Source organism: Musa acuminata, chromosome BXJ3-8, assembly GCF_036884655.1.
Source record: "Musa acuminata AAA Group cultivar baxijiao chromosome BXJ3-8, Cavendish_Baxijiao_AAA, whole genome shotgun sequence".
In the NCBI taxonomy this organism is placed as follows: domain Eukaryota; kingdom Viridiplantae; phylum Streptophyta; class Magnoliopsida; order Zingiberales; family Musaceae; genus Musa; species Musa acuminata.
In genome coordinates this window covers 11,039,308-11,108,816 of record NC_088356.1, presented here as the reverse complement: position 1 = coordinate 11,108,816, position 69,509 = coordinate 11,039,308, and the positions used below count along the sequence as shown (strand labels likewise).

The 69,509-nt window shown below is 45.4% G+C and overlaps 8 protein-coding genes across 9 annotated transcripts in view; 4 read left to right on the top strand and 4 right to left on the bottom strand.

Annotated features, from left to right (window-relative positions):
• LOC135646139 (uncharacterized) overlaps positions 1-1,389 on the top strand; it is a 2,074-nt gene extending 685 nt beyond the window's left edge. Inside the window, exons 1-3 of the mRNA XM_065165343.1 lie at positions 1-449; positions 548-657; positions 1,091-1,389. The exon at positions 1-449 is cut by the window's left edge and continues 685 nt beyond it. Of these exons, the coding sequence (XP_065021415.1) occupies positions 225-449; positions 548-657; positions 1,091-1,226 (471 nt within the window). The 5' untranslated portion in view covers positions 1-224 and the 3' untranslated portion in view covers positions 1,227-1,389. The remainder of the gene's footprint in view (positions 450-547; positions 658-1,090) is intronic.
• An 11,530-nt stretch (positions 1,390-12,919) lies between these two features.
• LOC103994432 (putative pentatricopeptide repeat-containing protein At5g59200, chloroplastic) lies at positions 12,920-14,943 on the bottom strand. Its single transcript, XM_009414760.3, has one exon. The coding sequence runs from the start codon at positions 14,842-14,844 to the stop codon at positions 13,351-13,353; it is 1,494 nt and encodes a 497-aa protein (XP_009413035.2). The 5' UTR covers positions 14,845-14,943; the 3' UTR covers positions 12,920-13,350.
• A 224-nt stretch (positions 14,944-15,167) lies between these two features.
• Positions 15,168-16,347, bottom strand: LOC135646013 (thioredoxin-like protein CDSP32, chloroplastic). Its single transcript, XM_065165063.1, has one exon. The coding sequence runs from the start codon at positions 16,269-16,271 to the stop codon at positions 15,345-15,347; it is 927 nt and encodes a 308-aa protein (XP_065021135.1). The 5' UTR covers positions 16,272-16,347; the 3' UTR covers positions 15,168-15,344.
• Positions 16,348-17,920: 1,573 nt separating this feature from the next.
• On the bottom strand, positions 17,921-22,068 carry LOC135643997 (uncharacterized). Its single transcript, XM_065161337.1, has 5 exons — positions 21,799-22,068; positions 19,786-20,037; positions 19,554-19,697; positions 18,740-19,465; positions 17,921-18,259 (listed from the first exon to the last, which is right to left on the bottom strand). The coding sequence occupies exons 1-5, from the start codon at positions 21,919-21,921 to the stop codon at positions 18,029-18,031; spliced, it is 1,476 nt and encodes a 491-aa protein (XP_065017409.1). The 5' UTR covers positions 21,922-22,068; the 3' UTR covers positions 17,921-18,028.
• A 6,059-nt stretch (positions 22,069-28,127) lies between these two features.
• LOC135645208 (mechanosensitive ion channel protein 6-like) lies at positions 28,128-33,549 on the top strand. The gene is made up of 5 exons (XM_065163375.1): positions 28,128-30,136; positions 31,631-31,754; positions 31,845-32,138; positions 32,251-32,453; positions 33,062-33,549. The coding sequence occupies exons 1-5, from the start codon at positions 28,269-28,271 to the stop codon at positions 33,348-33,350; spliced, it is 2,778 nt and encodes a 925-aa protein (XP_065019447.1). The 5' UTR covers positions 28,128-28,268; the 3' UTR covers positions 33,351-33,549.
• A 21,455-nt stretch (positions 33,550-55,004) lies between these two features.
• Positions 55,005-56,441, bottom strand: LOC135645452 (probable signal recognition particle 43 kDa protein, chloroplastic). Its single transcript, XM_065163842.1, has one exon. It carries the CDS (start codon positions 56,371-56,373, stop codon positions 55,162-55,164), a length of 1,212 nt encoding a protein of 403 aa, XP_065019914.1. The 5' UTR covers positions 56,374-56,441; the 3' UTR covers positions 55,005-55,161.
• A 176-nt stretch (positions 56,442-56,617) lies between these two features.
• Positions 56,618-58,922, top strand: LOC135645453 (uncharacterized). Its single transcript, XM_065163844.1, has 3 exons — positions 56,618-57,526; positions 57,614-57,799; positions 58,355-58,922. The coding sequence occupies exons 1-3, from the start codon at positions 57,041-57,043 to the stop codon at positions 58,646-58,648; spliced, it is 966 nt and encodes a 321-aa protein (XP_065019916.1). The 5' UTR covers positions 56,618-57,040; the 3' UTR covers positions 58,649-58,922.
• Positions 58,923-60,423: 1,501 nt separating this feature from the next.
• Positions 60,424-67,494, top strand: LOC103994438 (protein S-acyltransferase 10). Of its 2 annotated transcripts, none has more exons than XM_009414767.3 (11): positions 60,424-60,578; positions 60,675-60,789; positions 61,687-61,761; positions 61,868-61,936; positions 62,028-62,159; positions 62,358-62,391; positions 63,407-63,516; positions 65,221-65,307; positions 65,495-65,578; positions 66,945-67,010; positions 67,109-67,494. In XM_009414767.3, exons 1-11 carry the CDS (start codon positions 60,482-60,484, stop codon positions 67,281-67,283), a joined length of 1,044 nt encoding a protein of 347 aa, XP_009413042.2. In that variant the 5' UTR covers positions 60,424-60,481; the 3' UTR covers positions 67,284-67,494. The 2 variants fall into 2 exon arrangements, with proteins under 2 accessions (XP_009413042.2, XP_065019915.1); XM_065163843.1 differs by having other exon boundaries at positions 60,555-60,578; positions 61,687-61,784; positions 65,438-65,578.
• The last annotated feature ends 2,015 nt before the right edge of the window (positions 67,495-69,509 follow it).

Below are 69,509 nucleotides of genomic sequence, written 5' to 3'. Positions count from 1 at the left end.
CCCAGTTTGGACCAGGTGGCAATGGCAGACCGTTGGCCGAGTTATTGGATGGACCCCATGATGACAACGAACTTCGATCAGCATCAGAAAGCAATGTCAGATTAAGAAGACATGAAGTAGAATAGCAGAAGCTATGTAAAGGATCACAACGTTAGATTCTTGGATATAATATGCGTTGCAATTAACGGAGCATAGAGGAAGGCGAGGAAGAGTCCCACAACATCATGGAGCTGGAGATGACTAGTGCAAAGAAGAAGCCTTCGGTCTCTGTGAAGAAGACATCAGCGCCACCCCCTCGGCCGCTGTCGTCGCCTATGAAACCGATCAAGGTGAGGAGCTTCACGAGGGAGGAGATCGACCGGTACTGGAGGACGAGAAGAATGGTCGAAGAGGACCACCTCCTCTTCGCCGAGAAGGTGGCGGCCCGGATCAGTGCCAAGGCTCTCGAAGTAAGTCCTTCATGCTTCTTTAGAAGCCATGCTTAAGTCTCTGCTTTTCTTACGTTGTTGAGGACTGACTGCACGAGGAACCTTGATACTGACTGCAGGGGGCCGACCACCAACAATTCGAGGAACTGCTGAAGGAGATGTTGGAGGAGGAGGTGAAGGAGAAGACCAGCAGCGAAAACGAGGAGCTACGGATAGGAATCAAGAACTGGTAGGGGCTTGAAACTACTACTTTCCGTAGCAAAATAAGACAAAACACTACCAAATAATAAAAATAATAATTTAGGGACGACGATTTGTGCTTTACGTTAACTAAAGAACTGATATGGAAGAGACGCATCCACCATGGGAAAGTTGGGAATGTGCCTCGTTTAAGTTGAATACTTGATGATACATAGGGTGGTCATGGTCCACTGTCCACTATTTGCTCATTTTCTAGTGATGTAGTATCCAATGGAATATTTAGTGCTTGGATTCCAACTCGCCTGGCATTATCCTTTGAAGAGTTGCCTTCTTCCACTTTACAGAGCTAAAGAGGAACCTTGGAATCGGAAGGTCTTTGGATAGTTTTCTTTATCTTACACCGAGAAACCTTTCTTTTATATGGTTTATGGACCTTCTTGTTCTGATTCGGTTGACTGCAGGTGGACCAAGAGCAAGTATGCCTATCTGAACCAGCCGGCCATCAGATCCATGGGGGATAATGCAGCGGCCGAACGAGCCAACTCCACCACGTATCTCCCACAGAAGGCCTGCTGTTACTCCCCTCCTGCCATGTAGCACTTCTCTGTCACACCATTTGGAGTTCATCAGATGTTCGAGGTCAGAACGCCGGTGGCAAACAAATGTGGTGGGATTTTATGTACATAAATAAATATTTGGGAACTGATGTGGCGGTGTGCAGCCTCACCATTTGGGGTTGTGCTTAATGACTTTACCTATACGACCTTATAAATCTCAACTCAATCCAAAATGATAAAGAATCCACGGATCACAAACTCTCATAATTTTCTTACGTCGTCGTTGACGATCAAACGATGTCAAGAATTAATTTTTAATATAAGTACACGTGAGGTTTGATCGAAAGTCTCGATAACGAGCTACTTTACAGAGTAATACTGTAATGTTTCTTCAGTATCATCTACAAAACAGTTTCTTTATAAGGACATTTAGTCATGTCTAAAATACCACGGTCTCAATTTAAAGATTGATCTTCCTGTTATAAAAAACTACTTGGGTATATTCTTAGCAAACTCCCTCAGGTTGAATACGTCCTTTAATTTCAGTGTTTCAAACATATCGAATCCTCAATTTCTGTATTTCAAGCGTACCGAATCTTTGTTAATTTAAAGATCATAGGATATTATCAACAACATACAACATATACTGATATAGTTTTGACTATTATTAATTTAAGATAAATTTTGATAGGGAGTATATTGTTAGCTAATCATCATTCGACAACTATCATGTGATGTCTAGACTGACGGAAAGATGAAGGGTACCTTCTGTTGAGAAATTTGCTGGTCCGCATCTCATGCGCAGCGAAAAATAAAAACAGCGATGATTGGTGCACGAGAAAATTACAAAATCGAAAAATCGCACGTATCATATTAGAACTGTTACATGGGGAGATTGTATATTCCCAAAATTTTCAGATTCAATGAAGTGGATGAAAGAGCACTCGTGTACTCCTCTCTGATGGTGATCCACACAACGAACACGACGACGATGCTCCTCAGATCACTACAGGATCACTGCAGGATCTCTCTCTCCACACACACACCAAGGCTACGGGAGCCATTAAATAGTTTCTCCTGTTTATAAAAATGCAAGCAGCTAAAACCTTAATGGATCCTATCCTCGTTGGATCTCTATCTAATTATCTAGTTAGGATCTCTATCCAACTATCTAGTTGGATCTCATCGAATTATCTAATTAGATCTCATCCAATTATCCAATTGAATCTTATTCAAAGGATCCAAACTGGATCTTATATGTGTACCTTTACTCGTCGTAACATCCAGTGACCCTCTAGGCCTGATACCGAGTTGGCTGTGAATCGATCATGTGAGAACTCTTTCTGATATAGTGAATTATTATCTCCATAATAATTCACTTGACTCATCGACAATCCCTCATCCATCTAATATCCCAGAGACCATATATTGGACATAGTAACATTAGGCTCATAGGAAATCTTGTCAGAGTCTCACTCTAATCGGATTCTCTTGAAGAACTCCTCTCTTAATCCGACGACCCTAGCTAGGGATTTTATTTGAGCGAACACACGAGATATTTCTCTTATGATATCGAGAGTGGATGATCATTTGTTGACAAATAATTACCTTTATAAGGTTGACTGTTATTCTCGAGAACCGGTTGTATCAGATCTGGAACTTTCAAATATGTAAGTTCAGTGTCAAAGAATGGAGTACTAAAAAAAGACATCTTTGGTGTTCTGAGGACCAAACACACAACTAAGACTATGGAATCACTATATGTCGTCAGGTATCATTAACCATTCAGCATTCCATAAGCAGATCAATCAGTGAACTCATTCTCCAGTGAGCACCTGCATTGTATCTTTAGTATCCCCACCCGAGCGACTATGAGATTAGTCGTCTCTATCATATGGACGAGTATATAGCACACTAGTTTATTCGGTTATCTCGATGTCCTTCTTGAGTAACCTATAACCGGGATGATTTAAGATTTGTGCTTAAAGATGAATCGGTCTCATTATCGTAATCTCATTACGATCTAATTCTCATTGCACAGATTCAAGGACATTACAATATACATACAGGTAATATGTGATAAAATGCTAATAATAATAAGCAAAGAGATCGTCGTAGCATGTCATAGGTGCTATCACTCATGTGATTGGTTTGTTAGGCACCTATAACTAACACCTTCTACCTGTTTGCCCATGTGGATAAGGGTTCAAGGTAGACGATTACAGGCTGCACCCTCCCTCCCATGTCGCCCATGTGGACAAGAGGTCAAGAGGAAGTTGTTAAAGGCGGTTAGAGGATGTCTCCCCGTAGAATATTTCATATAATATTTTAACTATTTACAATTAGTTATAAAAGCTTGTTTTTAACACAAAGAAGGGGGTTGGACTGTTTTTGACCACTTACATTTGTACTCTCAAACTTCGGGTTACTTACTTGGGCGTCGAAAGGATTGGGTAGGAAAACATATCTCAGCCTCGGTCTTTGTACGTGTGGCACATCGAGATCTCAACTTTTTCACCTCGGAGACACCTCGAGCAACCCTACGCATATAGGTCCGGACTACATCGAGTTGACTAGGATGTCATCGACTTTTTCTTCTAACATTTTTTGCACTAGAAGGAGGGCTCGATGTCATAGGAACACTCGTCCGCTGACCCTCTCAATGAACGCTTAAGTGGGGAGGCTCTGCTCCCAACCTATAGTACTTTCACTAGGGGGTAGTAGCCACCCTTTCCGCACATAGATGCATCCGCCTCAGCTCAAACGTTAATATGATATTGATGTCTATTAAATGGCCCAAGTATCTCACCCTTAGGGTAACCCTAAGCCGCTTGCTGTCCCCGTCGAGGAGTTCTTGAATCTCACCTAGCAAGTGAAGATGCTAATAGGGATGATATAGACTGTCATTTCATTTTTGCCCTAGTTAGTGTAGGAAAATCTAGGGGTGACATCACATGCGCAGCAGAAGAATATAAAACAAAAATCCAGATTTTCCAAAAAGATGTTCGTCGTCATATGAAGATTGGTATGCAGAAACTCATGAAACTAAAAAATACATGTGAGATAGTTATGTTATCTAAGGATATCGTATATCCCTGAATTCTTTCAAATCTGTGGGAGAGGATGAAGGAGGTCAAGCGTCCTCCTCTCTAGTAGTGATCCACATGGTAGGGACTACGAAGACGCTCCTTAAATCGCTACCCAAATCTCCACACCTGCTATATGAGAAGGAGAAGGGGATAAGAGAATAGAAAGTGATAACCAAGAAGCCAAGCCTATGACCCTTAGTTCTCTCCTACTTATAGATGCCCTATGTCAACTTAATCATAATGGATCCTACCCTATTAGATATTGGATCTCCGTCCAACTGCTCAAGTCACTTAAATTAGTGGATCTCTATCTAATAATCTCTTATTGGCTCTTATTAGATCTCATCCATAGGATCCAATAATTCAGGAGCTTATTGGGTATCCAATAAGATAGAGGCTTCGGCAGATATCTCATATCTGAACCTCTACTCATCGCAATACCTACCATATTTGGATATGAGTGAGTATTGTTATAACTGAGTGCTTATAAAATGTTGTCTCCTAAACTTGTGAAAAGGAGAAGAGGGGTGTAAAAGGGTAGTTGATATTTGCCCGTTGAAAGAAGATTGATAGTGGAAGCCGGTGGCCTCAAGTGAAGAGGAATCAAGAGTTAATGTTAGTCACGATGACCGAACTACTATAAAAATCTGGTTTACATTTTTATTTTTCTCTTTACTTTCATTGCAAACTGCTTTACTTTTACTACGCTTCCGTATACTTTCAAGTTTAACATCTTTCCGAAATGATTTTATCGAACAAGATTTTCGACTCGATATGATTTTTATCGTTGTACTAATTCACCCCCTCTCTTAGTGCCATTCTTGATCCTAACAATAAGTTCTTCAAGCGAAAAGTTATTTAGGTTCTTTGCTTCTTGTATTGTTGTTACTTTAGGATCCCAACTTTTGGAATGGATCTTAATATCTTATTAACAAGTTAAAAATTAAAAAAAAATTTACTAAGTGCTTTTAGACCATTGACGATATCCGTAAAATGGATGTACATGTCTCCAATAGTCTCGCTTGGTTTCATGTGAAACAACTCATAGCTATGAATCAAAAGAATAATTTTTAACTCTTTTATCCTACACAGTAGAGCTGCGACGATACTCCTCAAGTCTTCAGGCCTACTATCTGAGGAGGAGAGGGGGAGAGGAGAATAAAAGATGACAACTAAAAAGGCCTAACCTACCACCCTTTGGTTCCCCCCATTTATAGAGGCCCCTGTCAACTTAACTATAATAGATCCTATGCTATTGGGTACTGGATCTCCATCTAACCACCAAGTCTCTTAGATTAGTAGGTCTCTATCCAATAATCTCTTATTAACTCTTATTGGATCTCATCTATAGGATCCAATAATTTAGGGGCTTATTGGATATTAAAAAAGATAGGGGCTCTAGTGGATATCTCATATCCAAACCTCTACTCGTTGCAACACCTACCATATGTGTATGACCATCTAGGCCCAATATCGAGCTGACTATGAGTCATACCTGTAACATCCCATTAGTCCCACATCGGAAGTGGGCAATGTGTATTATTAGCTTATAAGAGTTTGATGAGTGTACTATGTTAACTCTCTCTTAAGCATTTTGGTCCGTGGTTGAAGGACCAAAATGGAGTTATTGGCCAGTTGGCTCATCAGACTCGGGTCGTGACATTTGGTATCAGAGCCGACCTAGCATTTGGGTAGGGTGAGAGGGCTCGAGTAGGAAAGGGCTACCCGTGGATGAGTTCTCATTACAAATTACAAATCCCACCATTTAAGCCTCTCTGCCTTCGTTCTTAAAGAACCAGAGAAGGCAGCAAGAAAGAAAGAAAAAAAAGGGAGAAGAAGAAGAAGAAAAAGCTTTGAGGTTTCTTACTCAAATCTTCTCAATTAGGGTCATAATTCTCTGAAATTTTTTAAACTGACCCCTATTTCAGCTATAATTTTTAGCACCAAATGCACCAAATGTGGATTTGGGCAGGGTGAGAGGGCTCAAGTAGGAAAGGGCTACCCGTGGATGGAGTCGAGAACTCATCACGGCGTGGAGCCACCATTGAGTTAAACCTCACATACACTATGCTAAGGTTCGATCTGGGATATGTTGGGCCTTGGCGAGGACGTCAAGCTAATTGAGTTTGGGATATTATAACGATGAGGACGTCAAGCTAATTGAGTTTGGGATATTATAACATCACATTAGTCCCACATCGGAAGTGGGCAATGTGTATGATTAGCTTATAAGGGCCTGATGAGTGTACTATGTTAACTCCTGCTTAAGCATTTTGGTCCGTGGTTGAAGGATCAAAATGGAGTTATTGGCCAGTTGGTTCATCAGACTCGAGTTAGTGAATTATTATCTCCATAATAATTTTATAACCCATCATCCATCTAATATCCTAGAGACTGTATACCGGGCATGGTGCCCAAAGTGTGCACAAGATAAAATGTGCTAGAGGCGAGTAAAATATGTCAAAGGCTCATGAGTCTTATTCGATATTTTTCTCACTTTATATTACCTATTGCATATATTATGATGTTCATAGATCTATACAATAGGATTATTCGATATTTTTCTCACTTTATATTACCTATTGCATATATTATGATGTTCATAGATCTATGCAATAGGAATCAGATCGTAATGAGATCACGATAATGAGACCGATTCACTTTTGAACACAAACTCTAAATAATCCTGGTCACAGGTTACTCGAGAGGGACAACGAGATAACTAGATAGATTGGTATGTTTTATATTCATCCATACGATAGAGGTGGTTGGTCTCAAAGCCACTCACGTGGGGATACTAAGGATACAATATAGGTGCTAATTGGAGAATGAGTTAACTGATCGATCTGCTCACGAAATGCTAGATGGTTGGTGATACCTCATTGTTAGACATTGATTCCATTATTTCAATGGTATATATGGTCCTTAGACTTGAGACATCAAAGATGTCCTATATGAGTACTTCACTCTTTGATACCAGACTTATACGTCTAAAAGTTCCAGATATAGTAGAACCAATCATCGGGAGTGGCAGCCAACCTTGCGAGGGATATTGAGTGTCGATAGAGGATCATTCGCTCTTGGTATCATGAGAGGAATATCCTTTGTATTCTTGCTCAAACAAATCTCTGGCCAGGGTTTTTCAGATTGAAAGAGAAAGAGTTATTGGGAAACTTGAGGTGACATCATATACACAGTGAAAGAATAGAAAACAAAAATCCTAGAATTTTTCACAAAAAAAAAGAAAGTTTCATCGTTGTCGTAAGAAGATTAGTGCACAAAAACCTATGAAACTGAAAAATCACACATGTTAAAGGATGTGTGTTACATAGGAAGATTGTATATCCATAAAATCCCATTGATCCGTGTGATAGGATAAATGAAGTCAACTATCCTCCTCTCTAGCGGTGATCCACACAACAGGGGCCACGAAGATACTCCTCAAATCACTGCTCAAATCTTCTTGCTGCACACACCACGTAATCAAGAAGGGACCGACCCTTCTTACTATCCACATGCCTCAAATAGGGGTTGTCGGTTGAAGAGGAGAGAAGTAGAGGAGAATAGAAGGTGACAACTAAAAGGAGTCTAGCCTATGACTCTTTGGTTCCCTCCTATTTATAAAGGTCCCCTATCAACTTAACCCTAATGGATCCTACCTTATTGGGTATTGGATCTCCATCCAACTATGCATGCCTCTTAAATTAATGGATCTCTACCCAATAATCTCTCATTAGCTCTTATTAAATCTTATTTATAAAATTCAATAATTCAGAAGCTTATTATATATCCAACAAGATAGGGGCTCCAGTGGATATCTCATATCCGAATCTCTGCTCGTCACAACACCTACCATATATGTATGACCCTCTAGGTCCAATATCGAGCTAGTTATGAGTCATACTCATCGGAACTCTTTTTAGCTTAGTGAATTATTATCTTCATAATAATTCACTCGACTCATCAACTACGGACGTACTAGGCCACTACGTCGCAGCCCCTAGACGATACAAGGGAATCCAATCCATTGGACTTGTTTGTCATCAATTATCATGTATATATTGTCTCTTATCTATTTAATATCTCATAGACTGTATACCAGATATGGTGCTATCAGGCCCGTACGGCTTCTACTTGAGTCTCGCTCTAATCGGATTCTCTCGAAAAACTATTTATCTCTCAATCTGAATGACCATGGCCAAGGATTTGCCTGAGCAAAAATACATGGGATATTTCTCTTATAACACCAAGAGTGGATGATTCTTTGTCGACACTTGATAGCCCTTATAAGGTTGGCTGCCACTTTCGATGATTTGTTATGCTAGATCTGGAACTTTTATGTTTATAAGTCTTGTATCAAAGAGTGGAGTACTCATACAAGATATGCTAGTGTGCTATGCAAGCTAATCACATGAATATATTGTTGTGGCAAAGGTAGCGAAAGATGAAGTCTAGATGAAAAAGTTTATCACAAATCTAGGAGTTATGCTAGGCAGTAAGGAGTTGATTCCCTTATATTACGACAATAATGGGGCGATTGCTAAAACAAAAGAACCCATGTCTCATCAGAAGTTTAAGCATATTTTGAGGAGGTTCCACCTGATCAGAGAGATCGTAGCTCGAGGAGATGTAGTAGTAAAAAGAGTTCTATCCGAAGATAACATTATAGATTCACTAACGAAGCCATTGTCTCATATTATCTTTGAGCGTCATAGGGGTCTGATGGAGATCAAACACGTATGTGATTGGCTTTAGGTTAAGTGAGAGATTGCTAGTTATAGGTGTCCTACAAGTCAATCACGTGAGTGATAACACGTGTGACATGATACGCATTCTTTTTTCTTATTATATTATTTGGTATTTTATTACTTTATCTTATATGTTACATATATTGTGATGTCTGTTGATATATACAATAGGAATCGGATCATGATGAGATCATGATAATGAGACTGATTCGCCTTTAAACACAGACTCTAAATAATTTCGGTCATAGGTCACTTGAGAGGGACATCGAGATGATCGAATAGACTGGTGTATTGTATGCTCGTTTATATAATGGAGGCAACTAATCTCATAGCTGCTCGTGTGGAGACACTAGGGATACGACATAGGTGCTCATTAGAGAATGAGTTTACTGATTGATCAACTCGTAGAATGTTGGATGGTTAATGATGCCTCATTGTCTGACAGTGATTCTGTCGTCCTAATGGTGTATCTGATCCTTAGACTTGAGATACTAAGGATATCCTATATGAGTACTCTACTCTTTGATACCAGACTTATAGACCTGGAAGTTTCAGACCTCGTATAGTCGGTTATCGGGAGTGGTAGCTAATCTTATGAGAGCTATTGAGTGTCTTTAGAGGATCATCCACTTTCAATATCATGAGAAGAATATCCCACGTATTCTTACTCAAACAAATTTCTAGACAGGGCCATTCAGATTGAGAGAGAAAGAGTTCTTCGGAAGAATCCGATTAAAGCGAGACTCGAGTAGAAACCGTATGTGCTTAACAACACCATGTCGGTATATGATCTATAGGATATTAAATGAATAAGAGACTACAGATACACGGTAACTAAGGATGGACAGGTCCAATGGATTGGATTTCATTCGATTATCTCGATGTCCCTCTCGAGTGACATATGATTAAGATTATTTAGGGTCTATGTTTAAAGGTGAATCGGTCTTATTATCGGGATCTCATCACAATCTGATTCTCATTGCACAAATCCATTGACATCACAATACATGCAATATGCAATATAAAGTTAAAAAAAAACCAAATAAATAATAAGCAAAAAGAGTGTGTATCATGTCACATATGTCATTACTCACGTGATTGACTTACAAGACACCTATGTCTAGTAAGAGTTCTCTGGGATAATCCAATTAGAGCAAGACAACACCATGGACCTGACAACACAATGCCTGAAATACGGTCTGTAGGATATTAGATAGATGAGAAACTATAAATACATAGTAATTGAGGACAAATATGTCCAAAGGATTGGATTCCCCTATATCGTTTGTGGACTACAGCGTAGTGGCATAATAAATTCATAGTCAATAAGCCAAGTGAATTATTATAGAGAAAATAATTCATTGAGCCAAAAGGAGCTCTGACATGTATGACTCATGACCAGCTCGATATTGGGCCTAGAGGGTCACACATATATAATAGGTGTTGGGACGAGTAGAGGTTTAGATATGAGATATCAGCTAGAGTCACTATTTTATTGGATATCTAATAAGCCCCTAAATTATTAGATCTTATGGATGAGATATAATAAGAGCCAATAAGAGATTATTGGGTAGAGATCCACTACTCTAAGAGGCTTGGATAGTTGGATGAAGATCCAGTACCCAATAGGACATGATCCATTATGGTAAGTTTATAGGAACCTCTGTAAATAAGAGGGAACCAAAGGATCATAGGCAAGACCACTTTTTGGCTGCAACCTCCTATACTCCTCTCCCTCTCCTCCTTAGCTAGTAGCCCCTATTTGGAGCATGTGGACAACAAGAAGGGCTAGCCCCTTATTAATCCTATGATACGCGTGGAAAGGAGGATTGTGCAGCGATTTGAGGAGCATCTTTGCAGCCCCTACCATGTGGATCATCACTAGAGAGAATGATAGTTGATCTCCTTCATCTTCTCCGATAGATCTATAGAATTTCAAGGATATACGATCTTCCTATGTAACATATATCCCTTAACATGCGTGGTTTTTCGGTTTTATAGATTTTTGGCACAAATCTTTGCACAACGATAAAAAATCATTTTCTATGAAAATCTAGGGTTTTTATCTTTTATTCTTCCGCTATGCATGTGATGTCACCCTAAGTTTCCCAACACAAGGTTTGTGTGTCGAGAAAACCCGACCCACTTTAGAAGAAACCTACCGTAGTAGGAGGTATAAGATAAAATATGCTAGAGGCGTGAGTCGGGAAAACCCGACCTATATAAAAAGAAACCTATCATGATAGGAGACACAAGATAAAATGTGCTCGATGTGCATGTGTCAAAAAAACCAAACCCATGTAAGAAGAAACTCATCACAACATTAGGCACAAAATAAAATGTATCTAAGCCGCTTGTGTCAGGAAAACCCAACCCATGTAAAAGGAAACCCGTCATAGTGGGAGGCACAAGACAAAATGTGCTCGAGATATATAAGTTAGGAAAACCTGACTCGTGTGAGGAGAAGTCTGTCATGATGGAGGCATAAGGAAAAATGTGCCCAAGGTACATGAGTCAGGAAAACCTTACTCACATGAGGTGAAATCCATCATAGCGGAAGCACAAAGCAAAATGTACTCGAGGCATGTGAGTCGAGAAAACCCGACCTGCATACGAAGAAATCCATCACAATAGAAGCACAAGGTAAAATATACTCGAGGTGCGTGAGTCAGGAAAACCTAACCCATGTAAGAAGAAACCCACCATAGCAAGAGGCATAAGATAAAATATGCTCGAGCGTGATTCGAAAAAATGCAACTTACATAAAAAAAACTACATGAGGCACAAGACAAAATGTGCCTGAGGTATGTGAGTTAGGAAAACCAAACCCACTTAAGAAGAAACTTGCCATAGCATAAGTCGAAAAAACCCTATTCGTATAAGAAGAAACCCGTCGTAGTGAAAAGTTATGCTCGAGGCATGTTTGTCGTGAAAACCCGACTTGTGTAAGAAGAAACTCATCATAGTGAAAGACAAAAGACAAAATGTGCCCGAGAAATATACATCGAGAAAACCTAATCCGTATAAGAAGAAATCTGTCATAGCAAAAGATATAAGACAAAATATGCCCAAGACGTATGTGTCAAAAAAACTCAACCCACGTAAGAAGAAACCAAACACGACGGGGAACAAGACAAAATGTGCCCAATGTGTGTGTATGGTGAAAACCTAACTTGCGTAAGAAAAAATTTGCCACAGCGAAAAATATAAGATAAAATATGCCTGAGGTACATGAATCGGAAAAATTCGATCCACATGACAGTAAATTCGCCATGGAGAAAGAATCCCGAAGTTAGGAGGTCGAGTGCTGACCTTTCCTTTACTCGAGGTGGGTAGACCACTGCCTAACCCAACCCATTAGCCTCGAGGCCTATTAGTAAATTATTTAAGAAAGAAAAAGAAGAAGAAAAAGAAAGGAAAGAAAAGGTACGCAAGCACCTTCGTCCGAGGTGGGTCCCTCGTAGACGAGAAAAGGAGGAACCCACCTCTACACCACATGGTCATGGGCAAGGATCACAGAGGGGTGGTGATGACTATGGGGTCATGGGCAAGGATTACAAAGGGGTGGTGCTAGCTTTATCACGTGTAGGCGATCAGTATGAGCAGGTGGTAAGCGATGATAACATGAAATGCACCTATTACAGTAGTGTGCATTGGAAGTACTTCGAATAACCCTACGTAAACAAGTCTAAACTACATCAAATTGACCACGACGTGAACAACCTTTTGCCCTAACAAGTTCCAAAGTGAATTTGACTTAATAATAAAATAATTGACATATTAATTTGATAAATCTAAATTATTAATTTAATATATTTAATCTCTGATTAATAATGATATAATTATCTAATTTTATTAAAAAATTTCTAAAGGTAACGGGGAAAGTAGAATTTTGATCCATGATGATTTGATAAAATCTTTGTATATCAACTTAATTTTCCTTCCCACCAACAAAGATTGGAAAATAATAAAACAGTCGCGGTGTCACGTGAACATTAGCAAGCCGAGCTTTAAGCCGAAGCCGTCGACTCCAACCGTCGAACGCAGGAAGCAGGCGCGTGGGCGGATCAATTCACCGTCCTCTTCATGATCATGTTCCTTCGACGACTTGTCGTCCTACAACGAAAGGCTGAAGAGGTTGAGGCTGCAATCGCCTCGTCACGATGCATTCGAACTTTTGGGATCGTCCGTGCCGCCGAGAGATTGTTCGATGAAATGCGGCTGAAAGTCTCTGCCGTGCACCAAACTTTTGGTACGAAAGAGATGCAGTACGGATGCCGCGTTTGAGGTATCGAAGCAGCTATCGTTTATCTGCTCTCCTAGATGATCATCCAAGCATCGCTCCCCTATCCAATCCATGTAACATTCTGTGCATCTCCATCGTCAATGGGTGCCTCGTATCTCCCACCAAAAACTTGTGCAGCCTGCCATGAACCTCTACCAAGCTAAACCCTTTCTCCTTCTTCACCCCTCTCTCCACCATCTCGTCCCTGATCCAGCCTACCTCATTCCACCTCCCACCTTTAGCGTACAAATTCGATACGCCTACAAAGAATCCTCCCTCCTCCTCCCCTGCTTCTGATTCTGATCTCAACAATTGTCTCTCCAGCCGCTTCCCCAGCCTCGACTCCCCATTAACGACGCAAGCATGGAGCAGAGAACCCAGAACGACACGGTTAGGCTTGAAAGGCATCGACTCCACAACCCGCTTCGCCTCTTCCACCCGCCCGGCGCGGCCAAGAAGGTCCACCATCGTTCCATAGTGTTCCATTCTCGGCTCAACTCCGTAGACTCCCTTCATCGCGTTGAAAAGCTTAATCCCCGCCTCGACGAGGCCGCAATGGCTGCACGCATGCAGCGCGCTGGTGAAGGCCATGCTGTCCGGTGCAACCCCCTCCTCCGTCATTTTCTCGAACAATGCCATGGCCTCTTCACCGCATCCATGCGTGGCCAGTCCGCCGATTATGGCTGTCCATGCCGATACGTCCCTTGTAGTCTCCATTTCATCGAACACCTTCCGTCCGGCCTCCAAGCTGCCGCACTTGGTGTACATGTGCAGAACGCTTGTGCCCACTTCTGGAGTCATACGAGGAAGACGGCGCAAGACCAGAGCGTGCAGGCTCCGTCCATGTCCAAGAGCACCGAGTCCGGCGCAGCATGAGAGGCCCGCGACAATTGTGTCAGCGTTGAGGCGAGTCCCGTGTAGGATCATCTCCGCAAACAGGTGGAGGCCGTAGTCGTGCCACGCGGACTTTGCGCAGCAGGAGATGAGGGCATTGTACGTGATGGTGGTTTTCAGGGGCATTTCGTCGAACAGTTTCGCGGACGCGTTCAGCAATCCGACGGAGGCGTAAGTGTGGAGCAGGGAAGTCGCGACGTGGAGGTCGCCGAGGAGGCCGCGTCGGAGGGCCACGGCATGGAGGGACAGCGCTGTGGCGCGCGAGGCGCCAGCCCGCCGGGAAGAGGCGCGGACAAGGGAGAGGAGGACAAAGCGGTCGGGGTAGAGGCAGGAGCGGAGCATGAGGGCGAAGTGGGAGAACGCGGGGGAGGGGTCCGGGGCGGCGGAGTGGGCACGGATGAGGGCCGCGAATGCGAAGGCGGAGGGGCGGGGGGCGGCTGTGCGGAAGACGAGGAAGGCGAGGGGTAGGTCGGAGGGTGCTGCAGCTGCAACAGCGCGGGCCGAAACGAAGGGGTCCGGGAGGAGGCCGGCGACGACGGCGCGCGCGAGGACCCGCTTGAGGCGGCGGGGGTCGCCATGGCAGGCATCGATGACGGACACGAGGCGGGCTCTGGCGTCGACGAAACGGGCGGCGCCGCTCATGGGGTTCCGTCACCGGAGCCGCATTTGGTTATCGTCGGGTTGCGATCAGCTGAGCGGGCGACGCAACACCAATCATCATACTATATATATATATATATGATGTGTGTGTAGTATATACGGAAGGTGACTTTGACTAGGATGGATGCCTTGTGCTACAATGGAATTTGATAAAGCACAAATCTTAAAGCAACATTCGTTCTTGCGAAGAGCGGCAGCAAAGGAAATAGATAATTACCCCATTTGGCGATGGCATATGCTATATAGCGTGCCAAAACCAAATCAACAAGTGAAGCAACATCATCTTCAGCTCTCACACAGCAATGTTTAGGACCAACAAGTGAACTACATTCATAGAGGGCAGGACCAAGTGAGGTGTTGTGTACATTCGTTCTTGTGATGGCTCCCACAATTTGTTTAGGATTGATGGGAACAAAAAAATACAGTCGATTGTCGTTGCATTCAAGATGATATACATAGATATAGACGTAGTGTTGATGGATTTAGGTAACCCTTACGCCTTGGTATCGAAGGATCTCGCCGATGAGCTCCCCCTTCCCCGAGCCGACGTACCTTCCACAGATCTGGCCGTCCTTTATGAACAGGAAGGTGGGCACCTCCACCACGTCCATGTCCTTGAGATACTCCATGCAGCTGTCGTTCTCGTCGCCGTTCATCCTCGCGAACACCACGGCGTCCGCCATGGAGCGGGACAGCTTGATGACGGTGGGGTACACCTTCACGCAGGGGCCGCAGTGCTTGAGCCCCACGTCCAGCACCACCAGCTTGCCGTCGGCTCCGCGGTGCTGGTCGATGAGCGACTCCACGTCGGCCCGGGAGTGCAGCTGCACCACCGCCGAGTGGTTGTCGCCATAGTACAGCACGTCGCCCACCAGCTGGTCCGGCCCGATGCCCTCCTCCTCGTGCACCTTCTCCATGCCCTTGTAGAAGGTGAAGTGGGGCACCCGGTCAATGCCCTCCCGCCGGCACAGCTCCCGTGTCTGCTCCGACTCGTCGCCCATCACCAGCAGGAACTCCACGTCGCTGCACGTCCAGCTCAGCTCCACCATGAAGGGGTAGATCCGGCGGCTGTTGGGGCTGTGGCTCGCCGCGTACTCCACCACCACCAGCTTGTTCTTGGCGGCGCGGAGGGCCGCCTCGAACTCGTCGACGTTGTGCACCTTCTGTACCCGCTCGTCGCTGGCTGTGGACCGGCTCTTGGTGCCGCTCGCCGCCGCCGAGGCGCGAGGGCAGAACGACGCCGGCTTGCCGAGGGATGACGGACGGTGTCTTATCCTGGTGGAGAAGAAGTGGGAGAGTGGGGAGTGAGAAGAAAGGGGCGCGGGCTGGCCTAGTCTGGAGAGGCAGGAAGAGACAGAAGAAGAGGAAGTTGGAGGAGACCCAAAGAGGAAGGTGGCCATGGCGGCCATGGCAGATGATGGGATCGGAATGAGGTGCGGTGGGTGAGGGATGAGTGCGCTATCAAGGTGGATGGGGGAAGAAATGGTGGAGGCGCACGGAGGTGCTATCATTAAAAGATTCAACGGGAGGTGGATGTTCTATGTCCACCCAATTGTTTGTGGCTTGCGTTTGGGGTCGATGGATTTTTTTTGTTGGGAACTACTAGATCCGTTTGTCTCCTATCGGGGATTTTTGTGGCGATGTTGCAGACCCGTTAAGCTTCCTGACAAGGCACTAAAAGATCAAAGATATTTGTAGCATTAGGCTTACACCATCCATTTTGTTTCCAAGGAAAAAAAATCTTTGCATTTCAAAGACAATATTCAAAGATAATAGGCCTGATGGTACCATGAGTATCATCCACCGGTGAATCAATATAATTAATTTATTATCGAAGGTGCAGGTTCATCCTTATGTTCTCCTCTATGTTGATATGGAAGTGCTAACGTGGCAAACCAATGTAGAAGGTTCGTAAGAGAGATGGTTCGTCAGAGTCGATTAGACCTTGGAGCAGTGAGACCACGTAGAGGAACCGGGATCTACTTGACTGTGACGTCCTATCTTTGAGCGGATGGGTTGTCCTCCAGTCGAAGAGTTGTCTCGTGGCTGTGAGGTTGTATCCTGGTAGCAGAATCGTCTCCTGACCGTCGATGGTCCTGCATAATATATTTATGCTGAGGGTTTTCCGACTTGACCCGCTTAAGTCGGTGAAAGACAATTGATTATAAATTTTAATATTTTTTTTAAAATAAATATAATATAGAAATTTTATAATTTTATTTTTAAATTAAAAAAATTATTGTACATCTATCATCAGTGTAAATGTGTAATGACATAACTAAAAAATTAAATAAAATTATGTAAAATTAAAAATATTTAATCGCTATCAATGTCGATATTCTAATAGTTCATTTCGTTGATATGTGAAATAATAGGTTGGTTATGATAGGATAGTATGAACTAACTAGCATGTAAAACAACAGTTATAATCATTGCTGCTCTAAAGTCGATTCATGATGCATAATCTTCAAATTATTGTACATCGGAATGGGGAGGATTGATTACATTGGTGATATCTGGCAATATAGTTAGCTCGATATGTGATAGGAATCCAATATCTAATAAAAAGTCACTCACGTAAAAACAATAAATTGGCGTACCTGCTTTCTCGGGCAAAAATTTGATATCTAAAAGCTTGCAAGTTTAGTCATAGGATTGATGGATCGGCCTGGGATATTTATATTACTCGATATTGACCACTTGGATGATGTCTACCTGCCTCCAAGCATCGCAAAAATGTAAACCAGATACTTGACGATCCTTTAAAGGAGTTCATATGCTTCTTTTCACTGGACAATGTCTTGGGGGAACCTACACACTCAAATGCCTCGTTGGCTCAAAACTTTGTGAAAGCAAACTGGCAAATATTATGTCAAAACCCTGAATGGAAGATTATAGTGACAGTAATCAGCAAAATCAACATTAATGGTAGATCTCCATAACATCGAGTAGATATTAAGCATGCTATCTAAAAGGAAACTATGAGTTAAAAGCATATTTACAGATTCTCCAGCGATTCTTGGTAGCACATTAATAATTCAAGCCAGCAACAGAGGGATAAAGAACTTAATGATCAATTTAGTAGATGCTTAATAATCATCTCAGTTAAACAGCAGAATTTTATTCACATGTACAAATTTTTGAGCTGCAACCACACGAAATTGCATCAATTAACGATACAGTCGCCCGGGGTCTCTGAGGTATCCCCATTCTCATCGGAGGAACCATCTCTGTTTGTTAAATGCATTATAAGGTCCATCAAGTCTGCATTAGCTGCTAGATCTTCATCTGTATCACCTGACCTGGTCTGCATCCTTTGCAGTGCCAAGATCTGTGCTATCATGTCTTCAGGAAGAGCAAAGCGGAAGAACCTGCTTCTTCTCTTGTGCGGCTTTAACTGGTGATTTCAAAAGGGTCATGTCATTCAGAGTCATCATGGGTGAAACAAGCAGAAATAATATCAGAAAACTTTTATTATGATTGTTGCAAACAGTGCCATAACCTATGCCACCATTATCGTCATAGCCACTGGTGCATCAATGTCATCATCACCATCATTGTCAAAGTTAACAAATGCAAAGCAATCACCCATTTCATAAAAAAAGCACCAGAGAAGTTAAAGGTCGTTTAATGCTTCAGGAATTTAATGTGCCTCTTTTATTTTTGTTTGGGAAATTGATGTATCAGAAACAGCCGTATATGCCTTAGCAACAGGATGAATTTCTATGTGAATAAGTCAATCACACGTTTTACTTTATAGAAAATGCAACTTACTTTAGGAATGAATGGCAGATGAGCAAGTTCTATCTTAGCCAAACAAAAAATCAAAGTAACAGCATTGACAAAGGTTATGAGCAGAACATTAAAAATCTCTTACCTCCTCTATTTTTACAGGTGCAGCTGGTTCTGCAGCATTGGGAGTCCAAATTTTTATATCATTCTCTATGCCACTACTTGCTATCACAGTAGCATAAGGGTGAGGTTCAATACAATTGACCACATATTTGTCTCCTTCCATGGCGCGCAAAAGCTTTCCATCCCTCTTTCTCCATATAAAGATCCGTCCACAGTCTGAACCACTAGTAACATACTCACAGTTTGGACCAAAGAAGCTCACACCCTTGACAGTCTCACAGTTACGATGTCCCTTGTATACCTGTGGTCCAGTTTGATCCCCATCAACTGGAGACAGAAGTGAAGCTGATTTAGATTTATCTCCAGCATCAGCATTCACACTAGATATTGGAGATTCCCTAACTGCATTGGGTCCGAGTCCTTGATCCTTAGAGAAGAGATATATCAGCTCATCATTGTATGATGCCAATAGCTCACTCTGATCTGAGAATGCCAACCCTGTAATTCCAACATTATCATTGCCAATGAGATGACGGGGACAGAAGAAGTTAGCAGGATAATCACAATCAGTTGATCCATCCCACATATACTTGCGAATGTCATAAACTCGAGCATATTCATCTGTTCCTGCAATTGCAAATAGATTGGGACTCCTTGGGTCTATTGCAATAGCATTTAAATGAATGGCCGCCCCGTAAGTCGATCTGCAAGTAAATAGCTTTGTAGCAGTTTTTGTTCTCAAATCAATCTGTGTAACATGCACCAAACTGGCAATGTAAGTAGATAAAAAGCTGAAAATAGCATGTAAAGAAAACAAAACAAGATAAACTACTCACATGCTGAACCAGTCCATCTTCACCACAACTATAAATTATATAAGAACTCCCAGGCTCAATACCCAATTTATGAGCCCGTCCATCATGTTGAGCCAGCAATGTTGTATCCACTTTTCCACCTTCTAGTATTTGGGCATGTCTTACCTAATGACATACAAAATAAAAAGCAATGCATTAAAAACATGACATCTAAAATATTACAAGACACAGAAGGAAGTGTAACAGCATATACCTCACCATCTGCAGCACAGGTGATGATGATCCGGTCATCTGTGTAAGGCATGAATCGAGCTTGGAAAACATTGTTTGAGTGGCCTGAGTCAAAGGATAATTTAACACGGCCAGCATCCCAATCCCATAGAATCACCTTTCTATCATCAGAACCGGATACGAGAGTGTCACCATCTGCATTGAAGCTCACAGTGTTGACACAGCCTCTATGATTGTCTAACTTTCTATGGACTCCAAAACGAAGAACAAGGTCCTGTTCAGAAAAGATAAACTCAAATAATATAGCTAGAAGAAATCTCAGGAAAACAAGCAGAACTGAGTCTAAATAATTCAAAGAAAACAATTAAGAGTCAGTCATAAGACTCATAACCACATCCTACTTTAAACAAAATTTTAAATGAATATTCAAAAAAATCAAACCAACACAAATTTCTTGGTTTAGAAGTAGTTAATGTCTGGATGCTTCCATGTCCCAACAACTTGAGCCTAAATCCAACAAACAAAACATTTAAGATCAGAGATGGCATTGAGAACAAAATAAAAAATCCTCTAGATTTGCAGTTGAATTGATATTAACACAAGCTTAGCCAACGTATTGATCATAGTTTTTTTAATATGAAGCACACTAACAAATTGCAAATCAATTTTGCATTTTTATAGCTTGAGCTGTAAAAAAATGAAGAACATGATGAAATCACAAAGACAGCTAAAATTGATCTAAAATTTCATAGTCTGCAATGAGGGTTCAAGTCTTGGTTAGGGTGAGTCTCATTCTGAGCCATGCTGAACAGTGCCATGCCAATGCCAATGATTTAACAACATATACAAATTCTTAACCAATAGGCAGTCACCACTGGAGGCATGCCAGCATTATTTCCAATCAATTAAAAAGTAAGCAACAGAAATGAAAAGAAAACTAACATAAGTTTCATTACCTATGTTTTCTTTTGGAAGTTTATATTATATTTTTTTCCCTACCATCTCATCTACCTAGCACAAGTGCATGACTAAAGCACAGCTCCACCACAGTGAAGCAAAATCTGCCTAACACTTTGCTGATTTTTGTTTTACCAAACTGATCCATTGGATGTCTCAAGATCACTGTTTTAACGATGGCCCTAGTTACCAGCTAGGCTACTAAGAACTCAGTAGGAGTGATGTATCTGGATATACCTTGATAGATTAATCTAACTTGGATACTTTAGGCGCTTGCGATGAGTCCTAAGTTGCCAATAATGCTTCAGCTATTCCAGTGTGGCTTCCACAATCCCTAATCCGTGTGCATCAGTTGCGCGCTGGCAACAGTTTTCCCATGCATCAATCATCAACCCTTTTTTTATCTCTATTGCAAGTGCAATTAGGCCGACTCTTCGCAAGCATATGTCGCTTGTGATATTGCATGGCTCGGGTAGATCAACTAAGTTCGGCACAAGTGGTACCACGACTCTATTCCACTCTCCCTGCCCCAAATACTATCGACAAAAGCAGAGTTAAAACAGCAAATTCCGCCCAACCAAAAAACCCAAAATCATCTGTGAGAAAAACATACACCGTATTAACAGCATACATCGAACCACTCAGATTGAGTACACTATTATGATTAAAATAGATTTGCTGTGTTGGAATAAGTTTGTGATCCTGGATGCACCTTTTTCTGTATAGACACCTCATCTTCTCATGCCAAACCTAATACCCAAGAAAACCTGATGAGGTAGAGTGTGAAAGCAAATGTGTTTGTCTTCTGATCTACTCATCACGTTACGTCGAACCACCCACGATCGAACGAAATAGAAGCATTCATCATTCGGGAGAAGAAATCTTTACCGATTAAAAACTAGAAATCCCTAACACTAGGATTATAATTCAACAAAAAAGAAACCAAAGCGATCTCGTAGGTACAGAAACCGGACCGACCGATTCGTACGAGAGAACATAATCCCCAAAAGAAACCCTCCATCAAGAAAAAGTAGAAAGGAGCGAGGGGAAACGGAGACACGCGGGTTTGATCGGAGACCTCGGAAGCAACGAAGCGGTGGGCGAAGGCTCTCGGGGGGAAGTCCCCGAGCTCGCGGTGCCAGAGCTCGACGACGCCGCGGCCGACGCCCCGGCCTCTCGTGCAACATCTCTTCATCCCCATCGTCTCGATATTCGGCGAGGGAGGCGAATCGGCTCTCCCCGTGGAGGCGACGGCAGGAGCGGGATCGGGATCGGGATCGAGATCGGTAGGACGAGAGTAGTATGGAGCGAGGCGGGGGGTGTGCACAGCCTCGTCTCTGCAGATAATACGAACAGAAAGAGAACCCCCGACTACTTGGCTTTTATTTTGTACGTGTAGAAATGGTTATCGGGTCGGATCCACATCGGAATCCGATAAATCCTCCATATTTCGGGTAGGATTTAATACAACCATCGGATTCATGCACATTACAGCATGCATACCCGTCCACATAATCCGTTTAAGTTGGATCCGTATTTATCGATCGAATTCTATTAAAAGATGCGTTTAACATACTAGATTAGTCATTTAGGATTTGGGATGGATTTAAATATCTAGAAGCTAATCGGGTTATGAAATGGTAAGCTAAGATTAATATTTATTGTTATTCCTAAAGAAAACGTATTGGATTTTCTAATGATTTTGGTGCTTACCTGATCCCGTTTAAGTCGGATCTTGACGCCCATTAGAGTTGGAGACATGTTCAAATAGCTAGTTAATTAGTCATTAAGCTTTGACTGTTAAGAGATTGAAATGTATTGTCGTTCGACGAGTTTCTAATTAAGACATCATTACAATTTGAATTATTTATTTATTATTATTATTATTATTACTATTGAATATTATCATATTCGCTAGGAGAGATATCGTCGATAGAGAGAGGATTTTTTTGAGTGAGAAAAGTGTATATGTGTATCAAGAAAATTAAACCGAGTGGAAATATCAGGTTGTGGTTGAATAGAAATCATAAGTTGAAGCATTTAAGTTTAGTTTGATAATTTTGGAAGAAAAATACACATGGAAATATCACTGTGCTTTATGCAGTGTTTGTTTGTGTTGTAATCATCTTTTGATTACGAAAGGTTAATTACTTTAATAAGAAAATATTCGTTTTAGATGAGGACTTTCTTTATTCCTGGTTGACATATTATGCTACCTTGACTTAGCTTATATTACTAAGCTATCTTTCTCACACTCTTCGTTATAAAAAATATTCATAACATACTATTGAGATTTTCTTTTCTTTTTTTATTTGATAGTGAAGATTAAATTGTATTGGTAGTTCTGTATGAGGTGGTAGGGGATGTATTGTCTCTACAAAAAAAGATTAAGATCCAAAAAAATTTGTATTGGTACTTCTTTGAGTGTCTGTAGCATTTAGAGTTATATAAATTGTTTGGAATCGAAATTGGAATAAAAATTATCTTTAGAATTTTTTTTATGTCATTGATAAATTGCTTAAGTTCAACTTTTTGGGGGAGAAAAGGTGGAAAAAGTACAACAATGATATTCATTTTTTAATTAAAAATAATATGTATGTTAGATTATGTTGCTATATTTAATTATGTAATATATATTATAATTGGATTCTGATTACAATTATCGATTAACAAAAAAAATTTAACTATAATAAAATTTCTTAGGAGATTATCTTAGAAAGAAAATCTTCTAATTATTTAATCTAGATACTCTGATCGTCTAAGACAATAAGAAAATTCGATGATATGTTACATGATTGATTGATTGATTACTAAGAAGATATGTCTAGTTTTCTTTACTAATTAATATTTCTATAGCTTTTAGATTCGATAATAATATATTTATAGAATAAATAAAAAATTTTCGAACATTCAAAGTTATGCGTCAAAATTTAGATGCATTGTTATTTAATTTCGAAATTTTTCATTAAATTTTTTTTATAAAATAATAATATATTATAATTTTATATTTATAATATCCTTCCCTCGTAAAGGATGAAAGATGTGAGTAAGATCCATGACACCAGAGAATGTATTATCTTATGAATTTGGTTTCATGGGTGTATAAGAGGTCAGCTGTTACGTATATAAGAGATCTGATGTCGAAGTTGTCACCTTTGAGGTAATAGGAAGTGAGGATATCATTGGTTAAAGTAATTGCTCTAACGATAGCATCGATAGTTGAATGTGTCCATCATGTTGTTTGCCCGTTGAGATCCAACATTGATTGAAGATAATATTTCTTTTCATGATTTCATTTTCGTGTTTTTTTTTTTTTCTTTTCTGATTCAAATCAAAAGTAATCCACTCTATATCGTCTAATAAAATAGTTTTTATAATGAACATTTTCTGAAGAATTAAAAAAGAATTTTATTCATGTCGTCGATTGAAAATGATCGATTAGGCTAATCAATTATTAATCGATCCAACTAATCCAACAAGTCTTTTTTGTTCTTATTTAGAATAATTCTCAATTTCTAACTCTTTTGAGAGCTCTAATTCTTTCCTTATCTTTATACTTTCCTCTTCGATGTTTGTTACTGTTGATGGGATCTAAAGATAAATAACTTTTGTATATGAACAAATACTAGCAGACTATAACACATAACGGAATCATAATCAAATAGAACACCAAGATATACGTGGAAAATTTTTTGAAGGATAAAAACCACGGGACAAACTAGAGATAATCTACTATAATAATAATGAATATACAAATCTCAATCTCTTGTTCAAAACTCTAACAACAATCACAAGAGAATAACTGGAATATAAGGATCACGTCATTGTGCTCAATATTCTAAATTCTTTCTAATTCTCCCTAAATAATATAAAAATCTACTGTAGATTTGATCTAACCTAAGATGAGAATACTGCTAGATGATTGAGAACATTGTTGTCCTTATTTTCTTTCCTTTCTTTTTCCTTGAATTTTTATATTTTTCTCCTCCTTTTTGCTGCTGCAAAGATCACCGGCCCTCATTGCTACCCTATTTATACCTATTTTCATAGTTACCACACACTTTCTTAATATGAATTAAGATTAAGTTAAAAAAGAAGGTGGATTATGGACTATTCAAACCCACTATAGGTTGAATCATGGGATATCAGCCAAACAACTATCATCAATATCTTCTTACCCTATACCTCATTCCATTCTGTGTCTTCCCTCTAAAGCTTCTCCCCGTCAGACGACATGAGACTGCGACTGATTGTCATAAAGCTGGTGGCTTTTGAATCCAATTGGTCAAAGCTGGTCAAACCTAAACCTACCAACTAACGATAAGATTTCTTGATATGATCGACCTTCTAAATTCTCTACCTCAACAAATGGAGTGCGATAGATGGATACCTGCATCTTCTCCTTTCTCTCTTCTCACCGGAACAGGATCGATGCTGGGCTGCGTTGTCCGATCTCTCGTATCGCGTCGTTGCAAGCTTCCCATGCTCACACCACAGTACCATGTGAACAGGCAGGAAGGCAGGCACGCATGGCTTCTTCCCCGTGAGTTGCACAGCGTACGACCCTTGTGCTCGGAGGGGCACTGTCGCAGGAAGAGGTTGGAGAGGATTCAATGTCACCCAGTAGCGGAGAGAGAGAGAGAGAGAGAGAGAGAGAGAGAGCAGGCAAACGTCGCTTCCACATGGTGAAACCAGATGGAAGCATTTATTCACGCAGATGCTTGCCATCATGTGTTTCGTCAGACCGAGATTCCTTCTCATTCACTCCTCTTCCGAACCCCATCCCTCCTTATTTACTCCCGCCACTGCCATTTATTCATCTCTATATAATATGCAGCGTATTGTTATGCAGCCATGCCTCCATATATTTACTCCCCTCCGGTGCCGTCCCACACCTTTGTCTTTTCTCAGTTTTCTCTGTTTTAGAGTTAGAAACACGACGAGTGCAGTTCATCATTCATTTATTTATCTCCATACAGTATATATGAAGCATTCTGTGATGCAGGGAGGAGGTCAGAAGACAGTAGTAGCTGTTGATTATAGTCATACATGTTTAGCACTGTCGTTACTGATTCTTTAACGAGCGAGCGTGAGCGTGAGAGAGAGAGAGAGAGAGAGAGAGAGAGAGGATGGTGAGCATACTGTCGAGATTTATTACTGCTGCAGCCTGGCTTTCTTCTTTGGTTGTCGGGAGTTTTAAATGCCATCCTGGCCCTTCTACCTCCTTATATTCGAATACATTTTTTTCCTTCTCCTTCATCACAACCGCTCTCTCTCTCTCTCTCTCCCTCTGCGTCTTCTCCATCTCTGCCGCCATTCCATCTTCTCTGCAGAAGAGACGGATTGTTATGCTTGCAACTATCTTCCATGCACCCTCTCGTTCAAATCTATCACCAGGGAAGGGGCACCAGGCTCCACATATCCGTTGGCTTCTTCCTTCTTTCCTCTGGCTTAGTTACAAAACGTGAGAGGAGGATGACATCTCACCTTGGAATAGTTACTATGATGTTGGCCCGGTTCACTCAGACTGTACTAGTAAGGCAATGCAAAGCGCCTTAAGACCTTATTTTCTGATTGAGCCGTGCCAATATCTTAGTACTCTTTCATCATCCAACTCACTCCTCCATGCAAGATTCGCTGACTTGATTGCAGCTGATCTCTTTGTGCTACTGTTCATCGGCCACCACGAAAGCTGCGGGCTCAGTAGCTGGATTGCACCAAAACAGGCCTTCTGGACTTCCTAGAGGTAGATATGACCAACTTTTACATCACATATTAGTTTCTGCATGTCCTCTGTGTCTCATCTTCTTGCTTCCAGTTTATTTATGCATGCCTTCAATAAGAAGATGAGCATAATTTTACTATACAGATCAGGAAGATATCCATCCATAAACATCATCTACCATTCCAAATAATGGAAGATGAGAGAAGACTGTTGCCAAATGGGGCCTGATAGCTTCTGGGAGCATACTGCCGCTTGACCTTCTAGGTTTTTTTCCTAAGAAATGCATATCCTTCTATTTAACTTCTTGCATGACTGCGTTTATCAAGTTGATGAACGCATCACGAGAATGAAGATCAACCGAGCATAAATGAGAGCAGGTAAACATCAAATCATTCTGAACGGTGAAGCTGTATATAGCATTTAAATACATCTCCAGATCACAAGGATTCCGCATCTTTTCCACCCTTAAAACCTGCAGAGCTATTAATACTTAGCAAAAGACCATGTCTTCTCCTGTGATTACTAACCAATAATATATATTTATGCCATATCAGTAGATTTCATGCACGTAGATCAAGGAGTGACATAATATTCCATCGGTTTCTGAGTTGGCACATATAATCTTCTTTAACATACGAAAGATTTCAGTTGGAGGAACAAAAAACTCATCAACCAAAAAAAATCTACAGTTTCTGACCCTGTCGTTCTCGATCGCTACTATTCTCTTTTCCTCACTCACACAACCTGGTGGAGAGATAGAAACCCAGTTTTCTCTAAGCATGGAGGGACGCATGTTGCAGAATGGACTAGGCAGATCTAAATTGCTGCTTCCTCCGAAAGCTGTCATCAACTTCTAAACCCTCTTATAATCTTAATTAAAGGTGATGAAAAATGCATTAATTTCTTGAGGTTGTTGAGGAATCGATGAGAAGAGAATCAAGAATCAAGAAACCTGGGTGCAGTACCCGCTGGGACACTGGAGCAGCAAAGGTAAGATGTAACTATAACAACTGTGTTCTCACGATAAGAGGAATGTATATAACTCGTCTTGAATGTTTCCATGTACTCCTCTACTGTTTGTCCCACCCTTTCCTTGTTGGTTGGTAGCATTAACTTACCTCCGTATTTACCATCGATGTATCCCGAAGAACCCGCAATACCGATCGATGTGACCCAGTTGCTGTGGTAGGCCCGTCTTGGTAACGATTGGGTTGCTGTTGCGGCGTTTCAATAAATTTATAGCCATATAAGGCGCACGGCGACACCTGTCAGGCAATGTCACGCGACTCGAGGCCGCGCCGATGAAGGAGACACCGAAACGCCGTCTCTAATCTCCGTCCACGTGGTGGCCATTCGCTGTAGACGGTGGAGATGTGAGGACGGGAGGGATCCTCGACAAAGACGTGGCGCGTGCTTCTTCGTCTCCTGCGATCTCGCCACCTGTACCTTAAATTGGTCTAATTAATCCTCCTAAGTCACCGAACCCAATCGCTGCTTCTCGGTTAATAGCAATTTTGGCTGGTCCATGCAACAGCTGTCATTGCAGCGATATATTCGTCAAATGCAAAAATGTTTTCGATATATTCGTCATATTAAAATGAAGGAATATTAGAATTTGAGGAGTTATTTGATCAGTTTGATTTAACCATCACATAATGTTCATACATCCCAAATCTGTTCTGCTTGGTACACCTGTTGGTTCTCCTCTCTGCAATATATGAACGATGAGAGCCCCGTTATGATGTCCGTTTGTGCTTTCCCAAGTTGGGCTTCGCTTTCCATACCCTACTCTGTTCTCCGTCCCTGCCGTTTTGACGCCCTCCATGGAGTCTCTGAGGCGATCCTTGAAGCCCCATCATGGAGGATCCCACAAGTACACCTCCTCCCGCAACGAGCTGGAGGAGCAATCCGTCCTCCTCCACAACAACGGCGCCGAACACGGCGGCGAGGTCGTCGTCAAGATCGACGGCAAGAATGGCGGCCTCTTCGACCAGCCCGCGCCCCTCCCCGATCTCAACGGCACTAACAATAGCAAGGTGTGGAGGGAGTCCAGCTATGAGTTCTGGAAAGAAGCTGACGGAGACGGCCGACGAGGTGGAGGAGGAGGTGATGGAGGAGGAGGGTTCAGCTTCAAGAAGCAGCAGCGCAAGAACACCGAGGCGGAGATCGCTGACGACCCGCCGTCGCGGCTGATCAGCACATTCCTTCACAAGCAGCGGGCCTCCGGCGCCGAGCTGGCCCTCGACATGGACGTGGAGATGGAGGAGCTCAAGAAGCACTGCTCCTCCCCCGTCTCCGCCTCGGGCTCCAAGGAACTCCGCGTCTTTTTCCAGGCCTCCTCCGCCGAGTCTCATCTCCGTCGATCCTCCGATGATGATGACGATGACGATGACGATGAACGCGGTCTCCGCCGACGAAAGCCTTCTCCGAGCACAAGCGGTGGCCCTGACGGAGGCGGCGGCGATGTGGTCCGATGCACATCGAACGGCTCCCTCCACCGCAACTCCACGCTCCTCCGCGCCAAGACGCGGTCGAGACTGATGGACCCGGCACCGCCACCGCCACCGCCGTCGGTTTCGCCTGTGGCTGCCCGCAATGACGAGGTCAAGAAGTCCGGGAGGATCCCCAAGTCGGGCCAGATTCGGTCGGGGCAGCTCAAGTCGCAGCAGCTGGACGAGGACGACGAAGACCCGTTCATGGACGACGACATCCCCGACCAGTTCAAGCGCACTGACTTCCGCTGGCTCACTGTCCTTCAATGGTTGAGCCTCTTCCTCATCCTAGCGGCTATCGCCTGCAGCCTCGCCTTGTCTCCCCTTGAGCCCCTGACGTTATTGGATCTCCACCTCTGGAAGTGGTTCGTCCTCCTATTTGTGCTCATCTGTGGCCGCCTCGTCTCCGGCTGGATCGTCCGGCTTGTCGTCTTTGGCGTCGAGCGCAACTTCCTTCTCCGCAAGCGCGTGCTGTACTTCGTCTACGGCATCCGCAAAGCCGTTCAGAACTGCCTCTGGCTCGGCCTCGTCCTCATCTCGTGGCACTTGCTGTTCGACGAGAAGGTGAAGCGCGAGACGAGGAGCAACTTCCTGCCCTACGTCACCAAGATTCTGTCCTGTCTTATCGTGGCCACCCTGTTACGACTCGTCAAGACTCTTCTCGTCAAGGTCCTCGCCTCCTCCTTCCATGTCAGCACCTACTTCGACCGCATCCAGGAGTCGTTGTTCAATCAGTACGTGATCGAAACTCTCTCCGGACCACCGTTGGTCGAGATCCAGAACGGCGTGGAAGAGGAGGAACGGGTGATGGCCGAGGTGCGGAAGCTACAGAATGCTGGTGCCAGAATCACCAACGAACTCCGTGCGGCAGCACTGCCGAGCAAGAGCGGTAGGGTGATCGGAAGCGGGCCTATGCAGAAGAGCTCACAAATTGGGAAAATTGCCAAGATTTCGGACGCCAAGCAGCAGGAGGAAGGGATCACGATTGACGAGCTGCACAAGCTGAACCCAAAAAACATATCAGCTTGGCGGATGAAGAAGTTGATGAGGATCGTGCGGAATGGGACTCTGACAACGCTCGATGAGCAGGTTCTGCAGGAGAGTGGGGAGGATGATTCGGTCATGCAGATACGCAGCGAGTATGAGGCGAAGGCTGCAGCGAGAAAGATCTTCGGTAATGTCGCCAAGCCTGGTGCCAAGTAAGTCCTTGTTCCACCCATTACATATTAACTTTTGCTGGAACCAGCTCTTGTTCAATTGCCCTGCTTCTAAAAGAAAAGTAATGTTGACAGTCATATTGCAAAATAAAAAAGAATACATGATTTGACACTGGTGGCATGTGAGAGCTTACCTGGTCAATATGATATGAGTTAGAATCATGTCCGATTAGAATATGCAACCGGAAGATAGCATCTCAAAAGGTTCCTCCTTTCTCGTTTAAAGCTACTTTATTTGAATGTTAAAAAAAGACTATTAAATTCACTTTTACTTTTATACTGTGTTATTTACTGATTTATTTTCTGTGGGCATGGTCATTTGAACTAATCTATAGGAACTCAGCCTTTGATATTCATATAATGAAAATTGTGGAAGATAGCATCTCAAAAGATTCCTCCTTTCTCTTTTAAAGTTACTTTGTTTGAATGTTCAAAAAAGACTATTAAATCCACTTTTACTTTTATACTGTGTTTAATGATTTATTTTCTGTGGACATGGTCATTTGAACTAATATATAGGAACTCAGCCTTAGATATTCATATAATGAAAATTGCGGTATTACATTTCTTTTGGATATAATTCATTTTGCATCAAAGTGTAGAGCAAGTTCTTATTGCAGTTCTTTTTCATAGATTTTCAGGAAGTAGACATTTACCTTTTTATTTACATCCTCTTGCCTAAGTGCATTTTGTTTTATGTGGTCTGTAAGAGTTCCATCTTGAAGATTATGAAATAGAAGTTTAGCATCTCTTACTAGAGCTTATATATTCTATATGAAATTTTGGGCAATTACCTACAAGATGTGTTTTGACCCAAAATGTTTAAACCTAAGTTAGTACTAGTATATCAGATTATTTCTTTAGCATATGGTTAGTAGATCATGTGTCATGATTGTTGGTACTGTAGTTAGGGGACCATGCATCATTACTTTGTGTCAAGCAGTACCGAATGGTACCACCTGGTACAGGCGGTACATATCGGTCTGATAGCCCGGTATCGCTACAGTACTGTACTGTATTACTATAGTAGTGCTACAGTATAAAAATTATAAAATAATTCGGTACATCAGGGTGTATTGCATGGTACACCCTGGTGTATCGCTCGGTACACCGGTACCGTACCATATCGAGCCAACCTCGAAACATCGATACGGTACGGTATTGCATACCTTGCTTTGTGTCACTATTTATATAGCCCATGTTATACCATCTATGTGCATGCAGAATATACCTAAAATTATGATATCACACAAATGTTTATAAAATTTGTTGTCGATGCTGATGCGGATGAACTTTATGGCTTTATGTTTGATAATTGGTATGATCTGCATGTTCTGTGGTTCTTTTATAGCAATACCTTTTTTTATTATGGAAAATGATAGTCTAATTGTCTTGAAATTATATAGTACTCTGGTCTCTGTCGTCTATTTTGTCTCATTGTCTCTTCTACATTCGTGTGCAATGAAATTTTTTTAGGTATATCTATTTGGTAGATTTAATGCGTTTCATGAAGGAAGATGAAGCTCTGAAGACAATGAGCATGTTTGAAGGAGCAAACGAGAGCAATAGGGTCTGCAGGAAGTCTCTCAAGAACTGGGTGGTATAATCTCTTCATTTTTTTATTCAAAATAATTCATTTCAGTGAACTTTCTTGAATAGCAGTCATATGAATTTGATCCATTTCCTGCAGGTCAATGCATTTAGAGAACGTAGAGCTCTTTCTTTGACTCTCAATGACACAAAAACTGCAGTAAATAAACTTCATCAGTTGGCAAATGTTGTCATGGGAATTATTGTATTTGCCCTCTGGCTCCTTATTCTGGGAATTGCCACAACTCATTTCTTTGTTCTGCTTGGCTCTCAGCTTCTGCTGGCAGCATTTGTTTTTGGTAACACTTTGAAGATGATCTTTGAAGCTATAATATTCTTATTTGTGATGCACCCCTTTGATGTTGGTGATCGCTGTGAAGTGGAAGGAGTCCAGGTACTAGAGAGGAAACTCAACTTTAATTATGTCTAAGGCACATAATGCTAGTAATATTGTTTAATCACCTATGACTTTCCTATCTATATAACTTAACATTTTTACTTTGCAGATGGTTGTCGAGGAGATGAATATCCTGACTACAATATTCTTGAGGTACGACAACCAGAAGATTACGTATCCAAATAGTGTGCTGGCTACCAAACCAATTGGCAATTTCTACCGGAGTCCAGATATGGGTGAATCAATCGACTTTTGTGTTCATGTTGCAACTCCTGTGGAAAAGCTTGCTATCATGAGAGAAAGAATAATAGGGTGAGATAACCAACATTTTCCCTATAAATTATACAGTTTTCCTAGAATATATACAAATTACTATTATGGTACAACAAAAAGCTTGCTATCATGTAGGAATGGTCCTTTAGTAAGCCTACACCTTTTAAGGTAAGACTGACTGATAATCAACAGTATATTTATTAGTATGATCCAGCAATTGCATCTAACTTTTCTTTGTAGACTCAAAAGTAAGGAAATATTTGGTGGAGGATAAAGAAAAATAATAGAACTTTCATCGGAGAAGACGATATCTAATGTACCGACATAGCATTTTCCACTAAGATGTATCATTCAGTTTATTGCTCCCAGTACCAGCTATACTATCCTTTGGGTTAATTTCCTGTATTCATTTTGTTCATCTTATCTCCATTTCTTTCCAGAATTCAGGATAGAATTAGTTGTTGGAGCTGGAACTTAAACTTTGCTTCTTGCTATAACAATTTTTGCCTTCAATAATCATGTTTATGCGTCTTTTAATTGGTAGATACCTGTTGCCATTTTTCATGTAGCAAAAAAGATTTTCTAATCAGGTATATTGTTTCATTATTTATTTAACTTATGTTTTATTTGCCAACCAATAATTGCAGGTTTATGGAGAACAAGAAGGAACACTGGTACCCCAATCCTTCTGTCGTTCTGAGAGATGTAGATGACATGAACAGGTTAAGAATATCAATCTGGATGAGGCATCGTATCAACTTCCAAGATATGGGAGAAAAGTGGGCACGAAGAGAGCTTGTCGTCCAAGAGATGATCAAAGTTTTAAGAGAACTCGATATTGAGTATCGCATGCTTCCAATCGATGTGAATCTCCGAAACATGCCTGTGGTTGACTCCACACGTCTACCATCTACCTGGACAACTTTCAATTGCTAGGCAAGTTTAGGTTCTGTGCCTAATTTCCTCTGTTTTTTCGGATGAAACTGAAACAGCGAGAGCTGAGTAGCTTTTAGATGGGTAAATATATGTTCTAATTTTGAGCTTTTCTCTCTTTATCTTTCACTTTTGCTTTGTTTGCTTCTGTTTCAGTTATGTAAATGGCATTCTGAAGATCCTAACTGCCTTTATTGTCTAATTAGTTTCCACAGATGCTAGTAATACGCTCTGTAGACATTTCATGCTACCTTTTGTGGTTTGTTGATCCATAACCCTCTGTTTCTGTTCTGAGTAATTTTCTCGGTTCGATGAAACTGATACAATGGGAACTAAGAAGATTTTAGATGCTTGAATATTTATTTATTTTCATTTCATTTTTCGTTCTTTGTTTCTGTTTCAGTCATGCATATGGCATTCTAAGATTCCGACAGCTTTTATCCTCTTTAGCTTTTGCAGTTGCCCGTGACACATCGTGTAATCATTTCATAGTGCTTATCCGTGTCATCAAATAAGGTGTCTTGTCGATCTCCAACCTTCCCTTCTTGTTGTGTCTTTCAAATTAAGTAGGTCTGATGGTAATGTTTGCTTCGAATTAAGGTACGTATACGCACCAAATTCTGACACCCGAGGCAGGTTTGGATCCTAATCGCAGCCATCTCCTCCTCTTCTTCCCGTGTCATCGGATCGTAGATCGCCGCGTTGCACTCGATGGCGAGCGACGTTCATGAGGTCCTGGCGGGCACGCGACGGACGACGCTGAGCTACGCCCATTCCTCGCCTGGGTGTGTGCTGGGCGTTTGTCGGTCTGTTGCCAGGGGTGCGGGGATCGTGGAGTTTAATAATTAAGGAGGGTTGCAGCGGTGACCCCGGGGTAGTGTGCGGTCGAGGAGCGCGACTCAGTCGATCAGGCCGAGCAGAGACTACGGTCACGTAACCGAGAGGCATGACTCAGGCGGGCGGGCCGCGCAGAGGCAGTGGTCTCGGGTAGCATGGAGCCGAGGGCACGACTCAGGCGGGCAGGTCGCGCAAAGGTGGTGGTCTCGGGTAGCATGGAGCCGAGGAGCACGGCGAGGTGGGCAGGCCGCGCAGGCGTGGTCTTGGGCGACACGTAGCCGAGGAGCACGGCGCAGGCGGGCAGGCCGCGCAGGCGTGGTCTCGGGCAACATGCGGCCGAGGAGCACGACGCAGGGTGGCACGCCGTGCAAGCGTGGTCTCGGGCAACATGCAGCAGAGGAGCACGGCGCAAGCGGGCAGGCCGCGCAGGCGTGGTCTCGGGCAACACTCAGCCGAGGAGCACGACTCAGGCGGGCAGACCGCGTAGAGGTGGTCTCGGGCAGCATGGAGCCGAGGAGCACGGCGCAGGCGGGCTGGCCGTGCAAGCGTGGTCTCGGGTAGTTTGCGGCCGAGGAGCGACTTGGTTTTGATCAGCAATCCATTGCTTAGTGACGCGCGAGCGCGGGAGGCCAGGTCACTTCCTAGGGAAGCCCAAGGGACTATCACTTTCGGGAGTCGCTGGTTTTTGAGGCCGATAAGATCGCGCTTCAGCATTCACACCGCGCGCTGGTTGACTGCCACGTCAGGCCATATTTATGGCGAAGTGACGTTCGGTCTGCCTGACGCAACATGCTTCAGGAGAGGAAGGGTTGTTGTTTTGGCGGGATATGGCCTATAAATAGCCTACAGTTGGCTTCCTACATGTCTTGTTACTTGCATTCACCTAGTTGCTCCTTCGGACTGTGTTGCTCCGTCCGAATCGGCTATCCTACTGTTCCTTTTTAAGGTCGGTGAGGATGGCTTCCCCTTCTTCCTTGCCTCCGTCTTCTTCACCGTCCACCTCCGGTAATGCTGGAGAGAAAATATTGCCGCCGAGCCCCAACTCGTCGTCTGACGAGAAAGCGGCTAGGGCTCTCGAAGCCTTAATGTGGCCGCACGACCTCGACTCTACTGTGAGCGAGTCATCACTTGGTTACCTCCGGGGCCGTTATGGTATCCTAGAGGAGTTTGTTCTTACTGCCCCTGAGTCGGGGCAATGGGCGTACGACCCTATCCCAAAGGGTTTCTCCCTGACTTTGGATGCCTTCGAGGCCGGGCTATGCCTCCCATTGCATCCCGTCATCATCTCTTGCATTTCGTGGTGGCGTATTTCCTCGTCACAGATGGCACCAAACTCCTAACGCTATCTGGTGGCGTTCCTAGGGGAGTGCCACTACGCCAACATTACCCCGACCCGGTCCCTCTTCCTCTCCTGTTTTTGCCTTTCCAAGGGGTCGGGGGGGCTACTATCTATCCGCCCGAGCGAGCTTCCGGGTTAGCGGGGCCCCTTCCAGTAATAAGGGATGGAAGGGACATTTCTTTTTTGTCTGTTGTTCGGAGGACTGGGGCATCGAGCTCCGGTGGGCGGCGCGCGTGATTGACAACACCGCTCCGTCCTTGAACGATGAGGAGCGCAGGGACCTTCGACGGCTCAAGGAGATTCTCCCAGCCTCTCGGGTCGTCCGGGAGATGGTCGAGGGGTGGCTGGTCGAGGCGGGTCTTAGCCCGGCGCCTCGAGGTATGCCCATAGCGGGTAATGCTAGGGTTTTCCTAAAGATCATTTTTGGTGTTCTGACCAATGTCGGTGTTCTCGTGCAGAGATGGTGAACCTCGTCGCTGTGCGCGGGGGGCGCTCTTCGTCGGTCACGTCGTCACGTCAAACGGCCGAGCCCGGGGCCGGCACAAAAGAAGCGCCAGTAGAACTCGAGGTCAGCAGGCCTTGGAAGAAATCGAAGATCGTCGCCCGGAAGGGGGATATGCCTCCACCTTGGGCTCGGGAGGTCATTGTTGAACCAGGCCGCCGTGATCGGCGACGGGGCCCTGGTCGGGGAGAAGTTGGCCCGAGCAACGAGGTGGCAGGGAAGGCGCCTCGGGAACCCTCCATCCGCGATTTGTGTCGCCTCCCTGCGGGAGCGCAAGATGAGTCTTATCAAGCTCGGGTAATGGGCGGACTCCCGGAGGGCCAACCCTCCGACCCGCTGGTCGCCCGGTGGGCGGGACTGACCCGCGGGACCCGGGTGTGGGCTGATGGGGAGGCCGTGGCCTCCTTCGCACGAGGCAGGCTTCATCCTGACATGGCTCGGGATCTTTACACCATGCCCTCAGACGTTTTGTTGGGCAAGTCTGCTAAGTCATTGCTGTGGGTAAGAATCTTGCTATCGACTTCTTTGCCCGAACGGTACTTGTCCTGACTTTTTCTCTTTTGTAGAGCCATCACTATACCACGGTGTTGATGGATTGTGTCCATGACGCGGGCCGGGCTCTCGGCGTTCTGAGCGACCGCAACGCCGAGCTGCGCCGGCAAATTGAGGAGTCCGTGCAGGGGTGGCCCCGGAGGCGATTGCTGCGGTCGAGCAACGAGCTTCTGATCTCGAGGCGGAGGTGTCACGCCTCTCCTCTGTCTCGGAGGCGGCCGAGCAGCGCGCCTCAGTGCTGGAGGCAGAGTCGGCGTGCCTCACATCAGAGGTGAAGGCGGCCAAGGATCAGAATAATAAGCTCCAGTCGCTCTTGAGGGTGACTCGAACCGAGGCTCGGGATGAAGCGACGGGCCTTGCTCGAAAGCTGGAGGAGGCTCGTGCTGAGGTGAAGGGGGCTTCTGACGCCCTGGCCGCCGAGATGAGTCAACGGCCAGAGAAAGACAGGAAGCTGATCGAGGACTACAAAGAGTCCTCGGGCTTTCAACTCGGTCTGATTCGGTCGGGGCAGGTTACCTATGAATATGGGTACCGGATTGCCCTGGCTCGTTTCAAGGCGTGCCACCCCAACCTGGAGGTCGAGGAAAACCCCTTTCGCCACCTACCCCGAAGACCTGAGCGTCGACATGCCAGATGAGGTCCCTTTTGACGACAGCGCCGAAGCCTCCAAAAAATAGCGCATTGTAATAACCTAGGGGTTTAGTCTAGTGTTGTAAAGCTTCCACAAGTTGTATGGTCCTGTAATAAGTTTTTTTGTTTTAATAAAACTTTCGTTTCGGACTTCTTGCCTACTTCATCTCTCCTTCATACGAAGAATTTCTTGATATTTTGCATGTTCCACATCCTCGGCAAAGGGTGGCCCTGCATGGTTGCAAGCCGATACGTTCCGACCCGGACGACGTCAATAACCCGATAGGGTCCTTCCCAGTTGGGGGCGAGCTTGCCGCACGCTCGGGTCGGGTCGCTGACCTCGGTCTTGCGTAGGACGAGGTCACCTAATTTAATGGGTCAAGGTTGTACCTTGCGGTTATAGATTCTGGCGATGGCTCTCTTGTAGGAGAGGTCTCTCAGGTGTGCGTCAGCACGCCGCTCTTCGAGCAGGTCGAGGCTGGCTCGTATTCGTTGGGCCGAAGTCGTTTTATCGTAGTTTTCTGTCCGAGGGGTAGGGAAAACCACTTCAGTGGGTAGGACGACCTCGGTCCCATATGAGAGGCTATAGGGGGATTCTCCAATTGCGGTTTTGGGGGTGGTCCGCAGGGACCATAGGATACTTGGGAGCTCGTCCACCCAAGCAGATCGGGCCGCAGACACTCTCCTCCTGAGTCCGTCCAGAATAGATCGGTTGGTCACCTCGGCCAACCCGTTCGTCTGGGGGTGGGCCACCGAGCTAAACCTCAGCAGAATCCCATAGTTCGCGCAGAACTCTCGGAACCTTGCACTGGCGAGCTAGGATCCATTGTCCGTGATGATAGTTCTGGTCAAGCCAAACCGAGTCACGATGTTTTTCCAGACAAACTTCTGCACTTGTCGTTCCGTGATTGTTGCTAGTGGCTCGGCCTCGGGCCACTTGGTGAAGTAGTCTACTCCCACGACAATATACTTCCGTTGCCCCGAGTGTTGGGAAATCATTGGGGGGCGACATCATATGCGCAGCGGAAGAACAAGAAAACAAAAATCCCCGATTCCCAAAAAGATGTTCGTCGTCGTGCGAAGATTGGTGCGCAAAAATCCGCAAAACACAAAACTGCGTATAGAGATTGTGTTACCTAGGGAGATCGTATATCCCTGTTTCCTTGCAGATCCTTAGGAGAGGGTGAAGGAGGTCAAGCGTCCTCCTCTCTAACGGTGATCCACACAGCAGGGTTGCGACGACGCTCCTCAAAACTCCAGGCCAACTCTGAGGTGGAGAGGGAGAGGAGAATAGGAAAGGCAAGAAAAGACTCTATCTTATGAGGCTGTGAATCCCTCCTATTTATAGAGATCCCGTGTCAAACCCTAATGGGTCCTTCCTTAGTGGGTATTGGATCTGCATCCAATAAGACGAGGGCTCCGTCGGATATCTCATATCCGAACCTCTACTCATCGCAATGCCTACCATATGTGTGTGACCCTCTAGGCCCAATATCGAGCTGGCCGTGAGTCATACCTGTCAGAACTCCTTCTAACTCAGTGAATTATTATCTCTGTAATAATTCACTCGACTCATCGACTACGGACGTACTAGGCCACTACACCGTAGTCCCCAGACGATACAGGGGAATCCAATCCATTGGACCTGTCTGTCCTCAGTTACCATGTACCTATAGTCCCTCATCCATCTAATATCCCAGAGACCGTATATCGAGCATGGTGCTGTCAAACCCATACGGTTTCTACTCGAGTCTCGCTCTAATCGGATTCTCCCGGAGAACTCTTTCTCTCTCAACCCGAATGACCCTGACCAGGGATTTGTCGGAGCAAGAACACATATGATATTCCTCTCATGACGCCGAGAGTGGATGATCCTCTATTGACACTCAATAGCCCTCGTAAGGTCGACTACCACTCCCAATGACCAGCTGTACTAGATCTAGGGACAGCCAAACCTATAAGTCTGGTATCAAAGAGTGGAGCACTCATACAGGACATCCTTGGTGTCTCAAGTCTAAGGATCAGATACACCACTAGGACTACGGAATCGCTGTCTGACAATACGGCATCATCAACCATCCAGCATTCCGTAAGCGGATCAATCAGTGAACTCATTCTCCAATGAGCACCTGTACTGTATCCCTAGTGTCCCTACACGAGCAGCTATGAGACCAGCTGCATCCATCATATGGACGGGTATACAGCACACCAGTCTATCCGGTTATCACGATGTCCCTCTCGAGTAACCTATGACCGGGATTATTTAGGATATGTGTTTAAAGGTGAATCGATCTCATTATCGTGATCTCATCACGATCCGATTCCCATTGCACAAATCCAAGGACATCACAATATATATATGCATTTATGCAATAGTTATAAAGTGATATACGCCAAAATATAATAAGCAAAAAGATTCTGTATCAAGTCACACGTGCCATCACTCACGTGATTGGCTTGCTGGGCACCTATGACTAGCACCGAGGCCGGTGGGAAAGGGCCAAGGAGGTCCAGTCCCCATTGCACGAATGGCCACGCGCAGTCAATGGGTGCGAGCGGAACTGCAGGCTGTCGGAGCGTTCGGGCGTGCCTCTGGCACGGGCTGCACCGCTGCACGTAAGATCTTGCGTCTTGGGACATGGTGGGCCAATAGTATCCTTGGCGGAGGACTTTGTAAGCCAAGGTCCATCCAGCGACATGCTCCCCGCAAATACCTTCATGGACCTCGGCCAGGACCGTCTAAGCCTCTTCAGGCCAGAGGCACTACAGTAGAGGATGCGAGAAGGACCGCTTGTAGAGCCGTCTATTCACCTCGGAGTACCATGCCTGCGTTCGGAGGATGCGCCGAGCCGCAGCCTCGTCGGCGGGAAGAATCCCGTTGCGCTTGAAGCGGAGCATCTCCTGCACCCACGTGGTACGAGCGTCGGCTGAAGATACAACCGAGACTGAGATGGCGCGAAAGGAGAGCTCTTCAATCTTGGACTAGGCTTTGGAGTCCAACCTTGAGGCCAGTTTAGCCAGCTTGTCGGCTCGCTCATTCTAACTCCTTGGCACCCTAGATACCGTAAAGTGAGAGAAATTGGAGGCTAGGCTTTTTACCTCCGCTAGGTACTTCGCCATGGTTGGTTCCCTGGCCTCATATCCGTTGTCAAGTTGCTCAGCTACCAACTGCGAATCGGTGAGAACGTGAACGACATTCACCTGCATCTCGAGGGCTAGCCTGAGTCCTGCCAGGAGTGCCTCATATTCGGCTTCGTTGTTGGTAGCACGAAACCCGAAGCGGAGGGAGCGCTCAAATGAACGGCCGTCGGGGTCCGATAACACCAGTCCCGCGCCCGCGCTGCTTGAGGTGGCCGAGCCGTCCACGTGCAGGATCCACGCTTCCTTAGACTGCTCGAAACCCTCGTCATCGGTCTGAGCAAGTTCCGCGACGAAGTCGGCTACAGATTGGGCTTTGACGGCAGTCCTTGGTACGTAACGTATGTCGAACTCCCCGAGTTCAACCGACCACTTGAGGAGCCGACTTGCGACATCAAATTTAGATAAAACCTGCCTAAGCCGTTGGTCGGTGATTACCTCAAACGGGTGGGCTTGGAAGTAGAGGCACAGCTTCCGAGCTGCTAGCACGAGCGCCAGAGCCAGTCTCTCTATCGGCGGGTACTGCTCCTCTGGCCCGTTTAGGACGTGGCTGATGTAGTAGACTGGCAGTTGTTCGCTAGAGACTTCTTTGATTAGGACAGAGCTTACCGCGTGCTGGGAGGCAGCCAGGTAGATACCAAGTTTTTCCCCAAAAGAGACCGAGGTAAGGCGGGGAAGGTTGGCCAAGTGTCGTTTGACTTGCCCAAAAGCTTCTTCACACTGCGCCGTCCATTGGAAGTTCTTCGGATTCTTCAGTGCTCGGAAGAAGGGGAGGCAACGATCGCCAGATCGGGATAGGAACCGGGATAAGGCAACGAGCCTTCCGTTCAGTTGCTGCAAGTCCTTGATTGTCCGGGGGGTTTGCATATCGATGATCGCCTGAACCTTTTTCGGGTTGACGTCGATTCCTCTTTCGTGTACGATAAACCCGAGGAACTTCCTCGAGTTGACGCCAAAAACGCACTTTGCCGGGTTGAGTCGCAAACCATACCTCTGCAACGTGGCGAATGTTTCGACCAAGTCGGTTAAGTGATCTGTGGTCGCACGACTCTTCATGATCATGTCGTCAACATAGACCTTGTTGTTTCGCCCGATCTGCAGGGCGAACATCTTGTTCACGACCCTTTGATAGGTAGCACTTGCGTTCTTCAGCCCGAACGACATAACTTTGTAGAAATACACTCCCAGATCAGTGAGGAAGGCCGTGTGCTCTTGGTCTTCGGGCGCCATTCTGATATGGTTATAGTCGGAGAAGGCGTCCATGAATGACAACCGGGCATGCTCGGCAGTTGCGTTGATCAGCTGGTCGATCCTCGGGAGGGGATAGCAGTCCTTTGGATATGCGCGATTGAGACTGGTGTAGTCAACACACATCCTCTAGCTCCCATTAGATTTCTTCACCAGGACTACATTAGACAACCATCGTGGGTACTTGACTTCCTCTATGAAGTCGACCGCAAAGAGTCGCTCTACCTCTTCGCGAACGGCCTGTTGTCTGTCTAGGGCTTGGCGTCGTGGTTTCTGCTTCACTGGCCGAGCATCGGGTGATATGTTCAGGTGATGTTGGGCGGTCTTTGGATCGACGCCTGTCATGTCGGATGGCGCCCAGGCGAAGACGTCGGCGTTCTCCTGCAAGAAGCCGACGAGCTACTCCCGCTCTTGTTCGGGGAGTTCCGACCCAACTTTGATCGTCCGGTACGGTCGATCCTTCATCAACGGTATGTCACAGGTGGGCGTCGTCAGCTCAGGATGCGGGGTCGGCCGCTTCGTTTCCCTTGGGTCCTCCAGGGGTCGGTTGATCTTCGCCCTTTTGTGTAGTGAAATCGCCGTCAGGTAGCACTATCTGGACTCACGAGGACTCCCCCAGACCTCCCCTGTCCCCGCATGGGTCGGGAACTTCACCGTTTGGTGGTAGGTGGAGACTACGACTCTAATCTTGTTGAGGGTGGGGCGACCGAGGATGGCATTGTATGCCGTAGGGAGATCCACCACTAAGAAGGTGGAGATCACCGTCTTTGTTATGGGCGGTGCTCCCAAAGTCAAGGGCAAGGTGACGGCTCCCAACGATGAGATCGAGTCGCCGGTGAACCCAGTGAACACCGAGCAGATAGGCTCCTAGGCCTCTTTAGCTAACCCAAGTTTCTAGAAAGCGTCAAGATATAGCACATCGGTTGAGCTCCCTGTGTCGATCATGATTCGCCTCACCTGGGCGTTGGTGATTCGAGCCATTATCACGAGCGCGTCGTCATGCTCTGGTAGCTCAGCGTCCCCGGGGGGGAACGCGACCTCGGGGTTGGGGCCGCGTCGGGGAACATCGTGCTAGTCATAGGTGCCCAGCAAGCCAATCACGTGAGTGATGGCACGTGTGACTTGATACAGAATCTTTTTGCTTATTATATTTTGGCGTATATCACTTTATAACTATTGCATAAATGTATACATATATTGTGATGTCCTTGGATTTATGCAATGGGAATCGGATCGTGATGAGATCACGATAATGAGATCGTTTCACCTTTAAACACATCCTAAATAATCCCGGTCATAGGTTACTCGAGAGGGACATCGTGATAACCGGACAGACTGGTGTGCTGTATACCCGTCCATATGATGGATGCAGCTGGTCTCATAGCTGCTTGTGTAGGGACACTAGGGATACAGTACAGGTGCTCATTGGAGAATGAGTTCACTGATTGATCCGCTTACGGAATGTTGGATGGTTGATGATGTCTTATTGTCAGACAGCGATTCCGTAGTCCTAGTGGTGTATCTGGTCCTTAGACTTGAGACACCAAGGATGTCCTGTATGAGTGCTCCACTCTTTGATACCAGACTTATAGGTTTGGCTGTCACAGATCTAGTACAGCTGGTCATTGGGAGTGGTAGTCGACCTTACGAGGGCTATTGAGTGTCGATAGAGGATCATCCACTCTCGGCGTCATGAGAGGAATATCCCATGTGTTCTTGCTCAGACAAATCCCTGACCAGGGTCATTCGGGTTGAGAGAGAAAGAGTTCTCCGGGAGAATCCGATTAGAGCGAGACTCGAGTAGAAACCGTATGGGTCTGACAACACCATGCTCGATATACGGTCTCTGGGATATTAGATAGATGAGGGATTATAGGTACACGGTAATTGAGGACAGACAGGTCCAATGTATTGGATTCCCCTGTATCGTCTGGGGACTACGGCGTAGTGGCCTAGTACTTTCGTAGTCGATGAGTCAAGTGAATTATTACAGAGATAATAATTCACTGAGTTAGAAGAAGTTCTGACAGGTATGACTCACGGCCAGCTCGATATTGGGCCTAGAGGGTCACACACATATGGTAGGCATTGCGATGAGTAGAGGTTCGGATATGAGATATCCGACGGAGCCCTTGTCTTATTGGATGCAGATCCAATACCCACTACGGGAGGAATCATTAGGGTTTGACAGGGGACCTCTATAAATAGGAGGGATTCAGAGCCTCATAGGCTAGAGCCTTTGCTTGCCTTTCCTATTCTCCTCTTCCTCTCCACCTCAGAGCAGGCCTGGAGTCTTGAGGAGCGTCGTCGCAACCCTGCTGTGTGGATCACCGCTAGAGAGGAGGACGCTTGACCTCCTTCACCCTCTCCTAAGGATCTGCAAGGAAACAGGGATATACGATCTCCCTAGGTAACACAATCTACTCTATACGCAGTTTTATGTTTCGCGGAATTTTGCGCACCAATCTTCGCACGACGACGAACATCCTTTTGGGAATCGGGGATTTTGTTTTCTTGTTCTTCCGCTGAGCATGTGATGTCGCCCCCCCATGATTTCCCAACAGTGGCATCAGAGCCAGGTTATTCGTGCGAATGATTGGTTTTTGAACTGCGTGTGTTGTGTTTAAGAAGAATTTTGACGTCAAAATCGTTGACGCAAAAGCGAGAAAGGGCAGCAACAGTTGTTGCCCTCGATCTGCATGCGTGAAGCGCAGCCGAAGGCGGAAAGCACAGGGGCTGCGTCTGCAGTAGCCGGCCGGCGGCCTGCTTGCAGCAGGCTTGCTGCCGGCGGGGCTGGCAGCCCACGGGCAGCGGCGCCTGCCGCCATAGGGCAGCGGCGTGAGCCACCGCAAGGAAGCAGCGCTTGCCGCCGTAGGGCAGCGGCGCCTGCCGCCGCTGCTCCCGCGGGCGAAACCCCACGCCCCCTACAGGGGCGGCCGCCCGGCGGGACAGCACCCCCTGCGGAGGCAGCGGCGCCCGAAGGGGGCGCCCACCCGCAGCGGCAGCGCCGCCAGCGGGCGTGCCGCCTGCAGGCCAGGGCAGTGCCCTCATTCGGCGCACAGGCCGCCGCCGGCAAGGTGGCGGCGGCGGCACCAACATTAAGGGGGAAAGGGCATTAGGGTTTTCTGGGCAAAAGACAATTTTGCCCCTCGGAATTTGAGAAATTTCAGTTTCTGTCTTTTGTCCAAATTATGAAAATACCCCTATAAATTCAAAAATTCCCTACATATCCCTGATTTCAGAAAATATTAATTAATTAAAAGGTTTAGTTGATTATTATTTTTATTATTATCTAGTAGTCCTACATGATGATGATTATTTATACATGTGATGTATGATGTGTGGACGGATGATCATGGACCGTGTGATGTGTGTACTTGTGATTATTATTATTGAGGTCTGCGAGCCTCTATTATATTTCTCGTTTATTGTCGGGCCTGCGTGCCTATGATTAAGTTGTAATCACATGAGGAGGCGTAGCGGGAGTGTGGATGCAATAGCGGGACCCACGAGACGGACGATCGTGATGCATGGAGATGCATCAAGATGTCGACAGAACCGACGAGGACGAGATGGACGATCACAAGGCATGAAGATGCACCGTTGCACACATAGATCTTGATGTGAGTGATTATGCCTACTGACTCGGGCCTAATCACATTAGGTTGTGGTCCATGATCATCTGGTGTGATTGCTTATACACATACTAGATATGTATATATATTTGCATGCGATGTAGATATATATTAAATATGTATATGTGTGACATGTCATATTAGGAGATCAAATCTTAGAAACATCTCTCGATAATATTAAGTCGGTAAACGTGAGGCAATTAGATTGACCCACGTGGCCTTCCATCGTTATAAGTAGGAACCGATTCCCGATGTAGGTTGAGTTGGTCGAGTCCCTCGAGACTCACCTATATCGCGATTCGCTATCTTGCTTACGACATAGAGATGTCACCGGTGACCTGAGGGCATGGTATACTTGGTCGAGTCCCTCGAGGGTATATCATCAAATCAGACTCATCTTGTAACGAAGGTGTTGACTTAACCGAGCATCATGGTTGGTCGAGTCCCTCGAGGCCATGGTGATTCGGAGGTCGAACAGGACGGGAATCACAAGGAATTGTGATTGGTAAGAGTTGCCTACCTTTTAGGCTTAGTGTGATTGGTCGAGTCCCTCGAGGTTACACTAAGACGCTGATTGGATCCTGATCCCCACTAGAAGTCTGCCGGAGACTTCCGTTTCACGTGCTGAGGGTGTCGCGTGACTCGTTAGTAAAATAGTGGGAGCATATTAAGATAGAAGTCCATATCTTGATAGTTTATTTCTTGCAAAATCTACATGTTATTCATTTCTGCTGCATCTTTATTTTCAGAAAATGTCGCTTTCAAATCCCTTACATGGCATACTTGATGTCAACCGCCTCACTGGTCCAAATTATACGGATTGCCTCCGTAACTTGAGAATTATTCTCACAACGGAGAAAATCGTGTACGTCCTTGATTCAGTGATGCTTACGCCCGAAGAAGGGGCAAACGAGGATGAGATCGCTCGCTACGTGAAGTACATTGATGACTCCACTCTTGCTCAGTGCTATATGTTGGGCTCTATGACTCCTGAGTTACAGAGACAACATGAAAAGATGGATGCCAGATCCATTCTCCTACATGTTCACAAATTATTTGAGGAATAGGGAAGGACTCAACGATATGAGATATCCAAGAGCCTTTTCCACTTTAGGATCACTGAGGGGACACCGGTTCAGAACCATGTCCTAAAGATGATTGAGTGGATAGAGAAACTCACAGGTCTAGGAATGGTCCTATAGGATAACTTGTGTGTGGACATTGTGCTTCAGTCCCTACCAGATTCCTTTTCACAGTTCATAATGAATTTTAATATGAACAAGCTTGAGGTGACTCTCCCAGAGCGACTCAATATGTTGAGGGAGGCAGAGAGTACTATTAAGAAAGAGAAGCCAGTTCTCTACACTGGTGAGACCAGAAAGAAAAGGAAAGCAGAAAGGTCCCTTAAGAATGGAAAGGGCAAGGGCAGACCAGGTAAAGCAAAAGTTGCTAAGAAAGACCCAGTAAAGGACAAAGGCCAATGCTTCCACTGTGGTAAAGATGGACACCGGAAGAGGAACTGCAAAGAGTACCTTGCAGAAAGGACGAAATAAAAGCTTGGAGAAGCTTCAGGTACATTCATGATCAATCTCCGATTGGCAGATTTTTGTGATAGTGCATTGGTATTGGATACCAGTATTACTTATTGCATCTACAATTTATTGTAAATTCTAGCAAAGCCGAGGGGAGATTAACGAGAGGAATATTGCATAAAGGTTTGTTTATGCAAGACACTACTCCACATATCATGAATGTAAGTGTCTAAGAGGAAACGAGATGAGGTGAACAGTGCATACATGTGGCATTGTAGGCTAGGTCACATCCATGAAAGAAGGATTCAAAAGTTACTAAATGATGGATATCTAGATCCATTCGACTACGTGTCATATGCAACTTGTGAACCTTGCATTCGTGGAAAATTGACCAACTCTCCATTTAGTGGAATTGGAGAGAGAGCCACTGAGTTGTTGGAACTCATACATAGTGATGTATGTGGACCCATGTCAACTCATGCCATTGGACGTTACTCCTACTTCATTACATTTACTGATGATTTCTCAAGGTATGGATATGTGTACTTAATGAAGTACAAGTCCGAGGCCTTTGAGAAATTCAGAGAGTATAAGAATGAGGTGGAGAACCAGACTGGAAAGAGTATCAAAACTCTTCGATCAGATCGAGGAGGTGAGTACTTAAGTACAGAGTTTACTCAGTTCCTCAAGGACCATGAGATATTATCCTAATGGACACCTCCTTACACACCTCAGCTCAATGGTGTCTCTGAAAGGAGAAATCGTACGTTATTAGATATGGTACGGTCCATGATGAGTTTCGCTGACCTACCCATCTCATTCTGGGGATATGCCATAGAAACCGCAGCTTACCTTCTGAACATAATTCCAACTAAGTCGGTAGTGTCTACACCATATGAGATATGGAAATGGAAGAAGCCTGATCTTAAGGTTGTTAAGATTTGGGGCTGCCCTGCCCATGTTAAAAGACACAACCCCGATAAGTTAGAATCAAGGATAGAGCGATGCAAATTTGTGGGATACCCCAAGGAAACTTGTGGGTATTATTTCTATCATCTCGAGGACCAAAAGGTCTTTGTAGCTAAGAGAGCAGTGTTCCTTGAGAAGGAACACATTCTTGGCGGAGACAGTGGGAGAATGATAGAGTTGAGCGAGGTTGGAGAACCAAGCTCAAGCACCACTCTACAGCCCGAGTCTGTTCAGGTACCTAATATACAAGTTTCAACTTTACGCAGGTCTGATAGAGTATCCCATCCTCTTGAAGGATATGTGGGACATATTATAGGAGAGGATGTTGAGGATATTGATCCTCAGACCTACGAGGAGGCTATTATGAGTATAGACTCCGGGAAGTGGCAAGAAGCCTTGAATTCTGAGATGGATTCTATGTACTCTAATAAGGTTTGGAACCTAGTTGATGCGCTCAAAGGTATTGTACCCATCGGTTGCAAGTGGATCTTTAAGAAAAAGATCGGAGTAGATGGAAAGGTAGAGACTTATAAAGCAAGGCTAGTGGCTAAAGGGTATCGTCAAAGGCAAGGTGTTGTTTACGACGAAACCTTCTCACCCGTAACAATGCTAAAATCCATCAGAATTCTATTGGCTATTGCAGCACACTATGATTATGAGATCTAGTAGATGGATGTGAAAACCGCATTCCTCAATGGGAACCTCGAGGAGGAGGTGTATATGATGCAACCTGAGAGATTCGTGTCCAAGAACTGGCCAGATAAGGTGTGTAGGTTGCTTAGATCCATTTATGGACTAAAGCAAGCTTCCCGAAGTTGGAATATAAGATTTGATGAGGCAATCAGATCTTATGACTTCGTTAAGAACGAAGATGAGCCTTGTGTGTACAGGAAGGTAAGTGGGAGCGCTATCACCTTTTTGGTGTTATATGTGGATGACATCCTCATCATTGGGAATGACGTAGGAATGCTATCCACAATAAAAGCTTGGTTATCTAGACACTTCTCCATGAAAGACTTAGGGGAAGCATCCTATATCTTGGGGATTAGAATCTATAGAGATAGATCCAAGAGGATGCTTGGCTTGTCCCAGTCCAGGTACATAGAAACCATTGTCAAAATGTTTGGCATTGAAAATTCCAAGAAAGGGCGAACATGGATATGATACCTTATGCCTCAGCAATAGGGTCTATCATGTATGCCATGCTATGTACTAGGCCTGATATAGCGCATGCTCTGAGTGTCATGAGCAGGTATCAGGCGGATCCAAGCTTGGAGCACTGGAAAGCAGTAAAGTGTATCCCTATGTACTTGAGAAGGACTAAGGATCTTTTACTAATATATGGAGGTAATAGCCTTAAGATTGAAGGCTACACTGACTCAAGTTTTCAGTCTGATGTCGATGATAGCAAGTCGAATTCAGGGAATGTGTACACCTTGAATGGAGGAGCAGTGTGCTGGAAGAGTTCCAAGCAAGATACTACTGCTGACTCAACCACAGAGGCGGAGTACATTGCTGCATCAGATGCAGCAAAAGAGGGAGTCTGGTTGAAGAAGTTCATTACAGATTTGGGAGTCGTGCCGGGTAGCGAGGAGCCGATCTCCCTATATTGCGACAACAACGGGGCGATTGCTCAAGCAAAGGAACCTAGGTCTCATCAGAAATCTAAGCATGTTCTAAGGAGGTTCCACCTTATCAGAGAGATCGTAGCCCGAGGAGATGTAGCAGTGGAAAGAGTTCCATCCGAAGATAACATTGCAGATCCACTGACAAAGTCGTTGTCTCATATTGTCTTTGAGCGTCACAGGGGTCTGATGGGGATCAGACACATAGGTGATTGGCTTTAGGTCAAGTGGGAGATTGCTAGTCATAGGTGCCCAGCAAGCCAATCACGTGAGTGATTGCACATGTGACTTGATACAGAATCTTTTTGCTTATTATATTTTGGCGTATATCACTTTATAACTATTGCATAAATACATACATATATTGTGATGTCCTTGGATTTGTGCAATGAGAATCGGATCGTGATGAGATCACGATAATGAGATCGTTTCACCTTTAAACATATATCCTAAATAATCCCGGTCATAGGTTACTCGAGAGGGACATCGTGATAACCGGACAGACTGGTGTGCTGTATACCCATCCATATGATGGATGCAGCTGGTCTCATAGCTGCTCGTGTAGGGACACTAGGGATACAGTATAGGTGCTCATTGGAGAATGAGTTCACTGATTGATCCGCTTATGGAATGCTGGATTATTGATGATGCCTTATTGTCAGACAGTGATTCCGTAGTCCTAGTTGTGTATCTGGTCCTTAGACTTGAGACACCAAGGATGTCCTGTATGAGTGCTCCACTCTTTGATACCAGACTTATAGGTTTGGCTGTCCTAGATCTAGTACAGCTGGTCATTGGGAGTGATAGTCGACCTTACGAGGGCTATTGAGTGTCGATAGAGGATCATCCACTCTCGACGTCATGAGAGGAATATCTCATGTGTTCTTGCTCAGACAAATCCCTGGCCAGGGTCATTCGGGTTGAGAAAGAAAGAGTTCTCCGGGAGAATCCGATTAGAGCGAGACTCGAGTAGAAACCGTATGGGTTTGACAACACCATGCTCGATATACGGTCTCTGAGATATTAGATGGATGAGGGATTATAGGTACACGGTAACTGAGGACAGACAGGTCCAATGGATTGGATTCCCCTGTATCGTCTGGGGACTACGGCGTAGTGGCCTAGTACTTCCGTAGTCGATGAGTCAAGTGAATTATTACAGAGATAATAATTCACTGAGTTAGAAGGAGTTCTGACAGGTATGACTCCCGGCCAGCTCGATATTGGGCCTAGAGGGTCACACACATATGGTAGGCATTGCGATGAGTAGAGGTTCGGATATGAGATATCCGACGGAGCCCTTGTCTTATTGGATGCAGATCCAATACCCACTAGGGGAGGACTCATTAGGGTTTGACAGGGGACCTCTATAAATAAGAGGGATTCAGAGCCTCACAGGCTAGAGCCTTTGCTTGCCTTTCCTATTCTCCTCTTCCTCTCAACCTTAGAGCAGGCCTGGAGTCTTGAGGAGCGTCGTCGCAACCCTGCTGTGTGGATCACCGCTAGAGAGGAGGACGCTTGACCTCCTTCACCATCTCCTAAGGATCTGCAAGGAAACATGGATATACGATCTCCCTAGGTAACACAATCTACTCTATACGAAGTTTTATGTTTCGCGGAATTTTGCGCACCAATCTTCGCACGACGACGAACATCCTTTTGGGAATCGGGGATTTTGTTTTCTTGTTCTTCCGCTGCGCATGTGATGTCACCCCCCCATGATTTCCCAACACATCGGCCCTAGCGGAGCGGGCGTATGCCTTCCTTCCGGACATATTGATCCCACCGGATGCTGGGCCGCCCGTGATGACGTCGATGTGGCGCTCAACGGGGCCCTCTGGATGGGGCGAGGGTTCCCTGTTTTGTCGGACGTACCGACCGAGGTGTCCTCTACGGACGAGCTCCTCGATTTGCCGCTTCAGCTCGCAGCACTCCTTAGTATCGTGTCCGCTTTGCCGGTGAAAGCGGCAATACTTGGATTGGTCAGCGAGTTTCCATGGGTTCTTCATCGGGACGGGGGGCCTGAGCAGCCATTTTTCCCTTATTTGGAGAAATATCGTCGTTCGGGATGCGCCCAAAGGGGGTATCGGAGACCTCAACGCGGGCGGGTCAGGTCGGTCCAGCCTGCACCTCGGCGTGGCAGATTGTTGTCCCCGAGCCGGTTCTGGCCTGACCCTCTTGTGCTCCTCCCGCTTCCCGACTATCCAGTCCTCGGCCGCGACGAACTGGTTCGCCCGTTGAAGCATCTCAGGTACTACGGTGGGGGGTCGCTCCACGAGAGACCAGAAGAATCTAGAAGGCCGTATGCTTATCATAAACGCCTGCATCAACAGAGAGGGGTGAGCACCCGGCAACCCTCGGATTTACGCCGCAAAACGATTTACAAAATGGGAGAGGGGCTTGTCCTCCCTCTGGTTGAGCCCGAGGAGTAATGCAACGGACGGTTTCGGCCGGGCGTAGGCCATGAAGTTAAGCTCAAAGTCCTTGACGAGCTGGTCGAAGGAGGCGATAGTCCTGGTCTTCAGGCCGCTGTACCACGTGCGGGCCGGGCCCCTTAGGGTGGTGGGAAATGCCCTACACATCAAAGCATCAGAAGTTCCATACAGTGCCATCTGGGCGCGAAAAGCGGCTACGTGATCCGCTGGGTCGGTGGAGCCGTCGTAAGCGTCCAAGGAGGGGAGTCGGAAGTTCGGGGGGACTGTCTGATCCTGTATCTCGGGTGTGAACGGAGATCCCTGGTGTGCGTCCTCCCCGGGCTCTCCCTTCGACATGCGAACCTCCTTCTGCACCTCGTCCAGTCGCTGGCTAACGAAGCGCAACTGGGCTCGAAGGGAGTCCGTAGAATTCGTCACTCGATCCCCGAGTGGGGCCGATGGGACCCGAGGCGAAGCGGGGAGCTCCTGAGGTGGTGTGCGAGCTTGAACAGGTGGCTCCTATTGTCGCAGTGGTTGGACGACCGGTGGGTGCAGCGGACGAGAGACAAGTGAAATAATGGATTGCACCATATCAGTCAAAGTTCGGACTTGATGGGTGAGGTCGTGAAAGGCCTCAGACGACACGGGCGACGGGTCGGCGGGGGCGCTGTCGTGCGGCGATAAGCCCGGGTCGTTGAATATCCGCCAATAGCGCTCTGAGGTCGTGGCGGGGTGTTCGTCACGATGATCTCTGCACGGGGGATGTTCCCCCGAAGCTCCGATCGGATGTGACCTCTCAGCCACGGGCTCGTCTGAGCCAATCGGGTGATCCCTCGACATCCAGGCCCTCCTTCTAGCGTCAAAAATGTTGGTGTAAACAACTTTAGGCCGTGGCTTCAGGGTCGACGCGGCTTGGTTCGGGTCCGGATGGTGGGGATCTCCCTGGGACGTTTCCCGAGACTGCGGAGGCGGCCGATTGCGGTGTCCCGATTGGGACGGGGTCGTCATTTCCACCGGGAGAGGACTCCCCGCTTGCGCCTTTAGTGGACTGTTGGGAAATCATTGGGGTGACATCATATGCGCAGCGGAAGAACAAGAAAACAAAATTCCCCGATTCCCAAAAAGATGTTCGTCGTCGCGCGAAGATTGGTGCGCAAAAATTCGCAAAACACAAAACTGCGTATAGAGATTGTGTTACCTAGGGAGATCGTATATCCCTGTTTCCTTGCAGATCCTTAGGAGAGGGTGAAGGAGGTCAAGCGTCCTCCTCTCTAGCGGTGATCCACACAGCAGGGTTGCGACGACGCTCAAAACTCCAGGCCTACTCTGAGGTGGAGAGGGAGAGGAGAATAGGAAAGGCAAGCAAAGACTCTAGCCTATGAGGCTGTGAATCCCTCCTATTTATAGAGATCCCGTGTCAAACCCTAATGGGTCCTTCCCTAGTGGGTATTGGATCTGCATCCAATAAGACAAGGGCTCCGTCGGATATCTCATATCCGAACCTCTACTCATCGCAATGCCTACCATATGTGTGTTACCCTCTAGGCCCAATATCGAGCTGGCCGTGAGTCATACCTATCAGAACTCCTTCTGACTGAGTGAATTATTATCTCTGTAATAATTCACTTGACTCATCGACTACGAACGTACTAGGCCACTACGCCGTAGTCCCCAGACGATACAGGGGAATCCAATCCATTGGACCTGTCTGTCCTCAGTTACCATGTACCTATAGTCCCTCATCCATCTAATATCCCAGAGACCGTATATCGAGCATGGTGCTGTCAGACCCATACGGTTTCTACTCGAGTCTTGCTCTAATCGGATTCTCCCGGAGAACTCTTTCTCTCTCAACCCGAATGACCCTGACCAGGGATTTGTCTGAGCAAGAACACATAGGATATTCCTCTCATGATGCCGAGAGTGGATGATCCTCTATTGACACTCAATAGCCCTCGTAAGGTCGACTACCACTCCCAATGACCAGCTGTACTAGATCTGGGGACAGCCAAACCTATAAGTCTGGTATCAAAGAGTGGAGCACTCATACAGGATATCCTTGGTGTCTCAAGTCTAAGGACCAGATACACCACTAGGACTACGGAATCGCTGTCTGACAATAAGGCATCATCAACCATCCAACATTCCGTAAGCGGATCAATCAGTGAACTCAATTCTCCAATGAGCACCTGTACTGTATCCCTAGTGTCCCTACACGAGCAGCTATGAGACCAGCTGCATCCATCATATGGACGGGTATACAGCACACCAATCTATCCGGTTATCACGATGTCCCTCTCGAGTAACCTATGATCGGGATTATTTAGGATATGTGTTTAAAGGTGAATCGATCTCATTATCGTGATCTCATCACTATCCGATTCCCATTGCACAAATCGAAGGACATCACAATATATGTATGCATTTATGCAATAGTTATAAAGTGATATACGCCAAAATATAATAAGCAAAAAGATTATGTATCCAGTCACACGTGCCATCACTCACGTGATTGGTTTGCTGGGCACCTATGACTAGCATGGACGACCTCCGCCTTCGCACCTGCACAATGGTCGGGTCGGGGCGCTTGACCCGACCCATCCGACGATCAAGTTAGAGGGTAGTCACGGAGGTTTTTTCAGCTAAGTTTTGTCTGTTCTCCTACTCCCTCCCCTCGGAGCGCGAGGGTTTTAATAGTGAGAATTACCGTTGCCAAATGTGTTGGCCCATGGGGAGCAGGATCGTACTTCTGGTAGCGTCTGATGATGTTGTCGTTGGCATGGCGTGAGGGATCGAACCTGAACAGAGCGTTAATGCGCCTTGGTAGGCGTTCCGATCCACGTTGACCAGGTGCCTCATCAAGTCAACAGAGGCGTGATGCGTCATCTGGTGCAGCTGATGTCATGTGAGTCTTATCACAATTATTACCCTCATCAGTGTGGAACTAAGGGGGAAACCTGATGGGGCGAAGGTAGAGGCGGGGCATACGGAGAGAGGGGTGTGCTCGAAGCATTCCACCGACAGCGAATATGGAGTGGGAGAGGGAGACCGGTGTCCGTTGGACCATACGCCTGCGTGCATTGCACCACCGGGTGATACAGAGCGCTTCACACGTTTAGCGCTGGGTCCGACCGAGTGATCGATCGACCTGCTCACTTCACACGTTTAGCGCTCCACACGCCGCCGGAACTGCATGCAAAAGAACAATGAAAGAAGAGTACAGGGAGCCCACTGCATGCTACGAAACCTCAACTTCAGATAACAGTTTCCATTAGAGCTTGGTCCATCATGCTTTGCTACCTCCACTGATGAATAATGAACCAACGGCCCGAATTGCGTCAGGACTGAATGCCGACGGACGTTAAGTCGGTAAATGTCGATCTGGGATCCGCCTCACCCCATCACAGTGCTCTCTTTCGCCGCCGCCCCGCTTCCCTCTCCCTGCGCCGACGTCGGCACGGACGTCACTACCCCGCCTAGCGCCTGCCTCCGCTCGAATTCCTCCACCAGCTCCGGGTCGACGTTCTCCTCCGGCTCCCATGTAGCCTCCTCGATGTCCACCCACTTCACCAGGTACTCCCGGACTCCGCCCTCAGCCACTTCCCGCTGCCCCACCACCGCCTCCGCCACCCCGTACTCCAGCCCCGCTTCGAAGTCCGCCACCAGGTCCTCCGCCACCCACGCCGACCTCACCCACTCCCTTTCCCCACCGTCCCTCCACTCCACCAGGTATTCCCTCCTCTTACCTTTACCCCTTCCCTCCAGGATCCTCCCCACCTCCGCCCACTCGTACACAGCCGCCTCCAACTCCGCCGCCGTCGCCTCAAGTCCCACCCGCCGCCCGATCACCGTGGGCGGCGTCGCGGCCAGCACCTCCCGCGCCAGCTCCAGCGGGGTCCGCCCCCTCCCGTCCAACGCTCCCGGGTCCGCCCCGGCCGCCAGCAGCGCCCGCGCTGCCGCCGGTTGCCCGTACCCGGCCGCGACGTGTAGCGGGGTCAGTCCCCCGCCGGCCCGCTCCGGGTGGTCAACGTCCGCCCCGGCCTCCGCGAGCAGGCGGACGCACTCCTCCGAGCCCAGGCCCGCCGCGAAGTGCAGCGCCGTGCGGCCGTCGGGGTCCTCCGCGTCGGGGTCCCGGGCGGCGGACGGGTCGGAGAGAAGGGCGGAGAGGGCGGCGGCGTCGGCCTTCTTGGCGGCGGTCCACCAGGGGGTCTCGTATTCCGCCACAACGTCGGCGGCGACAGCGGAGGCCGGAACCCAGGACGGGTCGTGGCCGTCCTTCCACTCGATCAGGTACTCGGTGGCGGTGGCCGCCGAAACGGAGCCGTCGTCACCGAAGACAGGGGACCGGACAGTGCGGCTGCCGACGATCCGGTTGACCTCGCCGTAGTCCTCGTCGCCTCGCTGCTCTCGAGGCCGCAACGGAGGAGCTGGCAGCTGGTCGGGGGAGGCGGAGAAGCGGACGCGGAGGCCGTGGGGTCGGAGGGAGAAGGAAGAAGCGGGGACGGGCGCAGACGGAGGGAGGGTGAGGAGGGGCTTCGGCGGCAGCTTCAAGCGGGATAGAGATGGGGTTCTGAGCAGAGTCTCCATTCGAGAGCGAGCGTGCATTTGGGGCTTCGGATGAAGAAAAGCTGGTTTGCTCCGCCACTCGCTCTATCCGTGTTGAAGGCTGAGTGGGAGAGAGGATAAGGAGTGTCGCGGGAAGACGTATCACATGTTGCCACGTCTCCTCTGGACGCTCACGTGACAAACCAAAGAGATTGGGACCCACCTAAAAGGTTTGGGCCTCACTCACCAGCGATGAACGATGGAGATGTTTGGATCGAGGAACAACCGGCGCCGCACAAATCTCCACGCGAGAGCCTGAGTTTATGCACAAAAGCGTCGGTTTAGAGGGTTGGAACACCGGACAAACTCCACGGCGAGCGGATGTTTTGACGTCCTTCAACTTTGAGGTCAACATTGACCACATCAATAGCTAACGTTCTCGTCGAACGTGACGCCCGGCATTGCGCCCTCATCCCGCATGCGGGCCCGACTCTTCCCGTCTCCATTCCCCGATAACAAAAGCGGGCGACAGTGAAGAAGGACGGCTTGCGTTCCTCTCCCTCCGTGAATCGCATCAAAACCCGTGCAGCGCGCCCCTTTCACACCAAAACCCCACAAAGAAACCATTTTGTAACGATATATTCTCTTCTCCCCCTTCAAAACCGAGGCGAGTTGCAGCCCACCATTATCAACCCGCTCCTCCACAGGTAGAGAGAGAGGCGGCCAGATGCACGCGAAGACGGACTCGGAGGTGACGAGCCTGGCGGCTTCGTCGCCGCCGAGGTCGCCGCCGCGCCGGCCCATCTACTACGTTATGAGCCCCACCCACTCCCACCACGACGTCGACAGGGTGTCCCTCGGCGGCTCTTCCCCCGGTGCCTCCCCTCTCCACCCCCACTACCACCACCCGCACCACCACCGCTACGCTAGCTCCCCCATCCACCACTCGCGTGAGTCCTCCACCACCCGCCTCTCCGCCTCCCTTAAGTACACCTCCTCCTCCTGGCGCAAGCTCCACAACCACACCGAGGGCCACCACCCCGACGGCGCCGCCTCGTCCGGCTGCTCCGACTCCGACGTCGAGGACGACGGCCCCATTCCCGTCCGCTGCTATGTCGCCTGGTTCGTCTTGGGGTTCATCCTCCTCTTCACCCTCTTCTCCCTCATCCTATGGGGCGCCAGCAAGTCCTACAAGCCCGACATCTTCGTCAAGGTCCGAACTCCCCGAGTCAAACACCGAGTCGCGCATCGCAACTCGTTTCCCTCTCATTCCCTCTCTCTCTCTCTCCTGCTTGCGCAGGGCGTGGTGTTCCGCAGCTACGACATCCACGCGGGGACGGACCTCACGGGCGTTCCCACCAAGATGCTCTCCATCAACTCCACGGTCAGGATCGCGTTTCGCAACCCCGCGACGTTCTTCGGCGTCCACGTCTCCTCCACGCCCCTGGAGATCTACTTCTCCGACCTCAAGATCGCCACCGGATACGTAAGCTCACCCGTATCCCGTATCCCTCGCTATCTCTTCGTTTTGCTTTTTGAATTGCCACCAATAGCTAGTCGCCACGTAGCCGGTACAGGGTAGAAGTAGACGACAGGTTTAGCGAACAGGAGTCCTGACTCGCTGCTGACTCGGTCGCGTTCCGAGGTGGGGAAGGAAGAAAAAGACGAGCTCTCGAATTCCGAGGGAGTCTGACAGCATTTGGTACGTATCGAGGAAAGGAAACACAGTAGGCAAGAGAAGGAAAGCATTGGGGAGGGAGCCTGCCGTCCATTGGTGGATGGCATTAAAAGTCTGTTCCTATCTCGGAGTATAGGCATCGATTACAGGCACAACTTTAGTGCAGGTTAAATTATTATTACTATTATTTTGATCAGGTACCACGACACAAGCGTTAATTATCATTATGCACATTCCATGACACCAGCAAGCCAAGTATGGCAGGTCAAACTGTGCTTGATAGCATGGTTGACACGCCTGAATGACAGGCGTTGACAGTCCACCAGCCTTTCCCTGCGATCAATCTTTGTCGTGTGCATGCAGATGAAGGAGTTCTACCAGTCCCGGAAGAGCGGGCGCACGGTGGCGGTGGCCGTGGGCGGGAGCCAGGTGCCGCTCTACGGTGGGGGCACGGGACTCAGGAGCCGGACCGAGGACGGCGGCGCTCCGGCGGTGGTGCCGCTCGAGCTGTCCTTCACGATCCGGGCCCGGGCTTACGTCCTCGGCCACCTGGTCAGGTCCAAGTTCTACCGACACGTCCGGTGCTCGCTGTCCCTGCGCGAGGACCGGCTCGACAAGCCCCTCCGCCTCGCCCACGCCTGCGACTACCACGACTGACGAGACTCCCACTCCCAGAGAGCGAACATGACTCGGATCGAGTCGAGGTCCGTGATGTTGTGGCTCTCTTGTCGTTTTATAGCTGCATATTCTTGTTTTCTTCGCAACCGGACGGAGTGTAGTGATGATGCAGTAGATACAGCAAGCCTTGTGTTCTCGGTTTTGCCGCCTAAGATTTACTGGTAGGTGGTGAGTTTGGCAGTCTAGTAGAATGGACTGCTAGCGTTTGAATGATCAGCAGAAACTGCTACGCATCACTGAGTTAGTGTTTGTGCTTCAGCTTTGTCAGACGGATCAGAAGAGCTAAACGAAGGAAACCCATGGCTTTGCTGTCCTGGTAGGTAGAGCTACTCATCACCCCCTTTCTTCTCCTCAGTCTTCCCAGTATGCCTTTCTTCTCCGTTCCACCATAGTCTTCAGCCTCATGTTTCTTTCAGCAACCTCCTCGGCTGGCTTCTTGTGGCCAGGAATATTCTCTTTGTCCTTCTCCGGGAGCCGCTTCTCCAGAAGACCGCGGTCTTGCACCTCCACCTCCTTGTCACCTTCCACAGCCTTGTGCTGCTCTGCCGCCATAGTATCCCAAAGATAAAGACAACAACAAGATCAAGAAAGAAGCACAGAAGAGGTTGAAGGCTCGGAAAAGCTAATGCGATCGGCAAGCTGGAAGAAATCTCTTAGCCTTTTGGTGTGAGAATGAGTTGGCGGATGGGAGAACAAAGAGCAAGAGGACGCCAGCGGACGAGGCTAGAGCCACGTTGTTGGGCCTCGCTGTCACCCGCTAGGGATCAACCACGTAAGGCGGGCCCCATGACGAGTCCTTAACTGGCGCTCACGTAACTAGCGCGCTCGAGCGGCGTTACATTCATGGATCGCGTGCGATCCCTCGGGAGTAAGCTTACTACACCGCATCTAATTCTAAAGGCTGTTGGGAGCCACACGTGTGCGGTGTCCCGGTCGCGGGTGGTTGTGCTTTAGGGTGCCCCGAGGAATCGAGATGAAGCTCTAGCTATGACCGTTCGTTTCGGGGCTTTGGATGTTAAGTCTATTGATGCAGATTAAACACAATTATATTAAGTTGAGAAATCAGATTAAAAGCGAAACCATAATAAGGAAAAATCAAAGATGGAGTGTCATCCATTTATTATCTTCATCATCTTCCAACCGTGGAACAAGCAAATGACCCGCAAACGTCCCCATGGTGCTTCCCCATTGGCTTATATTTAGGGCAGACAGTGATACTAGTCGATAAAGACATGCGTAATCAACGTGCGACGCGACATAGACGCGACGTTGACCCACCGGTCCGAGTCGAACCCATCGTTCGGATGACATGTGGTGTTGGCTTGCAAAACTATTTTGCAGGATTCAATCTCCGCCGTTCTCCTGCCGCTTCGCGGAAGTAACGTGGCGCCCGCCACACCCCCCCCACCCAACCACGCGTGTACGTGGACTGCTGTTGTTGGTGCACAGGCTTTGCTCTGATTGGATGTCAAACACCCGATCCGGTTCGTACTCGACACGGTCTGTGGAAGCGTGCCCAATCTGTTCCAGCTGACATTTCATGAATTGGCTAGTTGACTCGGGACGCCGGATACTAAAATCACCATCCCATTGGATGACACGTAGTTATTCTGAGTTGTTATTTTGCGGGGTTCCGCGTCGTGTGACGTACATTAGACGTCTCGATTCGCATGGTTTGGAGCAGCGGATCCGCCTGGTGGTTACAACGGTACGCTGCTCCTGCGGAACAGCCAGAACCGCACCCTTCCCCGGCCTTCATACGTATTGTTCGCCTCTTCCCCTCCTCGCGGATCTTGGATTCATTTGAGCCCGATGGCGGCCGCCGGCGTCTGCCGCTCCTCCGCCCGCGAGGACCTCGAGAAGCTGTCCGACCGCTGCTCCCGTCTCTGCCCCGACCTCTGCGATCGTGGTACGACCCGTTTCTCCCCAGAAAGATCCGATTCTCGTGGTTTTCTTTTATCTTTGATGGAATGGTTTGGTTGGGAAAATCCTGGGTGCTTTGCAGCGAGTAGCTCCTCGTGGGGATTGAAGGCGGCGATGGTTCTGCTTCATGTGACGTTCGTGGGCGTTATCTTCCTTTTCGATGCCAATTTGATACGCAAGACTAGGGAGGAGCCATGGTAGCCCTCACAAATCCTTGCTCCTTTGTTCTTCTTTAGGTGCCTTAGGTTTACATTTTAGTAACATACCGATAAATTTTGCACATTATTAAAGATTTACGAGCCGGCAGACTTATTAATCTGGTTTTGTGATCAACGAAGATCAAGATTGAGGATCTAGTAACGCTTCGTCAACTACTACGTATTCGAAACCCACTTTTGGCAGTTTAGAGCATGAAGATACTGCGGTCATGCAAGGGGTAGGCTATCATCAAGAATTGCTATGTGTAGGCTCTAGAACACTTGGATCGGGATGCTATCGAGCATAGTTGTGTTTCTCTCTCATTTTTAAATTGAATTTTCCTTTCTATGGAGGTATAGGATGCAAATTATTTTTCCAAAACTAAGTACATCCCAATTTAGTCTCACATCAGGACTAAGCAAAGATTTGGATTAATATAGAAGGGTTATCACCGATGTGGGGTGTACTATCATTAACTTGGTTTAAGCATTTTGGCTCATGGTTCAGGCTCAATAAGTTAACGGGTCAGTTAGGATTGTGACGACTCGTCGTGATTCCAATATGTGAACAATGTTTTTTTGGTATTATGACTTGTTGCATACTCCAATGGCATAGGAATACTTGGTGTATTCTCAGTGATATAGTTGATTTATTATGTAGTATGATGAGGCCATCGTCATGTTATCTGGACTGTACCACTTTGGTCATTTTCTGTCTCTAGATCCTTAAGTGATGTGCACTTTAATCTGAATATCTAGGCCATTCCTCTTCTATAGATTCCTTATTTTAATTGTGTTACCTTATTTGTCTCTGCTCCCTGCTCCCTGCTTGTTGCTTTTGTTAATTTAAATTTTAACATACATTTTAATTTTTAATTTAAATGTTGGTATTTGTAGGTTTACTGCAGTGTACTTGGTGGTTTTTGTAGCTACATTAGTTCAGTATTTCTTAACATCAGGCTCATCTCCAGGGTAAACATGCACAAGCTCATCATGTCTGTGCTATGAAATATCACCTAATACTTCCAATAGAATATAAGTGCGTTATTAATTCCTCTTTTACATCCATGCGTTCTAGGTATGTTATTGATGCAATGAGGGCAGGAAATGGATCAAATACTACTTACATGAAATCACCAATTTTAAAGTAAGATCATAAACTTTCATGATTGTGTTTCCATGGACTTGAAATTTTATCCTCACCTTATTTCACTATCTTTTTCAATGATCAAGCAAAGACAGTCCAATTCAAGGAATGAGAACATAATTTCTTCTTCGACCCAGAACCAATTAGAAAGACAAAGTTCGTACTCGACTTCTTTCTGGTCGAAGCTAGTTATGGACCTCTACCCTCCTGGATCAGCAATCAGGTATTGTTATAAATATTTAATTATTGTAATAATAAATAAGTGCTCTGATACTAACATCTTGCCTTTCTCGTCTTTTGTTGTACTCTTTTTTGGTTCTTAACATGATAAAGATGGAAAATAAAAGATAAATCTACTATCAGAAGAACAACACAATCAACTATGTATGATTTCACTATATAGTTTGTTTTGGTTGGACAGGAACTGGACTTGCACTTACTGTAATATCATTCAGGTGAGGTTTTATCTGTTTCCTTGATCATATCTCACTAGTTTGAGAATTTTTGCTTATTATTATTTTTAGAAATCTCATTTTTAGGTTACTTTTTTACTTACACATGCTTAACAATAGAAAAAATAGATGGATATTTTTATTCGTAATGTGTAGAACTACTAGATAAAATAGGAAAATAAATATTTTTATTTATAAACAATTAAGTATTGCTTCGATAGAGGATAAGATGAGAGAAAATCATTTAAGATGGTATAGGCATGTGTTTAAGAGACCTTTGGATGTGGTAGTCAAAAGAGATGAAATGATTAATATTAGTGATACGAGAAGAGATGAGAAAGATCTAAGAAGACCTTAATAGAAACTATAAATAAAGATTTAAGTACTCTGAACTTAATTAAACGTATGACTTTATATATCTCAATGGTGACAAAAGATCCACATAGCCAACCCCAAATAGTTGGGATTTACGATTTTGTTGTTATTGTTGTAAAATAATGACTATTGCATATTACTGGCTTCTTGTTACATTAGTTGGTTCCAGCTTGCTTTTGCTGTTTAATATTGTAGTCTCATATGTAATATGCAAACTCATTTAGTGACTGTAACATGTAAACTCCTGCATAGAGATACTAGCTCAGCTCTCTTTTAATGTTTCTATATGGATATGCAGGTTTATATCTGTTTACCTATTCAGAGTCTATATTTAAACTATGACTGGATTTGAATGTATGAAATCTGGGATGTTGTAAATTGATTACCTCCACAATTGCTTTGTATTAATAAATGTTTGGTCATGCGGCTTATGCCTATAATTTCTAGATATGAATACATTGCCATTCTATTTCTTGCACTAAGAAAGTGCTGATCTCTGCTGAAGCTAATTACCATGGAAATAGTTTAATTTGATCTAAATGATACAAGTTTGCATCTTTGTCATCAAAATGCACTTTCATCTTAAGCTTTTATTGTGCAGTCTCCAATGAATTGTAATACACATTTTGCATTGTATTTGCAGCCTCCACGGGCAAAGCACTGCCATGATTGTGACAAATGTGTCCTTCAATTTGATCATCACTGTGTTTGGCTAGGAACTTGCATCGGGCAAGGAAATCATTGCCGATTTTGGTGAGCCCCTTAAAAAGAATAGCTTTCAAGATGATATCATGAAGAAGCATCAGTTGTTTATATATGTTGCTTTTCTTTTGAATGCATCATCCTAATACAAAAGATGAATATTGCTGTGTGTTAGTTTCTGTCCAGTTAATCTTACAGTTTTACATCCTGAGCTATAACGTTTCGGTAATTTATTGCTGCAAGATAGCTACACAATAGTGACGGATAAAGCTGGACTATTAAGTCTGTAACTGCCATCTTATCTGCAACTATTTATGGTGGAGTTCGGTGATCCAATTCCTGCTGGTGACCTGGCAGTTTAACATAACATAATTAATTGTTGACCTCTGTTGATAATTGTACTGCCTTCTGAAGTCAAACTTTGGATAAATCCAGATTTGCTCTTATTCATTGCTCATGGGAGTATAGATAAGAAGCATTCGCATCCATCTCTTTGAAGATTCTGATTTCAGACATGTTTTTATGATCTATTATGTTCTCAAGATCCATCTTTCTGTTTTGAGAACTCATGTTTGTCAACTAGAAATTGTGATACTTCCCTGGTTAGCTTAACATGTGTAGTTCCTTTATTCACTATTTGTTTAGGCTAATGGGCACTTTGATGCTCATTGAGCTCATGTTGGGTGGTCGAGGGAATATCACAGCTAGGGGAAACAGTGTTGAAACAAACTAAAATTTATTTAATTAAAGACACAATGTATTGCTCATGGAGCATAGTGTCTTGCATGTTTGCCGTTGGTTTCAACTTTTAACAATTCAGCTAGTTGTAATATGCCCAGTGAGAAGTTAATGGAACACGAGTGAACCAATTGTTTCAGTTAGTATAGGCAAGCTCTTCTTTGCCTTCAAGTTTGGTCTAGCATCTTTTTAATCATGAGTTGCTCTTCTGTTTTTTTTTTTCGGTGTAAGTTTCTGGTATGATTTGCTAATGATGGTAATGCCATTAGGCTTAGGCTAGATATTGCTTACTTGCATTTCACAGATTGACTTTGCGTTGTCTCAGTTAAAGTATCTTATGGAAGGTTATTGCCCATAACCTGTAGCTTATTCATTGGAGTACATTAGGTGAATTGTATGTGTTAGGTTGTACTTTTGGAGTAGTATAATAGCTTTCATCGTCGTCAAAAGCTTCATATATTTGAATAGTTAAATTCATTAATCTATTATTGTGCCAATTCTGCAGTTTAGGCTTTTTGCTCTATCAATTGACTAAATGATATAAGGATAACCGGTCCCTCCTATAGAACATGTCAATGGAAGATAATCCTGCCCGAAATGATACTACATCATGGCTGATTCTTAAATGATCAAAGTTTCTATAGCATTGGAGTTGCCTTACCTTGTAATTCTCATGTAGATCATTTGTCATATTTACAAATAAAATTTCTAATGTTCCTGCCAGATTTCATACCCTCATTTGTCCCTTTGATATGCAACACTTCAATTATGTTTCATATTCTCTGTAGTGAGAATTTCTTTCTAAATTTTTCCCCCCCAACTTTGTACCTTTTTTTCCTTGTCCAAACTTGGTTGTTTCTTGTTTGTGTCTTCATATTTTAAAGAAATACAGAGCAATCTATTGGTTAGTTTGTCTGAGCTTCATAAAGTTTAATCTCTGCTCGTTTATGGTCATTTTCCTTTATGGAGGTTCTCAAGGTGAAAGACTAATGAGTTCTGTTAAAAATCCACTTGTAGGTGGTATATTTTCGAAGAGACGATCCTTTGTGTCTGGACTGTTGTATTGTACATCACATTCTTGCATTCAGAAATTGTGAAGGCTTGGTATGATACTCTCCTCCGGTTTGAAAATATCATGTTCTTAAAAATATTAGTTAACTATTTCTGGCCTTTTATGGGCCTTTAAACAAAAGAGACCAATACAATGATTATGATGATTATTCTATTTTGTTAGTCTCTTCTGTTTGGACTTTGGGATGCTGACCATATCTGCTTGGGCTGACCTTATCAGGTGGAAGGATTTCATTGCAATAGTACTATTAGCTTTGTTGTTGTTTTGCCTCATCTTTCTGCTTCTGCTGCTTGTATTCCACAGGTAATATCAGCCTTCATAATTGTTGGACAAGTTGTAGTGTTTATTTTAACATGGTGCCTGTTGTCCTAGAATTGCAATTTAAGGAAGAAGTCAAAATTACACCACAAATACATAGTATTTTATATAGATGTCTCGTGAACTTTTCAAACTTCTCTACGAGTTTCTCAGTGAAATATGTGCACTAAGCCTGTCTATAAGAATCATTTTGTTGTTTGTAGTGCTCCAGAGCCATTTTAAGTGCACTTGATATGTGGATGTTAGTGAGAACATGTCTTGCTGATATCTTTCTTGGTAATTTTCATCATTTAGATGAACAAGAGACAATATTATTTCTTTAATATCTTTGTAAGGGATTTCAGAGCATGGGCTGTGATATATTACCTAGAATATTCAGTTAATTGAGGTTGTTTATTGGTGTAGACTCATATTAACTTCTGTGAAAACAATTATATATGTTGCAAGGCTTTCTCTCCATCTCTCTCTTCCTAACATCTTTTATTCTGAAAATAACCCAAACCTAAAACAATGAAAATATTCTCTTTATAATTTTAAGTAAACTAGAAGAGAACCTAAGTTGAAGACCCTAACACAACTGAACAGGTTTAAGCTTATCTGAATGTGGAGCAAGTAATGTTGGATTATTGTGTTGTTTGACCTACCACATTATTAGGCAGTCAAGACTATTGATGTTAGCAGCTATGTTCCAGCTGTACTCTGCTTAATGACTAGGTCGAGTGATGCTCTTAACATTGTGGCTTGACTAGGCAGTCAAGCTTAATGACTATTGGCTTGACTAGGCAGTCAAGCCATCTATTGTGGCTTCCATTGCTCTGTAAATTCTTTTCTAACTGTTTGTCAAGCTTCTTTTGCTCCAGAAAATTCTATGATATTTTCAACTACATGTATAGGTGATCATAGTGGTCCATTGACTATAGTAGGATATACTTTCATGATGAGTATAAAAAAGCTTTTTTTTTCCCTGAACTTATGTTACCCATGGAGAGTTTGATCAATATCCCATTGTCGTGTACCAATCGTGGAACTTTTGATATGTCCAAATTTGCTTCTTACAGAAAATTGTACCAAATGCCATTATATCTGCCATTTTTGCCCCTTGTTGATGGTTGAGCAGCTTGTTATACCAACATGTAATATTAGACAATAAACAAGCATTCTTCGGGAAGTAAATTGGCTAGTACATCTGCACATTTTGCTACTAATACCTGCTATTATGAGCCGCTTAGAATTGCAGGATATGCATACTTGATTAATTCACACCTATTATTTGCACATTTTACATTGTGAGAGATGATGCATAAACCCAAATAGTTAACTAGTTTATGTTTTCTGCTGATTTTTGGTCCAGTTACTTAGCATTAACAAATCAGACTACTTATGAAATGGTGAGAAGGCGTCGCATATTGTACCTAAGGTATCAGTACTATGGTTTTCTATGCCCATTGTGAGCTTTTCTGGTATCTCATTGATAATTCTGCCTACAAGCATACTATGAATGTTTTTGATTCGTAGGGGAATTCCAGAAAAGGTTCATCCATTTAGCAGGGGCATCTCCAAAAACTTGTACACCTTTTGTTGCCCCAGGGGCAGCAGATACACTCTGGAAGCTATCCCAAGAATGGAGGAACTCGAAGAAAGAGCAAGACCTTACACCTGTATCGACATTATTTCTTGTAGGTGTTGTTGATCAATTCCGTTCATCGACCAGATGATGTATTCTTTCCAATGTATTTTGTCATCCTGTTTTGTTTCTTTTTCTTTTATTTTTTTGTGTGGCTGATACGATTAGGTTGCATTTTGTGTCATATTTCTTCCACAATCTCGATCCCTCTTTTTAGTGAGCAAAGCTGTCTTATCTCAGCCCTTTCCATAATATTTATTGAACTCTCTGTCGATTAGCTGAGGTATTGCTTCTCTAATGTCATTGGTAAAGTCATTGATAGGGGAAATATTTAAACCAATAAGGGCTCCACATGTTATTCTCTGGGTTAAATCTATTATAAAAAGTCTATTAGGTCACAATAATCGAGGTCATTCATTGTTTACTAAAATTACTTCGTACCTCATCCAACTTTGGTCTTCATACAGGTCGATCATGGGATGAGCGTTCGAGTTCACAACAACGCTCGAGTAAGCTTTTGAGGCTACACTCCAGTGAGTGTTGTAGCCTTCACTTTGGCCACATCAAACTTCATATGCATATGGACTCGAATGTAGTCGGGTTGTATCATTGATATCATTTTGGTGCTCAAAGGAGAGCCCATGTCATAAGCATTCCGTTAACTCGCTTAATGAGTGTTCTAGTGAGGGTGCTTTACCCCCGACCTATAGCATGGTCGCCATGGCTTGGGACACTCTTTATGATGACAACACGATCGATACTGCTTGAAGCACTCTCTATAATGAGAGTATGAGTTGTGTGGTCGACATGACCTAAAGTATTTTCTACGAGGACAGTACGATTGACACGGCTCGAAGTGCTCTCCATGATGATAATGCAACAAACATGATTGAAGATGCACTCTTGATGTCAATATGCTTGACATGTCTCGAAGTGCTCTCTTTGATAACATCATGATTAACATTGCTGTACAATCCTCATGACCCAAGACATTACAATGACAGTGCAGCTAGCATGTCCCAAAGTGTTCTCTCCATGATGATAACACTATTGACACAGCTTGAGATGCTCTATTATGTTGAGAGAAATCCTCCCTCCTAATCTGTATAAATAGGAGAGAGACATGTTAATGCATTCAAGCTTCTTCAATAATTCTTCATATCTTCTATTCTTTCCAACATGGTATCAGAGCCGCTTGCCTAGAGCAAGCACTCTTCTCGCTGTTGATTCATCACTGTTGCTTCTCCACCTCCGACGACAAAAGAAAAGGCTATCTACCACTGCTTTTCCATCGTCAGGCCATCAATGTGGTAAATCTACCACTGCTTTTCCATTGTCACTCTGTGCCAACGTCCGTTCCCTTCCACTGCAGCGTCTCTAGTGCTACACTCACCAACACTGCCCCACCTTTCTTCCTCGCTGTTTGTCAGCGCCTCCCCTCCTCACCGGTGCATAACTCTTTGTCAACAGATCTCGATTAAGATCTATTGCTGCTTCTCTTCCTCTGGCGGTTGCGATTCTTTGGTCGCAGGTCGCTCTCTACTGCCCAAATTCCCAACTACAGAACTACTGCACAGAGATATGCAGCTTTACACAATTCACAGGTCTTTTCCTTCAACGAAGACCTCATTTTGCCAACAACCCACCTCATGTGACACTGATCTGCACCACCACCTCTTCCTCCCTGATCATTGTCATCGCTGCAGATTTCTAGTTGCTCACACATTTTGGTACATATCTTCCATATGTCCTCATCATCTACCTCTGATGCTCCAATTACTGTTCCCGTAGGGAACCACAATACTTTCCCACATATAGGCCTTATCTCCCTAAATGCAACAACTCTTATCCCCTTCAAATTATCCAACGGTGGCAACTACGCATCCTGGCATGCTCAATTATCTAATCTACTATTTGGCTATGATCTTCTAGGCTATGTCGATGGCTCTCTTCATTGTCCATCGACGATGCTCAACATCCCAAGCACTCCTAGTCTAGTACCAAATCCGGACCACAAACTATGGTTATGCTAGGATCGTCTCATCCTTCATGCAATTCAAGCATCGATCGCTGGTTCCCTCGCCCTACTCATTTCTTCATATGACACTGCTGCCGAAGCTTGGTGCAAGTTACAAATCGCCCTGGCCAATCATTCGCGCACTCACATGCTTAGTCTCCTATCCAGTCTCATGAAGATAAAATAAGAGGGAAGTACTGTTGCTGATTATCTATATAACATAAAGATTATCATCGATAACTTAGCCTTGATAGGTCATTCCCTCAATGATGAAG

What these genes read in the sequence shown, in the direction of transcription:
- LOC103994432 (XM_009414760.3), bottom strand. Translation starts at nt 14,844, where the DNA reads ATGAGCGGCGCCGCCCGTTTCGTCGACGCCAGAGCCCGCCTCGTGTCC.
- LOC135646013 (XM_065165063.1), bottom strand. Translation starts at nt 16,271, where the DNA reads ATGGCCGCCATGGCCACCTTCCTCTTTGGGTCTCCTCCAACTTCCTCT.
- LOC135643997 (XM_065161337.1), bottom strand. Translation starts at nt 21,921, where the DNA reads ATGGGGATGAAGAGATGTTGCACGAGAGGCCGGGGCGTCGGCCGCGGC. An exon ending in ACCGCTTCGTTGCTTCCGAG is followed by an intron (nt 20,038 to 21,798) that starts GTCTCCGATCAA and finishes TTTTCTGAACAG; the next exon opens with GACCTTGTTCTTCGTTTTGG. An exon ending in AAGATGGACTGGTTCAGCAT is followed by an intron (nt 19,466 to 19,553) that starts GTGAGTAGTTTA and finishes CATGTTACACAG; the next exon opens with ATTGATTTGAGAACAAAAAC.
- LOC135645208 (XM_065163375.1), top strand. Translation starts at nt 28,269, where the DNA reads ATGGAGTCTCTGAGGCGATCCTTGAAGCCCCATCATGGAGGATCCCAC. An exon ending in AGTCTCTCAAGAACTGGGTG is followed by an intron (nt 31,755 to 31,844) that starts GTATAATCTCTT and finishes CATTTCCTGCAG; the next exon opens with GTCAATGCATTTAGAGAACG. An exon ending in GTGAAGTGGAAGGAGTCCAG is followed by an intron (nt 32,139 to 32,250) that starts GTACTAGAGAGG and finishes TTTACTTTGCAG; the next exon opens with ATGGTTGTCGAGGAGATGAA.
- LOC135645452 (XM_065163842.1), bottom strand. Translation starts at nt 56,373, where the DNA reads ATGCACGCTCGCTCTCGAATGGAGACTCTGCTCAGAACCCCATCTCTA.
- LOC135645453 (XM_065163844.1), top strand. Translation starts at nt 57,041, where the DNA reads ATGCACGCGAAGACGGACTCGGAGGTGACGAGCCTGGCGGCTTCGTCG. An exon ending in AGCCCGACATCTTCGTCAAG is followed by an intron (nt 57,527 to 57,613) that starts GTCCGAACTCCC and finishes CTGCTTGCGCAG; the next exon opens with GGCGTGGTGTTCCGCAGCTA. An exon ending in TCAAGATCGCCACCGGATAC is followed by an intron (nt 57,800 to 58,354) that starts GTAAGCTCACCC and finishes GTGTGCATGCAG; the next exon opens with ATGAAGGAGTTCTACCAGTC.
- LOC103994438 (XM_009414767.3), top strand. Translation starts at nt 60,482, where the DNA reads ATGGCGGCCGCCGGCGTCTGCCGCTCCTCCGCCCGCGAGGACCTCGAG. An exon ending in CCTCCTGGATCAGCAATCAG is followed by an intron (nt 62,160 to 62,357) that starts GTATTGTTATAA and finishes TTGGTTGGACAG; the next exon opens with GAACTGGACTTGCACTTACT. An exon ending in TCAGAAATTGTGAAGGCTTG is followed by an intron (nt 65,308 to 65,494) that starts GTATGATACTCT and finishes TGACCTTATCAG; the next exon opens with GTGGAAGGATTTCATTGCAA.